The following is a 72,089-nucleotide window of genomic DNA, read 5'->3' as shown; positions in this document are numbered from 1 at the left end:
TTCAAAGAGTGATGCCATTTGGCTTGACCAATGCACCTGCCACATTCCAAAGGCTGATGAGTGATGCACTTAAGGAATATCTAAGACAATTCTTAGAAATTTACATGGACTACTTATGTGTGCATTCTCTCCTAAGAAACAAACTTTTAGAACATTTGAAAAAAGATATTTGAGAAACAAAAAACCTATTGCATTTGCTTAAATCCAAAGAAATGTGTCTTCATGGTAAGACAAGGAAAGATTTTGGGATACATTGTGTCCAAGAATGACATTTCCATAGATCTTGAAAAGATACAAGTGTTGATACAATTAGTGCTGGACTCACTCTTTCACACAGCCTGCTACTCCATGGATTCTCGCCATGACCTGCACTAGCTGAACCTTGTGTCCCACTCAAGACTTGTGATTCTGCACTTGTATTTTTAGCAGCCACATTCTCTTTTACATCAGCCCCCAAATCATTTTTTTTAATATACTAACTCATCATTTCATAAAAAACAACATCCTTGCTCACCCTCACTTTATCCGTGGACAGGATTGTAACACTTGTACCATTTTTGCTCAAGGGAATAGCCAATGAGCACACATTTTTTTGCTTTTTGGATCAAGTTTACTTCTTAGCTCATCCAGCACGTGCACATAAGCAATACATACAAACAATTTAAAATCTGGTACATTTGGTTTCTCACCACAAAACTTCTCCTCTGATGTCATATCATGCACTACAGGAGTAGGGGTCTTGTTCATAATGTACATAGCTATAGCAACATCCTCAACCCAATAACAATGCGGCATATTCTTTTCATTCATCAATGCTCTAGCAACTTCTGCAATGTGCCTGTTCTTCCACTCAGCAATATCATACGGAGTATACCTGCATGAAAATTGTCTATGAATTCCATGCTTTTTCAAAAAACCATTGAATTCATTGGAGAAGTATTCTCCCCATCCATTTGACCTTAGGCACTTTACATGTTTCCTAGTCTGTTTTTTAGCCATAACCTTAAAACTCTGAAAGTGTATAAACACCTCACTTTTCTGCTTCATGAAGTAGACCCATACCTTCTTCATATGGTCATCAATTAAGCTCACATAATATTTGCATCCACCCATAGATGCAGTCTTTGCCGAACCCCAAACATATGTATGCACTAAATCTAATGCATTCTTGCCGACATGCTTATCAGGAGGAAAAGATGCTTTTGCCTGCTTTCCAAATTGACAGGCTTCATAGACTTTTTTCATTTCACCAACTTTAAACATTGACAAACCTGTAACCACGTCTTTAGTTTGCATCATTTTTAGCCTTTGCAAATTTACATGACCAATACACTTGTGCCAAGTCTCAATATCTGCAACAACTCTTTCCACCATGTGTAAACATGGTAGCAATCACTTGGGACACATCTATATCCAAAGTAAACATTCTGCCCACTTTCTTTCCTTGTGCAACTAGCCTTCCATTCTTCTTATGCTCTTTGACAAATAGACCATTGGAGTTAAACCTGATCTGCAAACCCTGCTCAACCATTTGATTAACAAAAACCAAATTCTTTGTAATGTTGGGTACATATAGTACATCAACCAGGTACTTCACTTTATCACCTATCATAGACAATGACACATTTCTTGTAATGTATAATGAAATGTGCAGTATCATCCCCGATTTCTACATAACCACGACTTTGTAAAGTTTGCATTTCCTTAAACCATTCACCATGATTGGTCATGTGATTCAATGCACCAGAATCCACACTCGTGCACGAAAGAAGAAACTACGGAATCTTGAAATGTTGAAGGTAAGCTCTGGCGGCCTTAAGAAAAGAGTCCAAGCATTGAGGTGAGCATTGTAAACTGTCTAAATAATTTAAATTAATCTAAGTGTTTTTTTATGTTAGTTATGCTTTCTTTGTAGAGATTCCATCTATCTAGACAAAGAAAACATAGACCCGAAGGCCAATGTAGGAAAGTAGTTAAAGCCATTGATAACTAGTGGTCTTGCAAAGGATATCATGCATGAAAAAAAGTTTAAGGTTTTGCAACGAGATGTCATTGACAGATTCATTTCAAAGAATGCAGTCCCTGCCAAGCATATACAGGGTACATTGGACTCCCTTGGAGTTAGTAAAAGAGGTACTCAGCTATTCAACAGTCTATCTCTTCCATGTTTATGAAGAAGGGAATAAAGTCTAAGCTTTTACCAACAACTACAAGTGTTTGGAAGGAAAGACTACAACTCAATAATGAACAAATAGACTTCATTGGATGTCCATTTCATATTCAAGATATTTATAGCTCACAAGGAACTACTATCACTCATGATGAGTACAACAATATCTTCATGGACCTCACTTGGTTGCAAACTAGAATGGTAGAGTTCTACAATATCACATTCAAAGAGACAGGTGGCGTTCTACATTTTGTTTTGAAGCTAGATGCGTGTGAGATTCTTAAAGAGAAGAAGCTAGAGCGAGTTACAATCACATTAATGAATAGGGCCCTTTCCAAATGTCCCATCGATGACCCTTCATACTTCAGTGTTCAATCAGAAACAAACATATGGTGGCTTGGTGCATTTTAGGTAATCCAGTTATCTCCAATTTTGCAGCTCTAGCAAGCCCTCTATTGTACGTAAATTTTAGATTTAATTTTTTATATCATAAGGATTGATCTTGCAGGTAAAGAAAGAAGACCATGAAATTTTATTTTGGGTGTTCCATCAAACGCCTATTCCAAATTCGGTGTCTCTTTCCCACTCCCTCACTTTATATCTCTATCTCTCAAGCCTTTATCTCTGTCTCTCTTGAGGTCTGTAATTAGCTTGACCACATGAGTTATTATCTCTCTCTCTCTCTCTCTCTCTCTCTCACTCTCCCTCTCCCTCTCTCTCTCGAGGTTTGTAATTAGCTCAACCACATGAGTTAATCTCTCTCACTCTCACTCTCTCTCTCTCTCTCTCTCTAGCCTCTCTCTCTCTCTCTCTCTCTCTCTCTCTCTCTCTCTCTCTCTCTCGTTATTCTCTCTCTCTATCTCTCTCTCTCCTCTCCCCTTTTCATGCACTAATAGATATTACCATTGGCGTTTTTAATGATGTGAGTCGCATATATTGAACACGTGTTATAGGACATGCATTTAATGGGCGGTACGACCAAATAAGTGATTTTTAACAACCCAAAAATACGTGTACATTTATAATAACAAATGCACACTTGATTTCGTGATAAGTGTGTGTGTGTGTGTGTGTGAGAGTGAGTGAGAGAGAGAGTGAGAGAGAGAGAGAGAGAGAGAGAGAGAGAGAGAGAGAGAGAGGGAGAGAGAGAAAACATAGACGACCTCTGCAAGAAGGAGAGGGAGAGAGAGAAAAAGCCGACATAGATGACCTCTACAAGAAGGAGAGGGAGACAGCTAACGAAAAAGAAGACCCCTACGAGAGATAGAGAGAGACAGAGAGACACCTACAGCCGAGACATCCTTTGCAACCAAGGCGCAAGGCTCCTACACACGTTTTCTTCCATTTGAATTTTACCAAGAGAGGCATTTCCATAGTGATTTTTAAAGATGAAGAGAGAGAGAGAGAGAGAGAGAGAGAGAGAGAGAGAGAGAGAGAGAGAGAGAGAGAGAGAGAAAGAGAGAGAGAGAGAGAGTTGCTGATTGTCTATTAGGTTTGGAAGAGAAAGAGAGAGAGAGAGAGAGAGAGAGAGAGAGAGAGAGAGTGAGAGGTAGTATTTATGAAGCCTTGCTTGGTTTGAAAGAGGAAGATACATGGAGAGAGAGAGAGAGAGAGAGAGAGAGAGAGAGAGAGAGAGAGAGAGAGAGAGAGAGAGAGAGAGAGAGAGAGAGAGAGAGGTATGTCACAAAATGGAACGCGACCCGCGAAAGACTGTTCTCTTTGCTTGATTTTGTGTCCGCGTGCCGTGATCCATAGATAGATAGATAGATAGATAGATAGAGAGAGAGAGAGAGAGAGAGAGAGAGAGAGAGAGAGAGAGAGAGAGAGAGAGAGAGAGAGTTTTTCCTACAAAACTGTTGAGGCTTGTTTCTTAAAAGGCATGAAATAGATTACAAACTTTTCTTGATCCTCTTGTGGATCACGACGCGGGAAGGCAACCAGCCTGGCTTAAAGATGAGCCGGCGCGCCGTGATCCACAGAAAAAGGGGTTGGGGGGGGGAAGAGAGAGAGAGAGAGAGAGAGAGAGAGAGAGAGAGAGAGAGAGAGAGAGAGAGAGAGAGAGAGAGATAGTATTCTACATCTCAAGATTACTACTTTAGACTCAATTTAATAATCAATAAAATTGGGGCTTGTTGCCTAAAAATCTTGAAGTAAATTTCTAATTTTCCTCCTTCCACTTGTGGATCACGACGTGCAATAGGCTATTAGCCCATGTCAAACTTGAGCCTATGCGCTGTGATCCCAGAGAGAGAGAGAGAGAGAGAGAGAGAGAGAGAGAGAGAGAGAGAGAGAGAGAGAGAGAGAGAGAGAGAGAGAGAGAGAGAGAGAGAGAGAGTATGTCACAAAATGGAACGCAACGCGCAATAGACTGTTCTCTTTGCTTGCTTTTGTGTCCGCGTGCTGTGATTCATACACACACACACACACACACACACACACACACACACACACACACACACACACACACACACACACACACACACACACACACAGAGTGTCACAAAATGGAACGCAACGCGCAATAGACTGTTCTCTTTGCTTGCTTTTGTGTCCGCATGCTGTGATCCATACACACACACACACACACACACACAAAGAGAGAGAGAGAGAGAGAGAGAGAGAGAGAGAGAGAGAGAGAGAGAGAGAGAGAGAGAGAGAGAGAGAGAGAGAGAGAGAGAGAGAGAGAGAGAGATGCTTTGCATTTTTCTCTTCTAGTGGAATGGCAAGAACCAAGGCAACAACAAGGAAGGTAGGGAAAGGACCAAGGCTTGCAAAGAAAGCATGTGGAAGGTCTTCTAGTAAGAAGAAAACTTCAGGTAAACCAATGAAGATATTGAAGGGCCCAAGAATGAAGAATATTCAAAGATTAGGGAGATCAGGAAAGCTCAGAAATGTATTGAGCTTTGTGTCCCTAAACTTCTTTTCCAAAGAGCAGTAAGAAAAATCTGTGAGGAAGCATGTGCTGGTACAATGAGGTGGAAGGCTGTTGCCCTGCTGTGTCTTCAAGAAGCAGCATAAGGTTTTCTTTTGGAGTATTTTAATGATATTACCATTGTTGCTGCTCATGCTCATTGGGTGACAATAATGGACAAGGACAGTGAGACTCTCAAGAGAGTGCGTTGGAGATACAATAAGCTCCTTATCCCTAATGAGTTTATTGATCCCAAAATGAAAGATATACTGCTAATACCACCAGGCTGCCGGGTTCAAGGGGTTAAGATTCATGAGGTTACTCATGAGGTGAACACCAGAGCCAGAGCTGAGCAAGAAGAAAGACGTCACTCGGAAGCAGAGAAGTTAAAGAGGATACAGTCTGTTGCTGCTGATGAAGAGGCCCAGAGAAGAAATTATGGGCAAGTTACCACAGACCTAAATGAAAGAAACAATGATGTTTTATATTCCATGACAGAAGGATTGTTAGCAAGTATTCCCCTTGCTGATGGTAGTAGGCAATTAGCATAGGACTCTGTTGATATTGGGATATTGAAAGATTTAAATGCACAAATTACTGACCCTATTGTTTATGTATGCCTAAAGTAAGTGCTCTTCTCTACCTTTAAGATCTTTTTTTGTTGGTACTTGGCCTCTAATTAAATCCTTCTTTTTTATTGTAGCTTAATAAAGAGCCAGCTCCCTCAAAAAACCCATAATGAAATTTATATTTTAGATCCACAGTTGTCTATGCCACTCCGATTAAAGAACACCCCTCATGGTACATTGGAGAGATGGTTTGTCCACTGGGCCAATGCTTCAGGTGACAACACTGGTGTTGCCATACGAATCAAAATGATCATTGGAGCCTTGTATGCATAGAACTGGACAAACAAGTGGTATGGACTATCAAATCCATACAAGCAACACATTCAGAGATAAGAGTGTGACTGTTGATAAAACCTTTAGTGTTTATTTGGGGTATGGTTGATGACCTAAATATTGTTTATAATAAATAACCTTCACTGTTCATAGATGTGTAAAAAATATTACTTCATGTCTATGGAAAACTCTGTGATCTCTACAAGTCCACCTTTAAAGCTGTCAAAGTGCCTAATCAGACAGATCCAAATTCCCGTGGGTTGGAGATGTCTTCTCCATGCAAAGTACATACTCCAGAGTTCTTTTGCTCTGAATCCATTTATGTCAAAGGTATTTCCTTGCTATGGTATGGACCAACCAAGAGGATACCCATCTTGAATTGCTTATACTCTGGACCAAAGCATTGCATACACACTTCAAATTTGTCATCATTATTAGATGTAACACCAATTGATGCAAGTGACTCACATATCTTCTTTATCTTCAACGAATGATCATTGATGAAAATATTTTTCTTCTACACTGTATCTAGCTCAATCTTCAACTGCAGCTTCCTTGCCTTTGTGTTGGTCACATCTAATGATAGTAGGGTGTGCCAAGCCTCCTTTGGAGTCTAAGAATCTTGTGTATGTCCTGTACACTCATAGAAAGCTAGTACATGACCTTCCGAGCTCCCTGGTTCCAATCTCTGAACATCTTTATCTACACATCACTTGCACCTTCCTGTGGTAAGGGTGGTGTTGTCTCATGCTCTCCATCAATGTAGTCCCAAATAAACTTTACCCATAAGGAAATTGGTCATTCTGACTTCCAAGCATGGAAGTTGTTCTTCTCCAGCTTCTCACTGACAATCTGGTTAAGTCCATCATTGTTGGGTGACATGTTTCCAACCCTACACCAAGTCTCTGAGCAGCCTGCTAAAAATAGTCAGTTACCACCTGTAACCATAGTACACACACATACACCTACTCCACACTCCCAAACAATGTCTTTGAACATTACAATCAAATCAAATTTTTTTGCATTTGCAAATGTGGATCTGCAAAATATCCAACCTTAGCGTTTTTGCATGCCTCCAGTTCCAGAATGGGGGTCAAAACGTGCCCAAAATGGAAATTTGCCTGCATAGTTTCAGTACAAAACTTGGACTGTATAGAACCCTGAGATGCACACTCTCAAAAAGGAAGCACCTCAATCAAAGATCGTTGTGGACGATGGCTCTCGGGAATCTCGAGACCGCTTTCTCTACTGCTCCAAGCTCCTTGGACACAACTGGGCTTTGATACCTTGTTAAGAGAAAGACAAGAAGAGAGATCTTGAGATCTTGCAAGCACAAGTACACACAAAGATGGTGGCAAAGAGACTGTACTTCTTCTTCTTCACTAACTCAAGATAAGAGGTCTACAAAACATAAGGGGAAAATACAATATAAAGTGAAAACTAGTACAACGGTCTAATGTAAATTTCTAGTGAGTGAGGTGAGTAGATAAATGTTCCATCACTCCGGTAGGTAGACCAGCTCGATGTAGTACATCTGTAGTATCACTGGAAAAGATATGCGTATCCACCAAGGCGTGCAACTGATGATGACTGTTAGTGGTAGTCATCCAGGAGATGTACATGTTGAGCTTGACATCTCAACATTTTTACTAAGTACTTACTCACCCACTTTCAAATTTGGTTTGTTTTGGAAGTTTTAACTCATCTGCTATTGGCTGGTTTTGACTACTTCTTGAGCTTGAGCTCTAGTCACCACTTTGACCGAAACTCTTGGCTTTGACTCACATCCGCTAAGGTAATATTCAAATGACATTGACAATCACTTTTTTTGTGTTGTCTGGATTCTTAGCACAGTGTTGAAGTAGGTGATCCCTTCCACTACCATCACAAAATCCAAAGATTTTTGTTCATTGACCTTGTTTGTACAACCTCATATCCAATGGTCACCTCCACATTAATAGCATGGACCTTCCAACTAGGCAGTTGGTGGTGCTCCCATTGGCTATACTGTCCTATGTGGATATCCTCCAGGTTTGTAGTTCTGGTTTGCTATGAACATAAGCGTATTTTCATCCATTTTAAATTAGATTTTAGCAGTTTGAGCAACATATGAAGGTTTCGTAGCCTTGTCAATGCTGACTCAAAATGGACTGTCCTTAGTAGCATATGCTATGCCCTCAGGTTATCTCACATGGGTCTAGACAGTTTCCTCGTAGTAAACAGTTGGTAGCATCATTGGTTGACTTATGAGTGAATCTGAAGGCTGTGCGTATCAAATAGCTCAGTTGTCATGATGCAAAGGTGGCTATTGGCCCAACACATGTTATAGTTTATCTCCTCCTTGTGTTGTATTATTGGGTCCAATCTGGTACATTGGAGGTGGTGGCACTTGTTGCATTGTTGGAGGTCCATATGACCTTTCTCTCACATAATTCTGGTTGTAGAAGCACTCACTTGTGTCATGATCAGTGTATTTTTCTCAATGGCACACCACTTCAACACTCTTGGAGCATTGAATGCTTGTGGCTTTTGCAGTCTCACATTAGCATTTTGTCTGTATGTTTGGTTCATTCTATGGATCGCTTCTTTGACCACTTGATACAATGTCAACCAACTATCCTAGTGAGAGCTAGCTTCAACATGTTTGGAGAGCGTCCCACTCAAATAGAGTAACCTAGTTACCTGACTATGTGCCTTTTGGGATTTTTCTTACCACCCCAGATAAGAATCTCAAAGGATCTAGCATATACATCAATTAGGGAGGATTTAGCCAGATTGAAATCTAGGCTAGCAGCCATTACAAATGGAAAATGCAAACATCTAGGGATGTTGACATTAATAGCCTTTATAGAAAGAAGTGTGTCATTAGTGAAATTTTGACCATACAAGTGTTTGGGATTTAGATTAATAGTTAGAATGTGAGAATATGATCGAGACTAGAGTATCCAAGTAGGTGAAGACAAGACGAGAAGCCACAATAAGTAGTAAGGGGCTGAGGAAACATCTTTGTTAGCAAATCTATAAATAGGAATTTTCTCTAATACTCTACCATTAGCAATGATCCTAGACACAAGTTGCTATCCTAGAAGGAAAATGCATCTACTGATTTCCTCCCCAAACACTATGAAAATTTGAAAACGTTTATTGCAGGCTTTTACTGCGAGTGTAGAGAGAGTCTAGAATGAGCTAACCAAAGAAGAGAGAGGGGTGAGGGAGAACTTTTTTTGTACATTGTTGCAGGAATTACTGTAGACATGTAGTAGTGTTAGTGTGTATACGCGCTTCACCAGGGGCACTTTTCTCCCACTGGGTTTTTCCCCCTGGACATCTGGTGTGAAAGGACACCTTATCTCTTAGGGTTTCATATAAGCTTTGTAGCTCTGAGTTTGTATAATATTATTATTCCAATACAGAGAGATAGACTACAGAGATCTCGTACACAAGCTCTGTGTCTTCTCCTTCTCCATCTTCTTCCTACTCTGAGTTGCTGTCTTCCTTCTGTTTCCTGTTTCATCATCTTCAACAATTGGTATCAGAGCAAGGTGATTTCCAGAGCCTCTACTTGCGTTTTCGCGTCCGCGCGCGCAATCGCAGTTTTCAGGCAGTTTTCGGAAAATTTGTTCGTGGGAGCATCCTCGACGTTCCGGGAGTATTCTGACCAGGCGACCTGCGGTTTTACCCCCCTTTCGAAGCCGTTCGAGCCCTCAGAATTTCGTTCTGAGCAGCGTAGCAGAAGTTACTTTTTCGAGGCGTTTAGATCAAGAGGGTGTGCTTTTTGACAGATTTTCTTCAGGTAAACAGTTCTTTTGGGAAGCAGCTTGTCTTAGCTTTGTGCTGAGATTTTGTGTAGAGTTTTGCTTGGATTGGAGAGGAGATTTGTGAATCTCTTGGAGGTTCTTTTGCTCTCTTGTGTGCATCTACAGTATGGCTCAATCTACGGAGAAAGAGATTTTTGGTGCGTTTACATCCGAAGACAAATTGGATGGTACCAACTATTCTCTTTGGTCTTTTATGGCCAAAAATGTTTTGGTTGGTAAAGGATTGTGGGATTATGTATCTGGAGATGAAGTTCGTCCAGGTAGCATTGCACCTGCCACGCCTGGTCGTGGTGCAGCTGTTGGTGCAGGACCCTCACAAGTCACTCCAGAGCAAAAGAGATGGGATACTAAAGATGCACAGGCTATGGCTGTGATTGCCTTAACCATAAAGAGGACAATCACACCACATATCAGATCTTGCAGAACTTCTGAGGATGCTTGGAACACTCTGCAAGCTATGTTTGGAGGAAGAAACGCTGCCAGAATAGAGTTTTTGAAGAAACAACTTGACAAAATACAGATGGACGAAGGTGACGATATTGTCGAGCATCTTACAAAAATAAGGGATCTTAAAGAGCAATTGCTTAGCATTGATGAAGTGATTCCAGAGAAGGACTTGGTTTCCAAAACACTCAATTCACTACCACCATCTTATTTGACTTTTCAGACTTCTTTGACTCTGTCTTTGCGAGCTAATCCTGACCCTCTTCATTTTGAAGAGTTAGTGGCTTTGCTATTGCAGGAGGATCAATCACGTAAGAACAAGTCTTTACAGGTGGATGGTATGGATCATGCTCTTGTTGTACAGAACAAAAACAGGGGTAAAGAGAGTGCTCATCACTCCAAGTCTAGTGCAGGACAATCTTCAGAGAAGTCTAAAGGTGATTCCGACAAGTCCAAGAAGAAAGGTAAATGTCACTACTGCAAGAAACCTGGTCACTACATTAGTGAGTGTAAAAAGCGAATTGCTAAAGAAAAGAAGAAAGAGTCAAGTTTGGTTGTTTCAGCTTCTGGTGATTCTTCTACAACTAAAGAAGAGTCTGCAAACTTTGTGCAGGATTCTTATGCTTTTGTAGTATGTTCAAATTTTTCTGCTTACAGTGTTGACAAGACACAAATGATTTGGTACTTTGATAGTGGTGCATCCAGGCATATTACTTCAAGGAAGGATTTGTTTTGTTCATTGGATGCAGCTCCAGCAGGAAAGAAGGTGACATGTGCAAATAATGCTTCTTATCCAATCAAAGGCGTTGGTAAGATTTTGATTACCATTTCAGATGGTTCAGATTTATGCTTGCCAGATGTCTTATATGTTCCAGGGATCAAGAAGAATTTGTTGTCTGTATCCTCTCTTGCAAAAAATGGTCTTCGGGTCATTTTTGAGGATGACAGATGTGTTGTACGAGATCGAGAGAATGGTTATTCTCTTATCACTACAGGTACGCTGGAAAATGGACTATTTGTGCTAGATCGTTATGAAAAGCAGATTCAGGTATGTATTGCAGAAACAAAGACTCAGGCCATGCAGGATGCTGAGTTGTGGCATGCTAGATTTGGGCATGTTGGTTATGGCAGTTTGATGACTTTACAACGTCATAATATGGTGCATGATTTGTCTTTATTGGAGATGCCACCAAGACATGTATGTGAAGGTTGCGTTCTTGGAAAGATGCACAGATTTGCATTTTCGCAGGATGGTTCAGTTAGAGCGACACGAAAGTTGCAGGTGTACACAGTGATGTATGTGGTCCTATGAGGACGCCATCTATAGGAAACAGCCTTTATTTTGTGACCTTCATTGATGACTTTTCCAGGTTTTGTTGGGTGTATCCACTCAAAGCAAAGTCAGATGTGTTTGCAGTTTTTCAACATTATGTCGCCATGGTTGAAAATGAAACAGGTTGCAAAGTACAGACTCTTCGTACCGATCGAGGGGGTGAATACATGTCAGGTGCATTTAAGGATTTTTTGGGAAAGAAAGGCATTAAACACCAATGCACTATGCCATACACACCACAACAGAATGGTGTTGCAGAAAGGAAGAACAGGTCTTTAATGGAGACAGCTAGATGTATGCTCAAGGCTAAGAGTTTGCCTCATAAGCTATGGATGGAGGCAGTTGCTTGTGCAGCACATGTTTTGAACAGGTGTCCTACTCGTGCCTTGAAGACCATTACTGCATATGAAGCTTGGTATGACAAAAAACCTTCAGTCAGTTATCTTCGTGTTTTTGGTTGTCTTGCTTATGCTCACATCCCTCAGCAGTTACGTGGGAAGCTTGATGATAAGGCAATCAAATGTATATTTGTGGGGTACAGTAGTGGAAGTAAAGGTTATAGACTTTACAATCCTGCTACAAACAAGATTTTTGAAAGTCGTGATGTAATTTTTGCAGAAACTACTGCTCAACCTATGGTTGCTTTTGATGTACCTCATATGCAGACACATGATGTATTTGAAGGTTTGCTTCCTTCTTTTGTGGAGAATCAAGAATCACAACAGGTTGATAATCTTGATCAATCTTTTGATCAGCATGTGACACCTCATGATGTAGAGGAAATTGTGCGTGAAGAGCAAGAAGTTCTCAGGGAAGAAAGAACCTTGCCTAAATGGGTTCAGAAAACTTTGCAGGATAGCAAGTTGGATGCACCGTTGCCACGAAAAACACGTGCTGGTACTACTTTTGGCAGAGAGCAAGTAGATTTGGCTTGCTTTAGCACTCTTTGTGATGCAGATGAGCCTGATACATTTGAACAAGCTTTAGAGTGTGTTCAGTGGAAAGATGCTATGCAGCAAGAAATTGATTCTATTCATAAGAATCATACATGGGATCTAGTGGACTTGCCTACAGGTAAAAAGCCTATTGGTACAAAGTGGGTTTTTAAGGTAAAAAGGAAACAAGATGGTACTGTTGACAGGTACAAAGCAAGGCTTGTGGCAAAAGGCTATGCGCAACAGAAAGGCATAGATTATGATGAAACCTTTGCTCCTACTTCTCGTGCGTCCACAGTTAGATCACTAGTTGCAATTGCTGCTCATCATGGTTGGAAAGTGCATCAGTTGGATATCAAAACTGCTTTTTTGAATGGTGATTTGCAGGAAGAAGTTTATGTAAGTCAACCAAGTGGTTTTGTTGTAAAAGGTCAAGAGCAAAAGGTATGTAGATTGCGTAAAGCTTTGTATGGTCTCAAACAGGCTCCAAGAGCATGGTATGAGAAGATACATACTTATTTGATTGGCCAGGGATTTCAGAATAGTCCAACAGAAAGTACTTTGTATGTCAAAAAGAGAGATGGAGTTCTCATTATGCTAACACTTTATGTGGATGATATGCTTCTTACAGGCAATAGTGCAGATGAAATTGAAGCGTTTAAAGATGCTTTGAGAAAAACCTTTGAGATGTCTGATCTTGGTTTGCTACATTATTACTTGGGTATTCAGTTTGTGCAATCAGAAGATGGCATATACATGTTGCAGGCAAAATATTTGCATAAAATTTTGGACAAGTTTGGTATGCAAAATTGTAAGCCAATCTCTACACCCGTAGAAACTGGATCAAAGTTGAGCATGCACGATGCTGGAGAACCTTTTGATGTACATACTTATGCAGCAGCGGTTGGTTGCTTGATATATTTGGCAGGCAACACTCGTCCAGACATTCAATTTGGGGTTTCACAAGCAAGCAGATTTATGCACAGCCCAGGTATGCATCATTGGCAGGCTGTGAAGCGCATACTTCGTTACCTTTCAGGTACCCCTAATCTTGCCATGTTCTTTCCAAGGGGGGATATGTATGGAAAGCACAATTCTATGCAGCTTCTTGGTTACAGCGATTCAGATTGGGCTGGTGATTTTGACACACGACATTCCACAAGTGGCAATTGTTTTTTCTTGGGAAATGCATGTATATCTTGGCTAAGCAAGAAGCAATCCACAGTGGCTACATCAACTTGTGAAGCTGAGTACAGGGCAGCTTTCACGGCAACAGTTGATTGTGTATGGATACGCAGGTTATTGGCAGATCTTTGTGAGTGTCAACAGGCACCCACTACCATTTTCACTGACAGTCAGAGTGCTATTGCAGTTGCAAGAAATCCAGTATTTCATGCAAGAACAAAGCACATAGAGGTTCACTACCACTATGTCAGGGAAAGGCTACATGCAGGGGAGATCACACTAACTTACTGTCCTACACAGGATAACATTGCAGATCTATTTACGAAGGCGTTATCACGAGAAAAGTTTGAAGCTTTCCGAAAATCTTTGGGCTTACTCTCATACACATGATGATCTGCTACCTTGTACGGATTCACACTATCACTACAGGGGGGATTTGTAGACATGTAGTAGTGTTAGTGTGTATACGCGCTTCACCAGGGGCACTTTTCTCCCACTGGGTTTTTCCCCCTGGACATCTGGTGTGAAAGGACACCTTATCTCTTAGGGTTTCATATAAGCTTTGTAGCTCTGAGTTTGTATAATATTATTATTCCAATACAGAGAGATAGACTACAGAGATCTCGTACACAAGCTCTGTGTCTTCTCCTTCTCCATCTTCTTCCTACTCTGAGTTGCTGTCTTCCTTCTGTTTCCTGTTTCATCATCTTCAACAATTACCACATTTATTACCATGGTTAATTTAGCACCTATTACCGCTCTTCTTATGGATTGCTGCTTTGGTGCTAAGCATTCAGATTTGGCTATTTCCCTATGTTTTTCTTGTGAGAAGAATTAAAAAAAATCATTTTAAATTAAAAAAGTAAAAAATGATATTAGAACATTAAAAGACGGCTATTTGGATATATTAGGTTGCAGAAGGTATATGATAGAGGGGGGAGGAAGAAATTTTTTTTGTACTTTAAATATTACCACAAGAATTACCGCATTTATTATCGTGGTTATTTTCCCCACCTATTACCGCTCTTCTTACGGACCGCTGCTTTGGTGCTAATTAAACATACAAATTTGGCTATTTTCCTCTGTTTTTCTTGTGAATTTTTTTACAAAATCTGATGTTAAATTTCAAGAATTGGGTAAAAAATGATATTAAAACATTAAAAGATGGCTATTTGGATAAATAAGGTTGCACAAGGCATGTAATAGCTCTGTCAAAAATTTTGGCTCTCACTCTTCCCCCAAATACCGCGCATGTATTTTATGCAAGCAACTACATCCATACATTCGTTGCATGTTTTGAAATGCTTTACATAATGGTGGCAACGACTCTCTTGCTATGTAGATGTATTTACATCCTTTTGTACATATGACCATGTATATATGCACTACTTGCCAAAATAGAGACAACATATATAACCAAGGTTCCATAGTGAACTTGATTTAAACAAGTTCCTTACCCATATCTTTAGCATTAGTGTCTTTGAGCTTAATCTTGTTTTGCCCAATGGCCCAAGACACTAAAACATCCAATGCCTCTGAATCTTGGCATTCTTTCTTGAAATCAAATGATTCCTTCGGCGTAGTCCGTTGCAGCTCTTTTAAAAAGTTAGCTAGTCGCCTATACATAAGGTCTATGTTGTGTAAGGACCTTCATAAAAAATCTATTGAATTTGCAATGCAATGCATGTGCTCATTTACAAGACCAAAGATGTTAGTAGCAATACATGAGGCGATAATGCGACTTTGTTATGAGAAGGATTCAAATTCCTCTTTTTAAAGTTGCAAACCTGCAATAAATAAAAAATTTCACAATCCTCAAAATGCTTGATTAGATCAGTATACCAAGAAAAGGGCTTGTACTAGGGTAGATGTGTTCTCTTTGTATCTAGCAGGAACTTTGGAAACTCTTTTAGCTTTTCCATTTTCTCTTGCTTCACGCTGCAAAGACCATTCCATCTCAAAATCATTACAAAATAGAGATTTAAAGTCTCTACCAAAGAGTTGACAATGAGCAGACCCTTGAAATGACGGCGTCATTGCTAGATGATTTCTTTTTTGTGAGATCCTTCAAAGCCTGCAAAAAAATATTTTCTTGATCCCTTTCAAGGGAGACGTCCTTTAATGACATCAAATCACCAGTCTCTAACCTTTTTCTTTGAGGGTATATTTCCTTTATCTTTGTTTCCACACTATAAGAGAACATATAGGTATCATTCAAACACCATTAATAGATAAAAAAAAATTCTTCACACTTTGAGTTTAAGACACTTACCACGAGCTCATTTAAGCACATGACCTTTGGCTTCTTTTTTGATATGTTAATGGGTGGTGTAGCATCATCATTCTAAAATAAATTTGATATTAACATGCAAGTCACAAGATTTAGCTCAACAAGAGGAAAAACCAAAGAAGTTTACCCCTCCAGATATCTCCATATCACCTTTGTCATCAAGGTCTACCAATGCATGGTTAAACACCTATATTAACTATCATCTATAAGCAAAAAAGTAGGTCTCAACCCATGACGTAATCAATAATACAAAGAAGTCCTTACAAAATTCTTGATGATTGAAATGCCATGGTCTTCACTTGTTTCCACCATATCAAACATCTTCCATGTTGACTACACACCAACATCATTAAACATAACCAATTTGAGGAATTGCATGTGATTGGTTTTGTGGAAAAGATCACAATTTACCTCTCTTACTTCTTCGTTTGAATGATCCAAGTCAATAGGTAAATTTGCAGTTAGAGGAGAGTCATTCCCAAAATTCTATAAACACAAATATACAAAGTAGATAAATATTCCAAAAAATTTCTTGAATACTTTAAAATTTGCTACAAAATCTCAATGTACAAAACCTTACAACTCTACTAAGAAAACCTGATCAATAACGTTGTCATGCCAAGAATCATTCTTGCCACAATAGGATGGTAATTGGAATTTTGTGAAAGATCCATTGATAGGTAGCACTGTAACCTAGGGGAGTGGAAAAAGAAATTGTAGAGGGAACAAGATTGCTAAATTAAAATCAAAGTATAAACAAAATAAAGGCTACACATTGACCTCCTTAGTTTTTTGTGGATGTCCCAACTTATACTCAGAGATATGCTACTCGATTGCATGTATGTGAATGACCCGTTTGGAGTGTTACTAGCCTTGAAATGTAAAAATGTGGTCTTTAGGAACTTAGGTCTATGTAAGAAAAATTAAAATAAAACTGAGAAGGACCGAGTACCTCTATTGTTGCTTCATAGCACTCCTTCGCACCTTCGCCGGTGGTTGAGTGCACACTTGAGCGTTGTTGTGAAGAGAAGGAAGGGCTGTCCTCCTTGGAAGGCTGAAACTACCTGATTGATAGTCCCAAAAAAGAGAATAATTGAAATTCAAATCCAAAGAAAAGATGAGACTTACAAGTAATTCCAAGGAGGATTTACTTTCAAGCATTTTTAAATACACAATAGGAACTTCTATGACTTGTCCCTAAACACAATGCATTTTTTGTCATTTTAAAGCTCTCATTTTTTGAAAAAATTGTACATTGGATATCACATTCAAAAGAGATACTTACAACATGCAAACATGACACCTGCATAACGCTTCCAGGGATATAACATCCATGTGCATCTTGGTTGATAGATTCTATTTCCACCTTCCACTTTGCATAGGTATTTCCATCGCAAGACTTTGAAAAGATTGTACCAATGGCAATCTCCTTGGTATCTCCATCTAAGAAAGGAATAAAGACATACTGTTGTTGCACACCTTGAGGAAACAAGCCATATCTACAACTGATGTTCTCATGTGAGAGGATTTTAGATGAGCCCATGATGGAGACCAGCTCGTGAGATCCTGTAGGAACATAACACTCATCATCCATGGTTGCGACGCTTTTAGGAGGGCTCACACTCCATTGGTATCCCTTTTGATTATCCACAAGGCTTCTTGGGGCTTCCATACTATCTAAGCTATCTTGAGTTTGATTTTCTATTGTCCTCCAAATCAATGGTTAGAGAACGATACCCCCTGCTCTTTTCACTAGAGAATGACATAGCTTTTAATCGCAAATAGCGTCTGTGCTGATTTAGCTTTTGAAAGATCACTTTCTCTAACATGTACTCACCATCTTTGTCCCCAGTGCCTCCAAAAGATATCAATGTCTTCCTTTTGCGGCGTATATAGTCTTTGATATGTTCTCTCATCTCCTTGTCTTTACTTAGGTCAGCATTTATGAACTTTTCTATAGTGAATATACCTAGACCAATTCTCAGCCCATTTTCGAATATTCTCTAAATTTTTGTTATATCTGCTGTGTTCCCAACTATAATTCTTTCTAAGAAAGGACTTCTCTTGAGCATTCTTTGGGATCAAAATTGGTGGGGGAGGCTGAGAGAGAGGCACTTGTTGCTTGGTTGGTGGCTTGCTTTGGATAAGAGTCTGTTCATCCTGCAAATATAATATTGAAGAGGACACTTTGTCATTATCATGGCCATGCTTCTCTTGCGATAAGGAAATCTTCGAGGTCGACAATTTCTCTTGTGCCCAACTATACAATGCAACTCGGTGTCCGGGTATGTCCACTCCCAAAGCTTCCCATGAAGGCACAGACATATATAGAAGACTTCTTCCGTTGATGTTACTCTTGAGTATGGTGCGTGTGTATCGATTCGAACCTAAGTAGCAATTAACAAATTGAGTAACTTCCCTTGCATTCTAGTGAGTGATGCCTTCTAAGCACTCCTTCTCCATGTTTTGATGAAAGAGCACGAGATCTGTAAGAGAAAATTACCAATTAATCACAACTGAAATAACTATGGAATCTCTCTCTCTCTCTCTCTCTCTCTCTCTCTCTCTGTCTCTCTCTCTCTCTCTCTCTCATTTTGTTACTTTGACTTTGTATCGGATCCACCACATTGTAACGCTCTGGTCTCATAGGTCACTTTGGGCTTTTGAAGACGTTAATATAACATTTCATTTCATTTTCATCTCTCTCTCTCTCTCTCTCTCTCTCTCTCTCTCTCTCTCTCTCTCTCTCTAGCAAAAGGTGAAGGCAAAGGCCTTGATTCATAACACCGTAATATATTTAGGGAAGAATTTGGGCCGCTATCTATTGTTTAAGGTAAACTCTGCCCTTTTGTATATGAAGCCGTTCGGCTCTTGATACGCACCCTTTAAATCTCTAGTATTGTTTCTCTCTTTCACTAGTTTGTAGTGGATTGGTCTCATAGGTCATTTTGGCCTTTCGAAGGTAATGGCGCATTAGGGTAGAAATCCACTCGTATGGCCTATTGAAGATGTTAATATATCACTTCATTTCATTTCTCTCTCTCTCTCTCTCTCTCTCTCTCTCTCTCTCTCTCTCTTTTTCGAGAAGATGATCATTGATATTGAATATTCCAAAACCATTACAACAGAGCATGGCTGTCACAACAAACACAAAACTACAATTCCAAAATTTCTTAAACTATCTCATCCTTAATGCTGTGATCATTAGGACTGGGCAACACCTACTCATCCTCCTGACTACGAAGCCTGGCAGAACCATTGGTAACTGCAATGTTGAGCTGAGCGACTCGCTCCACAATTGATTTCCGCTTCAAAGTGGAAACATTGTGAGCAATCTCAACACAAAACTTCCTGTTGTGCATCATAAGAAGGTCCAGTTCGGCAGAATTGTGCACCAAAAACTTCGTGAAACCATTGGGTAGCACATGCCTTGTCTTCTTGTTTGAGCCATACCCAATGTTAGGCATCAAAATGCACCCTTTGAATTTCCTCCTGACACGTGAATCAATACCCTTTGGTCTACGGTAGTTTGGCTTGACACAGATCTTGCGATCACTCAGGGCGTGCTTGAACTTCTTTACACACTTCTTCACAATCCTGGGCTTGACGAGGGGGGTCAGCATGGCTGCCGCTGTTAGCGTTGTCGCCTCCCACCTCTCATACCTCCTCTCTCTCTCTCTCTCTTGCGCCTATTGAAGATGTTAATATATCCTTTCATTTCATTTCTCTCTCTCTCTCTCTCTCTCTCTCTCTCTCGCGCGCGCGCCCCTATTGAAGATGTTAATATATCATTTCATTTCATTTCTGTCTCTCTCTCTCTCTCTCTCTCTCTCTCTCTCTCTCTCTCTCTCTCTCTCTCTAAGTTCCGATTAGGATACACATTCTCTCTCTCTCTCTCTCTCTCTCTCTCTCTCTCTCTCTCTCTCTATCCCCTGTTGATGAAGACGTTAATATATCCTTTCATTTCATTTCTCTCTCTCTCTCCAAGTCCTGTTTAGGGTACACGTTCTCTCTCTCTCTCTCTCTCTCTCTCTCTCTCTCTCTCTCTGCGCACCCAGCTAACGTCAAGACGTTGATAAAAAACGAACATGCAGCTTGTGTACCCGTGATCGATGGCCACTACGCTGCAAGAGCTGGATGACGACGTAGCAGTTGCGCTCGCGAGCAAGACCTTGGAGCTGCAGTTCGCCAGGGCTAGTTGATCGCAAGATTTTTTTGGGAGAGCCTGCTGGAAATCTTGAACGCACGGTCCGTGTGATCATTACGCACGAGGGGAGTGGGGGGACCCGCCACAACACGTCGAGAGTGCAATTAGTTGGTTTCTTTATTTAGCAATAGCGCCGAGCGCTACTGCTCTTTGTTTTTGAAGAGTTTTAAAAACTCAATATCGGTACTACTGCTCGCTGCTTTTGAAGAGTTTTATAAACTCAATAATATAGGCTAATTGGGGTCGGACAAGTCTGCAGCGTGGATTTTTTAAAAGCAGCGTGCGCGAGTCCAAATGCCATGCGAGGTTACGTTGAACTCCTCCGGTGCTCTGATCTCCTGCGCATAGAGGCAAGTTTGTCGACCCACCCTAAACCTGGTAAGCAAAGAGAGAGAGAGAGAGAGAGAGAGAGAGAGAGAGAGAGAGAGAGAGAGCGAGAGACGAAATGATATATTAGCATCTTCAAGTGGCCAAAATGACCTATGAGACTAAACCGACTCAAACTTGTGAATCTAATACCATATCCGGGTCCAAAAAGAGACACTAAGAATGAATTTGGGAGAGTTGTAAGTAATTTATGTTTAATTCTTGTTGTTGAATATCTTGACTGAATACATTCAAAGTTTCTAAAGGGTCATGGAAGAGGGCTCGCAAGGTGTCAAAGCTGATCTAGTCAAGGTTGTGAGAGCTGCGACCCAAGAGGGGTTGCAATCTTCCCAGCTAGTTGTCAAGGCGACGGGCAGATATGTTGAGCTCGACACAAAGTTCTTGGATAATTGGATGGCTAGGCACGAGGTAATTCAACATGAGGAACCACTTCCTTGGGTTCCCTTGTGCCGACTTCATGGTCATGAAGCTGTCCGTCTCACAAGTGGAAACAATATTGATGACTTGGCACATAAGTTTAGGCATCATGGTTACATGCCAACTCTCGCAGATTTTATTGTCTCGGAAAAAATGGCCAATGGAAACATAATTTGAGTAAGTGAGCAGGAAGAAAAACAATGGGATGAGTCCTTTTGGGGGGAGGTGAATCGGCAGTTTGATCGAGAGTTGCTTGCATCTCAATCATGGGCACATCTTGTTGGTCGAAAGCTGGTGTTATGGGATGGAAATCATCGTTTGAAGGCTTGGACAACAGAAGTCAATTCAGGTGAGAAATTATTTTTTACCTCAATATGTATGTGTCCTATTTACTATAATTTATTAATGTGGTGAATGGATCTTGTGAAGCTTGCCATGATGATGCCTCAAAGTTTGTACGTGTTAAGTGTACAATCACTGCCTTCCTGGAAGATGAAGAATGCTCTATGTTGTTTGCGTTGGATTGTCTTAATAGGTGAGAAAGGTACCTTGGGATGTATTTTGAGTTATAGAGGCAAATCATATCATAAAACCCTAACATGTATGGAATTTTTTTGCTAGTTTGACACACACATATCAAGAGGACGCTTGCAAGCGAGATCCACTTGATAAGAAGGCTTGCCCTTGGAAATGAAAATAGCTTGAAGAAATATTTTGATGAAGAGGCACTACAGGAGATAGAGGCAAAATTTTCTGAAGACAAGAGGGGGCATCCCTGGATTTGGTGGACTATACCACTTGGCCTCCTCATGCAGCTTATCTACTCTACATGGCCATTCATAACCTTCTTTGTTTGTTTCTTTTAGTTCATGTTATGCTCAACCTTACATGCTCAACTTTGATGTAGAGTGAATTCAAATTGGAGCTCTCAAATAGGTTAGAAGAGGTGGTTGTCCCCAAAGATGACCCAGCGTATAAAGCATTGTACAAGCAAACCATCCGCGAGGTGGAACAACATTTCAAAGGGAAGAAAGGATTCAAGCTTGTAGCAGTGGCAAACCCAGCCCTTGGGGAGGAGTGGGTTAATAAGATTTACGATCTAGATTGGGAGAGCGATCACAACGTAACTTTGGACAAACTGCTTACAGTGACCCGAACACCGCTTCCTCCAGAAAGGTAGTCTCAAGTATTTTTGTTTAATATTTTCCTTTGGCATGCATATTACTGCTTTTTATGACTTTTCAAGTGCAAAAAAGTTTTTGTTTTAGATCGCATTCTAAACAAGGATATTGGAAGAGCATGGGGCTTCAAAGGGGGCATTGCATGCTACTCTTACTAGGAGTGCGTAGTGGAGAGAGCAATTGATTTAATAAGAGTGGCCGACGAGGTTTCATACATCTCGTGAAGTTAAATAATAAGAGATTTTTTTTATAAGTGTCAAAAGGTCCATCTTCACTATTCATTTAAGCATCTTCCAAAGCTTACACCGGGGATCCAAAGAGAGAACATGCCCTTCCTAGAGCAAACCGCAAGACAGTTTGCCTATACGTAATCTCTTTGTTTTATTTTTAGATCTAGATAATGTATGTATCAATGGCTTTTTTCCAACTTTTATTGATGATCCAAGTCTCTCTATAGGTGTTTCGCGGAATTATTGAGAAACAATCAAATCCAAGGAATTCCGCCAAGCGTTGAAGAGTGGAAGGTTGTTTCATCTCTGGGATATAAATCATTGTACCCACGTTCATGGCTCGATGCAAATAGGACTCTTCATAAGGATCTCTATGACGTGCCATGGTTCTTAGAGTATTTGAAAGGTGAATATCCACCCGAGGAGACATAAATATATACACGTGAGTTCAATGCATTGCAATAAAATATATTAGATGAGGTTAGTAGTCACTACTTATGTTTTGTTTGCATGGTTTGGAAACGGGTCTTATGTGCAAGCCAATAGTAGTTGCAATGAGCACTTCAAAGAAAGATACAGCAACAAATGCAAAGGAAAGTGGTAGTGGTAGTGGCAAGGATATAAGGAGCCCTCACGGCACTCCAAAGAAAGACACAGTGACAAACACAAGGGAAAGGAGAAGTGGAAAGGACACAAGGAGCCCTCACGACAAGATTGACAAGAGTGGAAATGATACAATAAAGTCTCCTGGCAAGCTAGGTACCAGAGGTGGTAAGGGTACTCTTAAAGAGGTAGTGCAAAGTCCAGATCGCAAGGGTAAGGGTACCAATGAGAAGAAAAGAGGTAATAACTTGGAAGGAAAGCATAGAAAAACAAAGAAAACACCACCACAAAAAAAGATGAAGGGCAACACTACGCGAACACAAAGGGAAAATGAAGACGAGGATGCACCGGAGGCTTTTGTGCCATTTCATCTCCCTGTACATGTAGATATATTGCATATTACAATTGATACATTTAATGGCCCCGAAGACCCAGATGCAGTAATGATATGACGGTTTATAGAGAAACTTCAAGCCCAAGGTGGATTGTATGAGGATGCACTTGTCTCTCTTGTATGGGCAGATCTTCCATGTGGCTTGTACCCATTTGAAGAGGAGGATGAACTGCCAGCTTGGAATGAATGGGATTCAGAAAAGCTAAAGGCGTCAGTTACCATTGCAGCAGAGTTCTTGAGCCATGATGATTTCTTTGTTACTACTAGTGGTATTGAGCATCAATTTGATATTGTGTCACGTGTGATGGGGCAATCCAAACTTCAGTATGTACATAGTATGTTCTTGGAAACTACAACCCAATGCAAAAGGATCGTTTGTGGGAAAGTAGAAGAGGTAAGTCAAAACCACTTGAGGATTATGGTTGTAGATTTTTTAAAGGCTAAACTCTAATAATTTACTCTCTTAATGCTACCTTACAGGTTTCCACTTTAGTGATTACATTCTTTGCCCATCTAAATTGTACACGTGAATTAAATTGGGAGCAAGCATTACTAAAAGTCATGAAGGGATCTTTCGACAACAAGTCTGATACATTTGTGGAGCTACCAACAGGGAAGCTAAACCTGACACTAGATGAAGAAAGCAATGCCTTGCGTGGTGCAGCTGAGAGACACACAAACTTTTGTGGTTTCCTAGTTTCGCTCTGCACTCAAGAAGGGAAATCATAATAGATTGTTTTGCTGGGGTCAGAAATATGGCCAAAGTGTGTGAGGTCTTAGACCGGTATTGCGTGAGTATTGAGATTGATGAGAGGTGCCATGAACATTGCCTCTCTGAGATAGGCGATCTGTTAGAGGTTTAGATGACATGAGACATCAACTTCATTGACTTTATAAGACAAATATGATTGTTTTTTGCTGATTCATTTTGTATGTGAGTATGTATCTTTGAATTGTGATTGATGAACACAACCTTTTTCTATTGAATTTCAATTTGTATATTTGAAGAGTGGTTGAATACATTTTGTTTCCATTTTTTTTAATCAGCCTACCAAGCAAAGTGAGCAAATTGTGTATGTTTATGTGATGTAGGACTAGTGGAGCCATGTGTTGAGGATAGCGATCAAGTATTGGCATGTTCATCCTCAGAGAGAGGTTCCCTTTTGCGGGGTGAGCTTGAGAGCTGGGTGTTGAGCCTACAATCCAATCTAGATAGTTTTCATTCACCTTTGCTTGCACAAGATGTAATATTGAGAATGATATTCCCCCCAAATAGAAAGGGAAAGGGAAAACGGTATATGAAAAAAAGGCATAATAGGTCACTCTTAGAAATTGTCATGGATAAAGACTTTCCAGGAGTAGACAACACCTTACCACAAACTATTATGCAGGTGTTTGCTCGATATAAAGAGAAGGGGATTTTAAAAACTACACGATGGCGACTTTGTACAGACAAGGATGAAAAACAACACAAGCCCACTCTTTTCCCCCCAGATGCAGAGGATATATACGTGGGGAATGCTTTACCATGTACATGTTCTCCGTCCTCTTCAAGGAATAAGCACAAGAGAAATTGTGAGACATGCTGTGGACGTTGTGATGTCTACGGCAAGGAGAGAAAAAACATGGTGCGATTTGAGTACATCTCGTTTATCGAGCAATTGCGTCTTCTATGTCAGTGCGAGGAGTTTTGTCATGATTTTCTTAGAATGTGGCGGGCAAGAAGTAGTTGGCAAGCGGACAGTTCAACCTCTACCAATGTTATCAATGATTACTGGGATGGGGAAAAAATAAGAATGTGCAAAGACTTTTGGAACCCACAGAAAGAGTGGGAGATTCCAGTTAAGTGCCCCAATAGTTTTTGTGCCATGTATTATCGGACTTTTCCAACCGCCTTGCGTAGTCCGGAGCTAAACAACAATTGGAATGAGATTACCAGGGAATATGAGTTCTTATGCTCACATTGTGCAACATATATCAAAGTGCCAAGAAGAATGGTCAAGGTGAGACAATATTGCAATCAATTTGAATAGGCTTCATCTTAGCAATGTTTATCATGCCCATAACTTTCATGTTTTTTTAGGGGGATCCTCAAAATTTTGCACTAATGTGCCATTGGGATGGCTTTCAAACGGCTTCAACCAAGCCGAAAGATAGTGGGGTTGTTGAAGTGGTGGTCCTCAACGGTGGCAAAAACTCAATTATTGGACCTTTGCCAGTGCTATTTTTTCCACTCAGCTTATTGAAGTTAGAAAAGAAACATGGCAATATTCTTCCATACCTTTTAGAGCCTTTAATATGTGAACTTGAGTCGACTTTTGTTGATGGCTTCTCCATCAATTTTAACTATCCACCAATGGCCATATTTGACAACTCTTTGGACATAGCATATCGTTCTTGCATTCTAAGGGAAATTCTCATGTCATGGACAGGCGATCACCCAGCCCAGTGTAAACTAGGATGTTTGAAGGATGGGGGCAAGAACGGGTGTAGACGGGATAAGCCTCCCATGAAGCAAATCACTCAAGGGGTATGCATTCCAAAGTACGTATACACAAAGAATAAATATATTGCTCGCTACCCACTAGAAATGAGGACTACAACAGAGATGTTTGAAGCTTTAAGACTTTCAAGACAAAAACAAACAAAGGAGGAGTATAACGCTACTCTATCCAATGCAAGGCTAATAGGAGAATCACCACTCTGGAGGTTGTACCATCTCTATGGCTTTGATATTAGTTTGGATCTTGTGTATGATGTGATGCACATTCTTGCACTGAACATTTTCAAGAAGTATACTAAACAACTATTTTTAAAGGCTAGCAATGGCATGAAAACATCCATCACTCATGCAATATATGAAGTTATTGTTGCAATTCCACGAACACTTCACAGAAGTGGACGATGGCCGTTGCATGCTACTAGACACCACGGAAATTTTATTGCAGAAGAGCATCAAAAGTTTATTCAATGGTGTTTACCACACATTTTAAATAATGTTCCAGACATAGAGAGATGTGGGAATGATTTTGGTTGACGTAGCTCATATCTTCTACAACTATACACGTACTCATGGTTGGACTTTGGATACCATCAATGCTACTCGAAAACTACTTTCAGCATGGAGAATTATTATGGATGAAGAGGGAGGAGAGACTGTTTCTCCTCTAGAGCACGTGGTAGGTGTGTATGTTTCTATTCACCACAAATATAATAAGCACTCCTTATATAACATGGAGACCTAAAATAATGTCAATCTTTGTATATAGGTTCTAGAGAGTTGTTTGATGACATAATACACCACAGTAGCCATGATGGACTTTGGTGCTACCAGTTTGAGAGAAACGTGTTGGGAATTGTAGAGATTCCAACCAATAACAGGTTCAATGAGTTAACGTACACTCATTATCACACTCGAGCGATTTTATCACACGAACCTTGCAACAGTTGGAGATTGAGAAGGATGGATTGTCACCTTCAGAGAGGATACCCTCGTGCATACATGAGACTCTTTATTGCTGCAAGGTTTTTCAAAGGATAGCATGGAACTAGGAACTTGTTAAAGATGGCATCTGTTGTGCTTAGCAATTGCATCCTCTGAAGGTCAGGCAACATAGTTGTACAAGAATTCTCAAAGGCTTGGCCCATGTCATTGCTTGAGCATGATTCAGAGAAAGGGAATTGCTCTACATGGTTTGAAAGCAACAAAAAGGGCTCTTGAAGGTTGGGAGATCATTTCTTTGAAGAGTTATTGGGGCCAACAATATATTCATCTATAGGGATTTTCCTACTCAAAAGTATACATATGCGGCGAGCGATATGAAGCAAAAGACAATGTGGTGATCACTTTAGGCAGAAATACTAATTTAGGACATCAAAATAAAGCAAGGGGTGTATGCAAGATCACGGGTTTCTTGTCACATGAACATAACAGAGGCATTGAGTTGTTCTTGATTGGGGAGTTTATAAATGGAGGCAATGGAATAGATGCTCCCGGGGAGGTCACCTAACAAAAATGTAACCTATCACGTGAGTTCAATAGAAGGGTATTTAAAGTTCTTGAAACTCACATAAATATATATACAGAAGGGCATTTTTTTTCAAATTTGAAAAAAACTTACAGATTTTAAAAGGAAAGGGTACATTATATTCCTAACAAAATTCATAGATAAGGGGTTTTATAAACATGTCTTGAACGCACGTGATATGGTATTTTTATACATAGTAAACCCCCCGAGTAGATGCTCTTGAACTTGATAAGGTCACTGGGATGAGAGTGATCAGTGATGTGGATTTTTCTCGCAAAAAAAAGTGTCTTTTACCAACATACGCCATACTACACAAGTGCTTCTTTCTACCCTTGCGCAATACCCAAAACAAGGTGATAAATGAAATGAGCGACACCATTTTTTGAACTTGGTTGCTACAACTTGGCAAGGTTGGATGTGCACGGCCATGGGTGGAAATAGGAGATGTAGTATTGGTTGTAAGAAGCTCCTCCATGTCTACTCCATCTTTCAAGGTTGCTGTCGTGTTCAATATAAATACAGAACAAAAAGCAGTCGAGCTAGGGTTTTTGAGGAGATATCCAACCACGGATTATTGGAATGTTCAAGGAGAAAACAAGTGGCAGGATTTGGAAACATGTTGCAAGAGGAAGTAGAAAGCATGAAGAGAAAGCTCGAGGAGGCGGAGAGAATAAACGCCGAACTAAATGACCTCCTCGTGAATATGGGCGAAGAAGCGGAAACAGAAAAACAAAAACTCCTAAGGCAAATTGAAGAGTTAAAAGGACAGCAAGCAGGAGAGCCAGAGAGCACAGGGCCAGCAGCCAACGAGGGCATTGACTTAGAAAACGTGGCGGATCAGGTGGACACGCCTATGCAAGAGAAAATCCTAGAAGGATCCTCTCAAGAGCCATAGGATCTAACACAGGAAGAGGAAGAAAAATTGCGTAAAGCAATAAAAGTGGAGCTCAGAGAAACCACAAAGGTAGCCTTGGAGTGGGAGCAGAGGGTCTTCAAGTCTATGACCATTCAGAAGATCGACGCCAACAACCTCAGGCACGAGTGGCTTCAACCCTCTCTCCCATATTCATTGCTGAAATATGAGGCAGCTACCATAAACAAGTGGATCAGAGAGGAGCCAGCCGTACCCTTTACAATGCAGATACCTCAAAACCAGACGGGGTCAAAGCTCATTGTTGATTCTCAGCCAAAGTGGAGGAAGGCCTGGCTTACAAAGTACCCACAATACCTAATCCACTTGGTAGAGGCACCGAAAAATATCAGAGACAACCTCAGCTTTTGTCCTCTACCAAGGATTAGGACGTGGAAAGCGCATGAAATATTGCAAAGGAGCCAACCCACTTGGCTGAACTACCCTAAGCTGCCGGGCTTGAAGGCAGGTGAGAGAATAAGTGTCCAATACATGGTGAAAACCCTAACGGGCACCATAAAGTTGTTCACTGGCTCACCTGACCTTACATGCATTATGATGAGAAAAATATGCAGAACCCTCTTAGCAGTGTTCGATACTTTCAAGCCAGGCCAGGTGACCAACAACATCTTTTTCTTCCAGGATACTTACAGATGCGCTTATGATTTGTCTGGTCAGCCTTCCAAGGAGGTGATACATGCAATGTATCAGAGGATAATGTTTCTACCATCCTATCACCTCCAGGCTTTTGAAGAAGCCTTCTATACAGGCTTCTTCACAATAAACACTGACATTTTCGGCCCGACAATGATGAACCTGCATGCAAGATATGAATCACTGCTAAAGATGCGAGAAACGATACGCGACCAAAAACCAATACTTGACCTGCTAATTGCCATATCTGGCATACACATCATGATGAAGCTTGCGGCTATCGGCATCTGGCACCGACTCCACCGCTTGTTATGTTTCTCATGGTAGCGACTCTACAAGACTAGGATCACTTACATCGCTTAGCCTTAGACAAAATGGTCGTTGACCTGCACTTTATTGGATCGGGGGTGTTGCCTAGGTCTTCTTCTTTCTGTTAGGCTCATCTACATGATTAGTGTGTTGGGGGTTTAATGACCTACACGGCTAACGCATTAGGGATTTTTCCTTGGCTTTGCCTAAACACCCAGTGTTGGGCATCTAAGAGGTGTGGTGTCTACACAACTGGTATGGCTGGTGTTACCACCTACTGGTACTTAGGATCCTTTTAGAGCTTGGGTTCTTGGAGGGAGGCGAAGCATTCTCAGATTATTTGTAGTTTAGGTAGGTTTCTCCCAACGAAGTGAAATTCTCTATGTGCATAGTAGAAAGGATGTCGATGGGTGGACCAGTTGATCCCTACACAGGGTCTAGTGCTCTGGTAGTTATTTTGTCATAAACTTTTTGATGCTATGATATACCCAAATTTTGTCATTGCATTATTAGTACATGGTTGCCTGTTTCATTTAGATGGGGCATTTAAATGTTCTTTATTGTCATTCTCTCACATCTCTATGCACTCTATTTCATCCTTCACTATATTCTCTCTCTCTTCTTCCCACAATGCGATGTACACAAATATTCACCCTCCACAATGTTATATTTTTTAAAATTACACTTTCATTCATAACACCCATTTAGAGGTATCACTAGCCGCTAGGTGCCTCTCGATGCAATCCGGCTCATGGCCTAAACTCCATGCTTGGTCGGGTGTTGAGAGCTCCTCCCCTATGCAAATGCTTCCGCAACTCTGATGTATATTGAAAATTGTATAAATGTGTAAATTGTAGCATAGACCCCCAAGGAGGGGTATCTCTCACCTCTCACAGTGGACATGTTGAAAAAGATATAGTTAGCTAAGGAGCGACATAAGAAAGTTCAAGCATTTGAGATCTAGCGGCGGAAGTCAAATTACGGAGTTTGAAGAGAAAGAATAAAGAGCAACCATTGCCTCCTATCTCAATAGTTCAAGTTGAACAAACTTGGCTTGGTGGAATGGATGTTTGGATCAATGTTTAGCTAATTGGTGCCACAATAGAAAGAGTGCTTGTGGATATTGGGGTACATGTCAATGCTATGCAATATTCCACCTACCTGCTGAAACTATCAAAATCAATGATTGAAATGACCAAGATTGAACTCAAAGCATCCAATAAGGAGACCATGTCTAGTTTGGAACAAGGCAATGTCTTTATTAATGTCGATAGGAACCAATGCCCACATTGGTTCCATATAATGACTAATACAGATCTCAACGGACGCATCATCTTCAGAGTTTTATGGATGCAAACTTATAAAGCTGTTCTAGATTGGAAGGTGGCGCAATTCATTATTTTCTAAAGGATCAATCTTAGGTTACGCCATTCACACAGACAAATCACATCTGGGATGAAAGAAAATATACAAGTGCGGGTGAAACAAAGGAAGAAGTGCTTGGTTCTATACCTGCACTACCCACTAGTAATCCGTCAAACGGAATTACCCAAGTCTGGATCAAGAAATCCATCATGGTATCAAAACCAACTCTGCTATGGATTCCAAAAACAATGCTCATGACTCAATCCTTGGCCTCAACGCCCAACATATTTCCAAGTGCCCAAACCAAAAAATCTAAATCAACCCGATGCCAAACTTATATTAACCAATTCAAGATTCAATCGGATTCACAAACTACAAATGGATGCCCAAATCCAAAGTGGGGCTACCAAAGAAATCTACAACAACCAAATGGGAATGGCAACAAAAACCAACAAACAACCTGTTTGTGAAAAAACCTTTGGAGAAAAACCTCAAATGGATCCCTAAAATACAAATCAATCATCTCATGGCCACAAAATGGCCAATTACAAAACCAACCATCAAAGAAAGGGCATTTGTGCTTCATAATCTTCTATTTGCAAATGAGTACAAGAAGAAATCTCGCCAACAAAAACCGTTGAACACTTGGTTCATGACCCACAACTTGCATCGCACTGTGTTACCCATTGCACCTCTTCTCTTAACATGATAGGGCCACATTACATGGCCATGCATAGACACAATGTTTTTACCCATGCACCTCGCACAAACCTTCATCTGGGGTGACTTTATAAATGGTGAAAGGAAAAAAATATGGGATGCCTAATCATACAAGTGTAGGGCCTAATCCCTTCCTAATCAATTCTCATTGAATATGGAGAGTCGTGGCTCATTGAAGCTTCCAAGAACATGCTCTCCCATACTCAATTAGACATTAAATAGTGGAAGATTAACTAGTATGCTTAAACTAGGAAGATCTAATTAGTGAGCTAATTAATTAATGGCGGAGGAGGGTAGATTAGAGAAGCATTCATGGCATTGGCTCTCATACCAATTGTTGATTTTAGGGAGGGTAGATTAGAGAAGCGTTCATGGAACCATTGTCATGGCAAAGTGACACTTCAATATACAATGAGAGTAAACTAGAATATAGACACAAAACTAGATCGATTGATTGAACACAGATTTTGTAAAAAAGGCTCATTATATTGAGCTAGTGTAGCATCTCATCTAGTATCATGCATGATATTATGTAGAGGCCCCAAATTGACCCAAGAAACTTGCAAACTTGTAGGTGATCTTTCAAGGCACTTTAGGAACCACTTAGCTATCTCTAGGTGAGTCCACACCCTCTAGTAATAAGCCACATTGGTAGTCACACCACTTGGGTGCCTTTTCCACATGCTACCACATGGTTCTATGCCATCTATGCATCCCTCTCGACAAGAGGTGTTACACACAAGCATAGGATAAAACCTAAAAACCCTTATAGTTTTATCATATGCTTGTGCTACATGCAAGCATAGGATAAAACCCAAAATCCTTATAGTTACACTAATGTGTAGCTTGTTTAAAATAGAAAGGGACGTGCTTGGTAGGTCACAAAACCTACATGTAGCAAACCTATCCGTCAATATCTATATGCAGCCCAGTGTGTGGAGGGAGTGTTCAAGTGGATGATGGTTTACCAATTTCATTTTATTTCCTAAGGGATGCCAAGGCTCCATGATGTAGACTTGGTGCCAAAGAGATTGACACCATCACTTGCTCGCCCTCAAGTGTCAAGGCTCTAGCCAAAACTCTGGCCAATGAGTCTTGATGTGCCACTATGCAGGTGAATAGATAGGGACATGCATCATTCCATCATTTGAGGGGTGATTGGTGTCATGTGAGAACCTCCACTGTAGACCTGCATTTAAACAAGTGTTGAATTTAAGGGATAACTGAAAAATGTCTCAATACTTTATAGGGTAGATAAGCGAGGGTAAGCCCCACTCTCACCAGTCTTGTAGTGTGCTTCTCTGCAGAGGGGATAGGAGGAAGCATGTACTTGCTCATTGCAATAAAGTATGCAATCATTGATGCACGCATGGATGCACTCATACTACATGCCAAGTGTAGTGACATACAACCTCACTCATCAATGATCCGAGCGTATGTGGTGATCGTTAGGATGTATTTTGCCCATCAAACTATAACAAAATAGAGAATTGATACAAATACAAGGGGAGACCAAGAAGACATTGCAATTCACAAAAAGCAAAAATAAAACTTATATGAGGAGTGCATCTATAGTTTCATTTCTCCCATCAAATTTCTCTTGAAAGTTGAAGACTTCCAACAATGCTTAGAGCACCGAGTACTATGCACCATAGTAAAAGAGGTGTTTGGGAACTTGATAGCAACATGTCCTTTTGTTGCTTGTGCCCACACAATCCATAGTCTAGTCTTTGCACATGTTGTCTTCATGTACCAACAATTCAGCAACCATGTGGCATTCTCAAACTCGAAGTGTCCCTAAGACACGTGTGGAGGAGCTGCCAAAGTAGAGCTAGTGCCACAATCACCACATGCCACCCGCTCTTGACGTTTCCTTTTAGCCTTGCATTCCACAACACCACCACCAAACATAGACCAATGGCGAGGGTGGCAAGGTCGACTTTGGTAGTGTGTAGGGTAGGGTATTTTGGCACCACCTACAGATTCTTATACATTCAATTATGAGAATTTTTTTGTTAAATTGAAAGACTAAGTATCCAATTATGCATGCTAGTTGAGGAAGCATTGCATGATTGATTTTTAAATACCTCCAAATGAGCATTTCTTGACATAGTGATTTGAGGAGTATATCAAAAAAATTCTAAAAAACAAGAAATCAAGTGTACAGTGTGCAGCAGCCAACTAGGTCGCAAATCTCGATAGGAGCTATTCTGGTGGCAACATGGTAGATGCAGCGTGGGAGTGAGCAATGCAAGAATAGGGCAAGTAAGCTGCAACGAGCTCACCCCACAGTCAATAGTGCGAAGCTCGGGCCAAACAAACTCCCACGCACTATGGTTCGAGAGGCAAAGTAGCTTGGAAAGATAAATATGTAAGTTATTTTTAATTGTGCAAGTTCTATTTAGAAGATGTTTTAGCTTATGAAACTTTTTTGGTTAGGAAAATATCACTGTTACCTATCCAACTAGAGAGATGGTCAAGTATTGAGAGGGACACACGGAGTTTGATACTTGGCGATGGTTGTTGAAAAAATAGCATATCTTTTGCAAGCAATTTGACTCAGCAGTCAAATGTCTACAAGCGATAAGTGTAGACAATGAACATAGTTTTGGGTTATTGATTTATCTAATTTGTTTTTGGTTGAAAATAATTAATTATTTTAGAAGAATATTGATTTTTTATTTTCTTTAAAAAGAACGTACTTTATCTCACTCTCTCTCTAATCCATGCGTTTGAAAATAACCTACTCTCACTCACACACACTCTCCAATCCACGAGTATAGCAGCATTAGAAAAATAGACATAGACATGGTGGAACTTGGGGTTGTTGGAGTGATTCCCCTAAATCTTGCAATCCTCCCAAATGTAGACCATCTATAGAGGGTGTTTCTAACTTTCTTGACCCAAAAAGAAGCGTTGACTAAGTTTAATACATTGTAGTATCTATTTTTTATACCTAATTCATTGGACACTCATTGCATTTTGTTTTGCATTGCAAGACTCTCCGAGTGATCTATCATTTTGTAGGCTCCCTCTCTCACACCAGTCAAATGGATCCCTCTCATTTTGTATGCTCCTTCTCTCACACCAAAAATGGATCCTGATTGGTGACTTGGAGGGGTACGACTTGTGTGGGTGGACTTACTAACACACTACAAACTGAGCATTTGTATTCATGCCATTCCCAGTTGGAATGTATTCTTTATCAAGCTCATGGCTAGTGTATTCACCCTCTTTGTAGAGTATTTGTTGTCAAAAGGTACAATTGTGGAGGCGTGTGGAGTAGACTATCTATCAATTGTCACCCAGGAGGATCACGAGTGCAACTTTTTCCATCTCCATACCATTTCCCTTCTGTGCGCTTTGCCACACATGTTGAGGCCGGGAGCTTGCCAAAACACTGTGTGCGAGCAACGAATGGTTGCAAGCACACAACTAGATAGTCCTAGAAAGCTCAAAGGGGCAATCGTGTGTCACTCACTGCACAATACTTTTGTCATGAAGGATCATGTGCCACGAAAAAGGAGCAGCCGCCGGCGCGCGCTCAAATGTCTCACTTCCACTGATGCCACCGCAATGCTTGATCACTCTCACTCTCTCTTTCTCTCTCTCTCTCTCTCTCTCTCTCTCTCTCTCTCTTTCTCTCTCTCTCCTCTCTCTCAAGCATACACAAACGCGTGAGCACAGGAAGGAGGAGAAGACAAAGGTAGAGCAAGAGCACTTCTTAGCTTGCACCTCAAGGAATAAGGATTTTAGGTCAAAATAGACCTTTTATAAGATTCTGACCCATTCACACATGGGCGCCCACAGTGGCCTATTGCTGCAAAAATACTGTAAAAATAAGATAAGTGGTACACCTCTCATTGGTGATCACCTACACACCTATTGGACTGACAAGCCTGCCAGTCCATTACTTAAATAAGTAATAAGACGTCCGTCGAAGGTGATAGGGTGTCCGTAAGGGTTAACACCTTCCGATGTGATTGCGCACATATGATGTTATCAACAATTTCACAAATTCAATAAGCCCTAAACTATTTCTCTATGTGTTTGATGATAGTTATATTTTTATTTTCATTGTAATCCTAAACCATATTGTAAATTGAGGCTTTTGTGCTAGCCATGTTTATACATATATTTGATAGTCTCCTAATTGTACGATTTTCATTGTTGGGGGTCCCATCGTTGCATAGCTCCAATGACCAACAAAATTATCAATCCGGAGGGATGAGCTACCCGGCTAGGGCATGGAAACACTCACACGATTAGTGAGCTAATCATGGAAACATGAATGGTGACTCTAGGAGGTGAGATTCTCGGCCTATGGAGGGCTAAGCCACAATGAAGGGCAATCTCCACATCCACTTCTCTTCACCTCCAATCAACCCAATCACACACACTAATGATTGCAAGATGCACACAACACTAATCCTATCATGCAACACACTAATCATCGGCACACACACACACATAGATCTATTGAGCACCACACTCCAATCAAACCTACATGCACACACAAGCGAAAGAGGGCAATCACACAAGATTAGAGCAGGATTAACCACTGATTAGTTAAGATCTAGCTAGTCTAAGCATCATAGGCAATCATAAGAAGCATGAGAGAGACACGGTGAAAGAGAATTAAGAATTGATTAGCATTAACCAAGTCACATGAGCAAGGAGAAGATCAAGGACTCCATAGCTACACACCTCAAGAGCTCTCACCAAAGAGTGCTCTCAACAAATGAGCTTGAGAACCCTAATTTCTTTTACACACTGCCTTATATACCTAGGGTATAAATATGCAATTTTCGGGTGCCCAAGGCCTTTAGGGCTCCAACATTTACTGAATTTGCAACCTAGGCACACTAACTAACCTATTCTTTACAGCTTGCAACTCCCATTGAGCCCATAACACATTAAAATATTACAATGGCTTGAAATAAATAGGGAATTTACAATACGTGATCATTTTGAGAAAATGTGGAAAATGTGTAACTCCAATCTTCATTGCTTCTTTATGTTGATCTTTGATGTGCATCCGTACATGTCTTCGGTCTTTTGCAGCTCTTGTTAACTGACGTTGACTCAATTAACATTCCCCCCTTACAATTTTAGTGTCCGTCCTTGGGCACTGTCAAAAAGTGTTCGTGGAGGCTATGGAAGGTTTTTGATTGGTTGTTGATGGGCTGATATTGTTGTTGAATTTGTTGAAGAGGTTCAATTTACTACAACATCTTGATAGATCCGATTATGTCTGATGTGAGAGATGATGTTGCATTTTTTTGTTGTAATAGCATAATGATGAGGCTACTATTTATTTATGAAAAATATGCACAAGGGAAGTAGAATGATGAGGTTCTAAATTAGGGTATAATACCGTGATGAACAAAGGGAAAAAACCCAGTGGAAAAAAAGTACCTTTGGGATACACACATTATTAGGGTACTTATTAGCATGGGAAATATTAATAAAGTACTCATGGGATTATTTGCTGATAGATATGGAATTTAAAAGGCAACAAATATGAAATGGTAGCATGCTGGAACATTGGTCCACTCAAGGTGCATAGGTGGAAGCAAAAAAGAGTGTCTAATGCGTATGTCCAATGGTGGGACATCCTATTTATGCATACACAAAAATGCATGGAAAACAATATGCTGTGCAAGAAAGATTTTAAGGGGTTATTCAGAAAGATGGTGTAGCTATAAAAGCATATTACATGGCTTTGCAAGCTGGTACCCCTTTAAGAATGGTTTTCGTTGTTGAGGATATGTACTCTCATCTTACTGTGCATTGTGCGTGAGTGTTGAACTCTACGACACTCCACCAATTGTAAGTTAATAGACTTCGACTCTTATGCTCATCTCATCCAGCATGAGCAACATGACTTAGATATGCTCAACTCTTCCAACTTGCGCATAAGCCTAATAACTAAGACTCTTAGCATAGGGTTTAATATGACTTGAAGCTTTGGGACTAATGTTTGCTCATTTTATGGCTCAGCAGCCTGACTCTGACTTTTCCAAAGAGTGTTTTTGTACCCTAGCAACTTGAATTTTTACATTTTGGTGCTTACTACAAACATTTCTTCAGGTAAAAGTAAGCTTGAATCCTCAAAAAGAGAATTAGTGAAGGACCAAGTTGGCATTGAGATTTTCTTTTGCCATACCTGTTTGATCTTCTTCAAATCAACATTTGCATTGATTGAGTTGTCCTTTTTTGACTGTGAAGACTCTTTTATTTGTTTGATTCTCTAATTAGACCTGTTGTAAGAAGTTTTTGATGTTGTTTTAGGCCTTTGTTGGCTGTAGGCATTTGGCTTTTGACTAGGAGCATTGGGAGACTTAGGAATCCAAATCTCTTGATGACCTTTGTATCTCCATTGTCGATTTTGCTTCACTCTAGGTCTTGTTGAGCTCTTGAGATCTTCATGCAGGTCTGGTGTAGTTGCAGCTAGCTTGTGGTTGACTGGTAGCCAAATTGTTGTATAGCCTGTGTAGAATCCTTGTCCAAGAGGAAGATTCTTTGAGATCCGTCTTTGTTCTGTACCCTCTTGTGAGTAGTGGTATACTTTAGCATCTTTCAATGTTGTTCTGTTGTATACCTGCTTCTTAGGTATCCTAGGATATTGATGAGGTTGATACCTTGTGGGACTTCTTTCTTGGGAGGGACTTGAAGTTACTTCATATGCCCTAACCTGCGGTTTTGGTACCCATATTTGTCTTTTACCTCTATAGTACTCCTGTTCTTTTAAGCTCCATTGTGATGCTATCCATTCCATGTGTTTGTTTTCCTGTGTTGATTTTTGTCTTTAATCCAAAACGGATCATTGACTTTGACTAAACTGCTCGGAACAAACACTTGCTTGACTTTCCTTTGCTTTCTTGAGTACTTTGGTTGATATACCTTTGATTTGTTGGGTGGCTCCTTAGAGGTTTTAGTTGGGTCAGCAATTGACTTAAAATTTTGAAGGCCTGACTTGCTTGAAGAAGCTGATCCATGAGGGTTCTTTGATATAGAGGTATATGTTGTCACACCTTTCGTGCTAATCGGTGGAGGCCCCCACTTTAGCTTTACCTTTGTCTACAAGATTTTTCTTTGATTCTTGTGACTTTTGTAACGTTGAATCTAGCATCAATGGTACCTGTAGTACTTCAAAACAAGAAGTAGGTTACAAAGGGATATACCCTTTTGGAGCTCCCGCCTTGCTTCACTCTCACCACCTCACACCCACCTTGTTGCATCAACTTCACACTATGAAATGTGTCTACAAATGGCCTCCTTTTAGAGGCCAAAAGGGTTACCTTGAGAAAACCCTTTTACCACAAGCCTAGAATTGTACCTTTTCTTCCCACCTTCTTCTTCCTTCAGCTTATACATCCATTTGTTCTACAGTGACCGCTTACATTTAGGCAACTCAACCAACTCCCATGTTTGGTTGCGATGTAACGAGTCCATCTCCACTTGCATGCTCTTCATCCATTCTTCTTTGGATTCGTGATGCATAGCTTCTTCGTATGATTTTGGCTCTCCAGAATCTGAGATCAAGAGATGGTTAAAGGATTGAACAAACCTTTCTGGAGGTCTACTTGCTCTTGTAGATCTTCAGGGAATAGGGTGAGGCTCCTCATTTGGTTGACGTTGTTACACATTGTCTCCGTTTGCAGTCCTTGAGTCTTCACCATCCTCAAGCTCCATGTACTCATCACTTGTTTCTTTTGTTTGTTTTCTTTCCAAATAATCTTTGTACATATTTTGATCGTTGAAAATTACATCCCTACTTCTAAATATTTTACCATCTTTAGGACTCCACATGCGATACCCAAAGTCACCTTCTCCATATTTTTGGACTTTGCATCTAGCTTTGACCTTAGGCTTCTATCTATGTGCATGAAAACTCACACCCAAACACTTTGAGAAATGCTTAATTCATTGGTTTACCTATCCATGCCTCTTCCGGAACTCCCCCATCCAATGTCGTTGAGGATGACCGGTTGATTAAGTACACAGACGTACTTACAGCTTCCGCCCAAATCTCAAGCGATAGGCCTGCAGATAGATGCATGCTTTGTGCTCGCTCCATGATTGTTCTATTCATCCTTTCAGAAATGCCATTTTGTTGAGGTGTCCTTGGGGTTGTCCTTTGCCTTCGAATGCCATTGCTAACACAAAAGCTTTCAAAAGCTTGGCTGCAATATTCGCCTACACTGTCGGATCTGAGGCATTTAACTTTGGTGCCTGTTTCATTCTCCACAAAGGCTTTCCACCTTTGAAATATGGAAAACACATCGGACTTATTCTTCATGACATAAACCCATGTTTTTCTAGTCGCATCGTCTATGAATGTTACATATAGTACAATGAGCCACCAAGTGATGGTGTACTTGTAGGATCGAAAACATCATAATGAACCTACTCAAGTTTTTTAATTTTTTCTTTCATTTCTCGATTTTTGAAATTTTACCCTCTTTTTTTTACCATAAACACAATCTTCACAGAACTCTAAGTCAACTTCTTTCAAACCTGGTAGAAGCTTCTTTGTTTGAAGGATTTGCATTCCTTTAGTACTCATATGCCCAAGCCGATAGTGCTACACCGCAATGTCGACATCTGTAGCTATTGCACAAGTTGAAGATTGTGTGCTGACAGTACACAAGTAAAGTGTACCGACCTTTTCTCCCTTGGCAACCACCAAAGATTCCTTTGAGATCTTCCACCGTTTGTTTCTGAATGCAATGTTGTGACCTTCATCGTCCAATTATCCTATAGAGATCAAATATTTTCAAAGAGAAGAAACATGCCTAACATCTTTAAGCTTCCATTCATTTCCATTAGCAGTTTTGACAGAAACTGTATCTTTACCGCACAATTTCACAAGCTTCATCATCTCCCAAGTATACATACCCAAAATTACCTTTGGTGTAATCTTGAAAATGTTGCTTGTGTGGTGTCGCATGGAATGAAGCCCCGAAATCTACTATCTAGGAATTAGACACATTGTCTAATGAGAGAATTAGAACATCTTACTCTACTTTACCTGCCACATTGGCCTCCAATGTTGGCTTGTTTTCTTGAGACTCTGACTCTATTCTTCTTCTTGGACCAGCAATCCTTCTTGACGTGGCCCTTCTTGCCGCAGTTCCAACATTCAAGAATTGAATTTGTGCGCGACTTACTCCATCTTGAGCGATCACAACCCTTTTGTTTTTTGAACCTCTCCTTAGGCCTTCCTCTTGTTTCCACTGACAATTCAGCACTTGATGATTATCATGTGCTTCACATCATCAAAATTAGAGTATTTGTGTCAGAGATAGAGTTGCTTACAGCCATCACAAGGCTGTCCCCATTATTCGGTAGAGACGATAGTATAATAAGAGCTCGCACTTCATCATCGAAATTGATTTTCACCGATCAAAGTTGACATGTTTTAGGTGCTCTGCAACTGAACCATTTTCTACCATCTTTAGATTGAACAAGTGCTTCATAAGAAATACCTTATTGGATGCCGATGGTTTCTCGTAGAAGTTGTCAAGTGACTTCACCAAGTCCTCCGTGGTCTTCATCTCCAAAACATTGAAGGCCACTGTTGATGCCAAGCTTAACCGGATTGTTCCCAATGCCTTTCGATCAAGGAAAATCCATGCTTCATCTGTCATCGTTGCGGGCTTCTTTGCAAGATCGCCTAGTGGCAAATAGAGGTCCTTCTGGTAGAGATAGTCTTCAATCTGCATCTTCCAATGTTGGTAGTTTTTGCCATTAAACTTCTCGATCTTGAGCTTCCCTTCCTCTGACATTACTCCCACTCAATTCAAGGAATCCTTTCCTTGAGATACTTTAGCTACGAGAAAACCATGCTCTGATACCAGTTGTTAGGAAATAGGGCGTAGCTTAGTAGATAATTGAGTAGATTACTTAATGGTGAGAGATAATTTTCACACACAAGAGATTATAGAGTAGAGAGAGAGAGAGAGAGAGAGAGAGAGAGAGAGAGAGAGAGAGAGAGAGATACGTGGTTCACCCAATGTGGGCTACGTCCACAAGAAAGCAGCCACTCAATGTGTTTAGTACTTCAAAACAAGAAGTAGGTTACAAAGGGATTATACCCTTTTGGAGCTCCCGCCTTACTTCACTCTCACCACCTCACACACACCTTGTTGCATCAACTTCACACTATGAAATGTGTGAAGAAATGGCCTCCTTTTATAGGCCAAAAGGGCTACCCTCTCTCATGAGAGGCAGCCATGTGTAGTCGCCCCTGTGTAGATAAGTCCAAATCGGACCCTCCAATCTGTCCATGTGTGGCTGCCTTTGAGAAGACAAGTTCTCCTTTGAAATCGGCCACCGGCCATTGAATTTTAACCACCGGCCACCAGCCATTGACTAATGGCCCCCAGCCAACCGGCCAAACGACCCCCGGCTTTACTCTTATCAATAGGATCTTGGCTCCGGTGTTGCTTTTGCTGCTCATCAAGTATCTAGGGCCTTCTAAATTTGCATATAAAGCTTTATCTCCATTGTAGCCATATAGTTGTAGAATCTGCTCTGTTGCAGTTGTGCATGTGTTGCCACTGCTACTAGTTTGCTCCGCTGTACTTAAATTCTCGGCTCGATTTGAGTCCATATCGGCTTGTTCTCTAAAAATTATTTCTTAACAGATTTTGGTATCGATTAGTAGAATTTTTGCAGCTCAATTTTGATAAGACTGCTATAGCTAAAGCACTTTTGCAATTGATTGCTTTTAGACTCACAAGAGTTGATTAACTCTAGCTTAGCAGGGTAAGAATTGATTGCAATCTTTTGAAACGATGAAATTATGGGCTTTGAATAGCTTAATCTGCAATCACATGTGAGTTGTGCCCCTATTTGTCCAATTAGAAGCTCAATTTGCAATGCAATTGCTTGCACCTGCCCGTTTCTAGCGTGCCAAATTTTGATGTTTGTTTGCCCCTCAAACGCTGAGTTGATCGTTTTGCTCGCTTTTTTCGATCGTTTTTCTGCTATTTCTGACTTTTTTGCGTTGCTCGATTTTTTCCTGGCTGCTGTTCTCGATTTTTGCTCGCTTTGAGATGCACTTCTTGGCTTGGCTTTTTTGCTATTTTTGTCTTTTTTTCGGGCTCTTTTTGGTTTTTTTTTGCTTTTTCGACAACTTCCTTTTTATTTTCTAAATTTTTTTAGTATTTTGATGATTTTCTAGGGAAATTTTTGATTTTTAATAATTTTTTTTTGTGAATTTTCTAAATATTTTATGAATTTTTGATGGTTTCATGAAATTTTTTGATCAGTTTTTGATTTTTTAATGGATTTGTTTTGAATTTTTTAACAAATTTTTGATTTATCTATGACTTTTTGGTTTATTTATGAATTTTTTGTGAGGTTTTTTATTTTTTTGTGAATGTTTATGAGTTTTCTATTTTTTTTAAAAATTATTTGTGAATTTTTCATTTTTTAGAATTTTTTATTTTTTTAGATTTTTTTTTAATTCCTTTTTATTATTATTTTTTATTTTTTGAAATTTGAAATCCTATGCTGCATAAACAATTTTTTCCTAAGATAGATGATCACAAGTGGCTTAAACTAAAAGAAATGCAGAGAAACACTTTAGTGTCATAGAGCAATTATCTAGTTTAGTAAAAGATGCATACCAAACCAACAATAATTAAATGGGGGGAGTGTCCGAAAATAAAGGCGATATTCATTGGTGAGAGGGTTGGCTGATGAATAATTATGTGCTTCTTAGGTTCAAGTCCGAGCACTTTCGTGTACACATAGTACATATGTTTGCTTGCCAAAAAGGATTTGTTTTTCTTCTCTCTCTTTTGAAAATCCAGACACGTGCATGCTAGACTCCCTTTTATATGAATCTCATAAATGTTTTCAGTGAGCACTCGAAAAACTACATGCTCTTGAGACTTTTTCACTTCATCCAAAAATAAAGTTGTGATACTACTACATGCTTCCAATTTCTTCATGGCATCTTTAGAAATTCCATGCCTCCACTTTTTCTTCTGTGAGCTGCCACCACCTTCTTGGCAATCGCCGGCCGGAGGTTTGAGCATTTACCATTGCATTCTCTAACCTAAATCCACTCTGATGCAGTGCTGCAAGTTCCTGTGTGGAGATATTTGTCCCTCTTGCTTACTGGCCAAACATTCGAAGCAGGAGGTAAATCTTTGACTTGTCTTTTTATTGATTGAGTATGCAAAATATCATGATTACAAAACCATAACCATTGCTCAATTGTTTTACCCTTGAACATTCTTTCGGACCATATACATGGAGAAAGGCCAATACAACGACGATGAAAGAGATTGTCACAATTTTTTCTCCCCACTATTCCAAAACACTTTCTTTGAGTTTGAATGGGCATTCTCCTCAGGGAACACTATGTGCGTGGCACATCACTCTTTAACACACTGTTCTTTAATACACTGTTTCTTTGAGATGACAAAGGTGTGGTTGTTTCTTTTTGAGAGCCAATATCATCATCACTGTCACTAATTTGGAGTGGAATGTTAGAAATGCCTGGTCCTTGGATATCAAACCTGATTTTTTTGGGCCGACCACGATGGTTTCGCTGCCTAGATTCCATGACATATTCCGGGCGATGGGAGATTTTTGTTCTTGTTCTACCCTTCTTTTTGCGTTTTATTGTTTCTTTGTCTCCATGCAAAATTAGTTGCACATACATTGGAGTCCCGGCAACAGCCTCGTGTAGTAGATGAGCCATGTTGGCCGGAGTTGGAGTGTGTTGACATTCAACTCGAGAAAGCAAGGTCTCCATTGTGGGACCCGTTCCTATATAACGCCCAGTAGTATATCCGAAATGTTTTGCACATTGAATATATGAATTTATAACATCTGTTACACATGCATCATGCAAGGAAATTTTTCTCTTTCCACCTTCACCCGCTAACCAACTGGCATGCACACTTTCTGATAAATTAACATTGGGAATTTGTGCCCGCTCCCACGAACGTAAATCAGCCTATGAAACTCAAACAAACATGCGTTAAAATTTATAAATTTCATGTATGCAAAATTTATAAATTTTGCTAAAAATATGAATTTTCATAAAGGTACTTACATCTATACCAATTCCTCCCGAGTGAGAAATTCGTTGCTCCCACCATTTAAACCATCTACTCACTCTAGTGATGCTCTCTGTAGTTAGATGTTTTCTCCACCATTTTTGAATCGAATGCACCTTTTGAGATGCAAGCTCAATGGTCTTACAAGCTCTCCATTCCTCACACTTATCAATGTTTTCATTTGTTAGATTTTGAGGTATCTACTTTTTAGCATATTTGTGCAGACTCTGCTCCCGATGAAATAGGCATGATCATTCACGCCCCTCCATAATATTATTTGGCCCTCTATTGAAGACTATTCGAATAGCATTCCAATTTGCACCAATCTCATCAGACATAAAACTTGCAAAATCAGTTGCACCATGTCCGTACTTTTCCATTGTTGAATTAAGGTTCTCCCAAAAAATAACGTGAGTCTTTGCATCCTCCTCTTTAGTTTCACATATAACAATTATCTGCAGTGATCGAATGCTGCATGATATTCAACATAAATATTTTCACACATATCATCTGATATTTAATGATGAAAAACTTATGAGATATTTCAAATACTTAAAGATTACCTTGGATCATAAACTAAGCATGACATTGTTGCCCAACCATCTATTCTATGGGTAAAATCAAAATGCACCCACACATTTCTTAAGTAACCCATCCTGGTTTGTTTCATCCAGTTTACTAGATCAATCCCAACACCTGGTCCCTTAGTGGACATTGTAAATACGAAGCACTTGTCATCCTCTTCGCCCTGTCCAAGAAATCTACTCCCATGGAAAAAAGGAAACATGCACTTTTCTTGAAGCAATAAAATATTATCATATCCATCCCCAATAACAACACCTTGACTCTTCCTCTCCTTTGAAACAATTGAAAAGAACCTACGTGATGCATCCCAAGAAAGTTAAATCAATAATAGTTAAAATATTAACAAATTCAAGGAACTAAACTTACTTTCTCATACCCTTTGATTTGAACAAGTGGCATCATTTTCTCAAAAAATTCATTGAATTGTCCATTGCATGTAACTTTAGCTTCCTCAACTGTTAGCGGGTCGCTACGACGGACGTTTGCAGCATAGCTTTTTGGTACTAACATAATGTCAATACTCAGGGAAGTGACTCGGATGGGGCACGGAGAAGAAGTGAACCTAACAAGCTAACATAACAACTCTACAACTAAATCAATCACTAAATGATCAAGGAAATCTGCATATGTCCTTTCTCACAACTCTAGGTCATCACGCCATTTCGGCACTCGAACAGACTGAAAATGCAATGAAACTTTAGGAGGAGGTCTAGGACACCTAAGGGCACTATCCTAGCAAGTCTGGTCGCAATCCGACAAGGTACCAAAATCACGATCCATCATGAAAAAGGTCCTAAAAACTGCAACAGATCAGTCCAGAAAGGTCGCCCCATGGTCTATGAACACTCTCCTATGGTCAAAATGACTAAAACAATGATGTAAGCACTCAAATTTGCAATTAAGGCTCACAGACGCATAGTCGCAAACCACAACAAAACTGACAATGCTTACACTTAATTTAAAGAGCAAAGAGAGAGGAACACAATGCAAGTTTTGGATTTGAAAACTGATTACTCATTCATTAAATGTGATGATTACAAGTTGGAGCAGCTCGTAGCTTGAGCGTACATTTTCTGAGCTCTTTCCTTCTCTAAAGATAAGCCTCAATGCCTCACTCATTTAGTGGCTTTGTTGCCTGACTCTGACTTTTATGCCATGTATTTTTAATGTCATAATAATCAATATCTAATTCTCCTAAATGATTTTCTCATGTTAAACTGATCATATGGGGAAGTGCCAGGGGAGAAAAAGCTAGAATATTGGTTAAGCTAGCAGACCGGCCACAGTAGGGATCCAAAGGAGGGAAAATAGGGATCCAAAGGGGGGACCATCTGCAAAAGAGCCATGTGCAACAATGGGCTAAAAAGACCCTAAGGTTCAGCCCATTAAGACTTCCAAAATGCTAAGGTTCCAAAATTCAAAGGTTGTGTCCAAAGGTCAACCATGGGGGAATTGGATGCTTTGTGTGTGTCAAAAAAAGTCTTTAGAAATCCTACTTAGGAGGGGCTAAGTGTTTTGCTTAGTGCATGAAGCTTTCATATTCATTGCACTAGCTAGTCTTGAAGGAACACAAAGAATTGTATTGTACAATGTCTCCCTTGATGGGAGAAACCATAATACAAAGCCTTTTGGAGGAGGGACCGGCTCCTTCCTTCAAGACTAGCTAGTGCAATGAAGATGAAAGCTTCATGCACTAAGCAAAACACTTAGCAAAGAATTGTATTGTACAATGTCTCCCTTGATGGGAGAAACCATAATACAAAGCCTTTTGGAGGGGGGACCAGCTCCATGCAAATCCGGTCCTCAACTGTTGTCAATAGCTTAATCTCTCTCTCTCTCTCTCTTTTGAAAGTATTGTTCATGCTACCTAACTAGGTGTTATGTTTTTTGTTGCTCTCTCCACCCAAGCACTCTTGTAATTTCTCATTAGGAATCTATTCTAATGAAATGCCCACTATGTTCATGCTAATTTCCGCTACACACAAGTTTTTAAGCCATTAAATGTTACATTGGTATCAGACGACAAGGTTTCTCTTTTCTTGCTCAAGAAGGGAGGTCCTCAAGCTATCTATAAATGGTTGGTATTATTAATTGCATGTGAGTAAGTAGAATAGGGATTTTTCAGCCTTGCAGTGCGCTTGCCTTCGTGCAGCTAACGGGGCATCACCGTCGAGAGCTATGGTCTTAATAGTGGAGTCCTACGGGGCTTGCCTACGGCCACTATTGAGCTATTAGAAGCTTGACAGGAGCCGGTGCTATTTTGGTGTTGGATGACCCTCTCTTCTATTCCTTGCAATTAATGGTATTCGAGCCACGGGTACAGTAGCTTGAGTGCTTTTTCTAAAGGGGTAGAGAGGAGTAGAAACTAGGGCTTGAAGTGCCAAAGTACACCTAAAAAGTTTACACCTAAAGTTGTTAGAATGGTTGACAATAGTAAAGAGAGTGAAATTAATGTTGATAACTTTGATTTTGCTAATGAGCAAGCTACTAATGATGCTCCGATGCTTGTTAACTATCTTGTTTCTAGGCTTCAACAAGCCATGGGCAATCCATCTCTCCAAAGTGAAGTGCAACGGCAGCTCTGTGCTCATGGGATTCTCGAAGCTCATCACCATGATGAGAGAACACCTAGGAAGCCTCCTTGTGAGACTTCCAAAAGAGGTCTCTCTCCGATTCAGGAAGAAGAAGAGAATCCATACGAAGGGCTCAAGAATTTACTTCTTCATGATGAATCTCCTTCCCAAAGGAGAACTCAAGAGCCTCCACCGAAGGAACGAGAAAGAAGTGAGTCTCCCGCCACCTCGGCAGAGATGGCTCCACGAAGATGGCGGGCTAAACGCTCTCCATCAGCACCAAAGCGGAGAAAACCATCACACCCATCTCCACACCATAATTGAAAGAGGGATGATAAAAAGCAAGAGAAGAAAAAGACGAGACAGAGGACACCCTCTTCTCCATCTTCTTCGTCCTCTTCCTCTTATGAAAGTGATGGTGAAGACGACGAAGATCAAGACAAGAAAAAGGCAAGAAAGAGGTCATCCTCTTCTCCACCTTCCTCAAATTCTTCACCTACTGAAGAAAGTGATGGTGCAACCTTTGAACCATCAAAAAGAAGAGGCCATAGGAAATCCTATGCCGCGTGGAAGAGGTCGTCCAAGCTCAAGAAGTTCAAAGAGGGAGGGAAAAGCATCTCTTTCCTTACCTATGATGGCACCTTTGGTGCTACGGACAAAGTCTTGGCCTTTATCCAACAGTTTGATGCGGCATTTGGAGATGAGGGCTTCACGGAGTCCTCTAAGCTACGCCATGTAGCTATCTACTTTCAAAAGTCCGCCAAGCAATGGTGGTCTAGCCTACGAGCCAACGGTGAAGCTCCACGAACCTGGAAAGATTTAAGAGCTTTCATAATGAAGCAGTTTTTGGCCATCGATGCCAAAGACAAAGTACTCACTGAATGGCGAAGCTTAAAGCTCTCTCCCTATGAATCCATCCACAAATATGTAGACAAGTTTTGGGACCTACAACTCAAAGCCATTGTCTTCAAAAAGTTGGATTTTGGAGAGCAAAAGCAACAATTTTCTGCGGGCTTAACCGAAGAAATGGCGGAGTATGTCAACTCCCAAAGGCCACGTACCATATCAGCGGTAATACACCATACTATGGTGGCCTCTCGAATCAATTTCCAAATGGGGGCTAAAAGAAATAATAAGCCCCTAGAAAACAAGGGTTCCAACGAGCCTAAGGGGAAGGACAATGTCCAAAAGTCTCCTAAGGTCAACTCCAACAAAGCTAAAGAGAAGGGAGTTTACAAAGGTAAAAATAAACTCTCTCCTGAAGAGCTTGAGCGTTATCGCAAGGATAACCGGTGTTTCAAGTGCGGCGAACAAGGGCATGCGTACCGTGTTTGTCCCCAAAAGAACAACCGCCAAGATCCTCCTAGAGCTATTTTGGTTGAAATCCAAGAGGAGGAGACTGACCAAACTCACCACAAAGGATTTCCTCTATGCCATGCTTGGGGAAAGGTAAGAGAACATGATGCTTTTATTCTCTTTGACCCTGGTTCTACTCACAATTTTATATCTATAGAGTTGGCCACAAAGCTAGGCATACAAGCCTATGAGATGGGAGATGTTATACCCGCAGACAGTGCTTTCAAGGGGCAAGAAGCTTCAGTCACTCCCTTGATCGGGAAATTGAGGTTTCATGTCCAAAGCTATGTGGACAAAGAGGACTTCGTTATCTCTCCTCTCAAGCATGAGGATGTAATCCTAGGGGCACCATGGTTTGATTGCCTGGCTGCCAATGTTAAATTCCCTGAAAGGAGAATCTCCTTTAAGTTAAGGGAAAGACATGTATATAGATGCTAAGGAAATGGGTAACACTATTCCGATTGTACATACACCAGCTTTCAACAAGTCAATAAAGAGCTCTATTTCCGTGTACATGATTTTTGTTAAAGATTCTCAAAATGAATCTAATGATTTAGCAAAAGAAAATAAAAGCAACCAAAAGGAATTAGAGCTATCCAATTTTCTCAAGGGGTTTCAAGATGTCTTTATTGACGACATCCCTTGTGAGCTACCTCCTAAACGAGGTAATGATGACCATATAATTGAACTTCTTCCACAAAGTTCACCGTCGTTTAGAAGGGCATCAGTTGGTTGAGAAGGGCATGTTTAGGCCTAGCTCATCTCCATTTTGCTCACCTGTGTTATTAGTGCAAAAGAAAGATGGCACATATCGTATGTGTGTCGACTATAGAGCACTAAATAGGATCACTATCAAGAATAGGTTTCCCGTTCCACAGTGTCAAGAAGTAGGCCGTCTTGCCAGGAAGGCACCGGGCCTCTTGCTGTGAGAGTTTTTCAGGAAGATCAAGGGTTATGCGAAAGAGCTAAGATGTAGATAACATAGCTTCTAGAGCTAAAGAAGAAATGTATCCAAAGAAGCCGCTCACTTTTCCTTACAAACACACACGTGATGGAGAGAACTCATGAAAGATAGTCTGAACAAAACAAAAATGAAAACATCGAGATTACGATCATATCGTATCATGGGTAGGATAAAAGGGTTAATGGATGAGTTAATGATATTTAATCTTTGTTGTCCAAATAAGCTACGGATTGCTCTTTGGAACTGTAGCTTTGTGCTTACTATAATGTATATGTTTTGTCTAGCGATGGGGATTAGTTGGGACTAAAAATCCTCTTGATTCATAATAAAATAACCACACTCACATCAAAAGAGAAGTTATAGTCAATAATAGGTAGTATGATGGGATCTGGTGAGAGAAGTATTTCGTTGAGCCTTTCAGGACCAAATAGAAACACTACGCGTTGCTGAAAGTGAATCTTTCGACTAATCCAAATGTTGACCCTAATAGATTGCACAGAATGGAAATGAAAGAAATCGCCCCTATGTGGATTATGGTTATTCATCGATGATATACTTAGTATGCTCAAAGTTAAAGGTGTGAAAGAAGTGAAAGGAGAAGAAGAAGAGAGTTTCTCTCCCAAGCCCTATTGTTGCCCTTAGGCAATAAGGATACTGCGGGGAGAGAAGTACCTGTAGCAAGGAAATTCTAGAGTTTGTGGAAGAGAATGAGAACCTTAAGAGAGAGAGGTGCTTGTGAAAGATGAAGATATGGTTACTAACCTTGTGCACATAATTGTTTCCCGCAAGAAGGTTGTGCCCGTTACATTGACAAGATTGCTGCTTGAATACCTTCCGATGAAACAATTAGGACACAACAAGAGAGATGAAAGGAGGAGTAAAGATAGAATTAGAGATAGATCTAAGTGTGGTGGTGGTATTAAAGATAAATAATGAGAGATAGAGAAGGAGTTAAAGACAAGTATTGGACTAGATATGCAAATGAAAGAAAAACTAGCAACATATATCTTACATGAGAGCAATCGCCACCACCTTAATGGAGAGAGAAGATGAGGCGAGACTTCAGCCTTTCTTCAAGAGAAAGTGTGGCACTAAGATGAGTGTGACACTATGGAATTGAGCTATTCTCACTCACTCATTGCTTGCCCCAATGAAGAGAAGGTTGCCCTTTTTATAGGTGAGGGAGCCATGTTTTACATAATCACTTGATTAGGCTAAAGAGTTAGCCCAAATCAAATGTTCTTTGGATATTTTTTAAAATGGGAAATATTAGGACTCAAAATATTATGAAATTCAGCATCTTTGGTCGTTGAGTCTCCATGTGGGTGTATGATGTATGTGGGCCCCACCTAGGCATCTTCTGTGTGGCTCGAGCAGGGGTTCCCAACTTGTGTGTCTTGTCCTTCAAGACATCTTTGAGGTGTCACATTCACATGCTTGTGTCTTTTATCCTCCAAATATATTATTTTATGGAAAAAGACCAAGATTACCTCTTTTCACTTGATTCACCTGTTTACCATCTCTTCTTGCAGTGTAGTTGTGAGAGGATTTTTGACTCTTTTCCCTGTAACTTTTGACCTGTAACTCGGATTGACATGCTTCAAAAGGTAAAATTGGCCTACTAAAAGAGCTTGACTTGGTTTTGGCCTTTTCTCCATGCCCTTAGGTCAGGATTTTCAAATTGGGATGGTCCAAGAAGCTTTGGATCGTCCTTTTCATAAAGTCTTCTAGTAGGCCCTTCCCTCTTGTATGTATCCAAGAAGGTATGCATTATTGAAGGGTTATATTATTAGATAAATGTGAAAATAAAAAAATAATTTATATATGGTAGGGTATAGCTGAGATATTAGAAGAAATATACAAATGCTTTTCCCCCAGACAAAAAGAGACACAATCATTGATACTTTGCTTACAGTTCTTCCTAATAGTAATGTACATTTATATTACTTCAAAGGTAAATACTAAGGTATGGTAGAAAGCTTTTATTTATGCATATGAGTATTATATGAAGTATACTTATGCGTCAAAAAGTCACAAGATAATTCGTTTAATGCCCGTTCCCACTATATACGTGCCACAGCACGACATCCACCCCCTCTAAACCTGCACATCCTCCGGTATGTGCCATATTGTCTCTTTGTAAGATCATCCCTCTTGTACATCTTCCTTGCTTTCTTCTTCACTGGATGATTTCAGAGCTTCATGTTCACTTTGACCTTCACCTGTGTTTTGCTCTTCTTCCTCATCAACATCTTCTAGATCATTGTCTCCTCTTCTCTTAAACATTTTGATCCTTTTTCCTGCAATGCGAATCTCTACTTCTGTACCATCTAGTTCAGACAAGCTGTAAGTAGCATTTTCATGCACATGCTTTACAACATACGGTCCAAACCATCTTTTTGAGAACTTACGCATGACTGTGTGCTGGTTATCAAGGCCACTATCATACACTAAAACCCAGTCACCTTTGTCAATTGCTTTGCTCCTGAGTCGATGTCGCTTATCAAAGTAGTCCTTGTTTTTCAACCTTGCATTTTTGAGTCGTTCTTTTGCAGCTTCAATGTCTCCGGGTCTTCTCTCTAGTTGCCTTATACGTAATGCAAGGAGATCATCCCTACTAAGCCCCTTTTGCCAAGGTAGTACATTCCATGTGGGAATTGTATCTTCAATCGGCATCACTGGCTTTTGACCATACATTAGCTCCGCAGGCATGTAGCCAGTTACTAAGCTATGTGTTGTACGATCAGCCCGTAAATCATATGGTAACAGTTTTGGCCATTCGCCAACTCTTCCTTCGCAAGCCTTGGCCAAAGCTTTGATGATAGGAGGATGCCCTCTTTCACTCTTTCCATTGCCTTCAGGGTTGTAAGCTGTAGTAAGAGAAAGCTTGATTCCTAATCTAGAAAAGAACTCCCTTGCTTCTTCGGCATCCATTTCACCTCTATGTGTAGTGATTTTTCCCACACAACCATAACGGAAAATCACCTCATTAAGAAGGAATTTTCACACAGCTTCTGTGGTTTTAGATCTTAATGCTCTTCCTTCAACCTGATTAGTTAGGTATTCTCGTGCAAGAACCAAGTATCTCATCTGCCAGACTCCTAAAGGAATTGTGACTAGATCCACAACCCATTTATAGTGCATGGCTAGTGGATATGTAGGGTGCAATCCATCACGATGTCGGACATTTGAATACATTTGACAAGTTACACATGACTCTACAAATTGAGATACATCTTTATCCATACCTTTCCACCAATATTTTTCTTTCAACTTGGAAAAGGTTGCCCACACACCCCTGTGTCCAACCCATAGACTCTCATGAAACTCTTACGACATACGTTCATTGTAATGGATTTCTCTAAACACCTTATGTCATATGAAATGATTTTAGGACGACCATTCATGAGGGAAGCACAAATGGTTCACGATTGGTCTAAAAATCATGTCTATTTGCAATTCCAAGACTCTGTCCTTAGAGTGGATTTGGTGACTGGTAAGGTACACCCCTTAGGGAGTAAAACCATTATTGATCATCGCTCTGACACCACAGTTCACTCGGCCCCACTACAATATTGTTACACTTGTAAGAAGGATACAGACATTGGCCAAGATTCTCCTTCTATGGATATCCTACCTGGGATGACTGAGTCGGACAATGTGGATTGGGTACACATTTCGTGTGATGGCTTTTGGCTTAACAAATGTCCCTGCTACATTCCAACGATTAATAAACACTGCTTTTAAAGAATATTTGAGAGAGTTTTGTGAAGCTTTCTTAGACGACCTTTGTGTTTACTCTTCTTGGAAAGAATATCTATCATGTTTGCGGAAGGTGTTTGAAAAATGTAGGTTATATCGTATCTCATTGAACCCGTTCAAATGCCAATTTTGGGTCAAGCATGGAGTTATTTTAGGGCATATAGTATCCAAGAATGGTATCTCAACCGATGAGAGCAAAATTAAAGTGATTCTAGAGTTACCACCACCAACCAATTACAAGGGAGTTCAAAGGTTCATGGGACACGTGGGTTATTATCGACGGTTTATTTTATTTTTCGCTGAGATAGCACGTCCTTTGTACAAGCTTCTCATTGAATTTAAATGGACTGAAGAGTGTGACCAGGCCTATGAACAATTGAAGAAAACACTAGCAAGTGCTCCGATTTTAAGGACACCTAACTGGGATGTCATTTTCCATGTGCATATTGATGCGTCAAACTTTGCTATTGGGTGTGTTCTCACTCAACCAGGAGAACATAAATTGGACTATCCCATTAGCTTTGCAAGCCGTCAATTGAACGATGCTGAAAGGAACTACACCACTACAGAGCGAGAAGGTTTGGCAATGGTTTATGCAGTAAAGAAATTTCGCTACTACCTTCTGGCAAACAAGTTTGTATTTTATGTGGATCATCAAGCGTTGCTGTATCTGGTAAACAAGCCATGCTCCACAGGAAGAATCACACGATGGTTGTTAATTCTTCTTGAGTTTGATTTCACGATTGTAGTGAGACCCGGTAAAAGGCACGTCATGGCTGATCATTTGTCTCGCATACCCAATGGTGAAGCCCCTACAGGAGTTGATGATGAATTACCCGATACTTCCCTATTCATAGTTGAGACTATGCCTGAATGGAGTGAGAACATTGTTAACTTTTTAGTTAATGGTTTTCCACCCAAGGAACTTCGTAAGGATATCGCTCGAAGGCTAGTAAAAGAATGTGAACCCTATTGTTTGATTGCCGGAACCCTGTATAGATTAGGCAAGGACGATATTCTTAGGCATTGTGCCCGCGAGGATGAATATTTGTATATCTTGCAAGAAGCACATATGGGCATAGCAGGAGGACATTTTTCAGGGGACCTGACTGCTAGAAAGGTGCTGCAATCAGGCTATTGGTGGCCAACTTTATTTAAGGATGCATCACTTTTTACAAAAGGGTGTGATGAGTGCCAACGTTACAAGACCACACAGCGCAAGGACAGAATGCCCTTACATCCTATTAAAGTAACCCAACCATTTGAAAAATGGGGCTTAGACTTTGTAGGTCCAATTAGTCCCGCAGCTCGCAACACTCAATCTCGATATATTCTAGTTGCTACGGACTATGTAACAAAGTGGGCTGAAGCTAAGGCTTCACAAAAAGCTGACGCGAGGACAACAGCTAAGTTTCTTTTTGAGAACATTATCACAAGATTTGGTTGCCCTTTTGAAATTGTTAGTGATAATGGTACCCATTTTATAAATGAGGTAATAAGAGAGCTTACCACGACCTTTATGATATCCCACCATAAGTCTACACCTTATTACCCGCAAGCTAATGGACAAGCCGAGAGCACCAACAAGACTCTAATCTCTATTTTAACCAAGACGGTAGAAGCTCATCGCACTGATTGGGATTTGAAGTTGACATCTGCTCTATGGGCTTATCGTACTGCTTATAAAGTGGCTATTAATTGTACGCCATTCAAAATGGTATACGGCCAAGAAGCGGTTATGCCTTGGGAGTTTGTCATTCCTAGTCTTAGGGTAGCTTCACAAGAAGGATGGAATGGTAACCCCTTAACCGAGCGTTTGTTTATCTTAGAAAAACTAGACGAAGAGAGACAGTTGGCTGTGCAAAATGCTCTTGTGGAAAAGGATAGGAGAAAGAAGTGGTTTGATCGCCATGTGAACGACAAGGATATCAAAGTTGGTGATAAAGTCCTTATGTATGGAGTACGTAAAGAGAAGAAAAAGTTGAAATATGCTGGTAAAGGACCATATAGAGTATGTGAAATTACCCCACAAGGTACCCTTCGTGTGGAAACTCTTGATGGAGTTGAAACCATTGGATTCCTCAATGGGAGTAAATTCAAAAGATATTATGATCCTTTAAGCCAAGAAGAACTACGGGCCATTCATCAAAAGAAGGCCGCCAAAGCACAAACCGAGTTAAACAAGATACAAGCTCAAGCTGAGGCTAAGGAGCGACAACAACGTATAAGACAAAAACGAGAGGCTAACCTTGGGGTCACAAATGCATTCCACGTGGAAATCGAAGAGGATGGGTTGGACTCTGACACACCTCTACGATACCCCATTGAGTTAAATAGTGCCTATGGAAAAGTGCTATATAACGCCTTATTGGACACGGGTGCTAAATACAATCTGCTATCCTATGGGGTGTGGTGTCAGTTAGGGAAGCCATCTCTATCTGAGAGTATTATCCAAGTCAAGGGTGTCAACAAGAAAAAAACTACGGTTTTTGGAATCTGGCACACTTTTGTCAGTTATGACAATGGGATGGTAGCTCAAGACTTTTTGGTCATGCCTACTGGAACTATGGAGGGTAATATAAACCTAGGCCGCACGTGGATGATAGCCACCAAATGCACTATTGATTGGGGGACTGGGGGTGTTACAACGCAAAAACCAACTCTTAGCCCTACCACTCAAGCCATAGTCCCTGAGATATTGCCCAAGGAAATAAAACCCAAGACATTGCATGTCCAGGAGGTTGAACCATACGTCCCCATAGCCCAACTCTCTAGAGCTTCAACTGATGTAGTTGAAAGAAAGCTTGAGACACACAAGAACCATCCTAATATAACAGAGAAAACATACAAGTGGGTCCCTAAAACCTCTGTAGTGAGCATGGTTGAATCAAAAAAACGGAAACCTAGTAAGAACCGTACCACTCACTCCAAGAAATGTAAAGAAACGCTGCGTTGGATTCCTAAACGACTATTGGAAGCCCAAGGCTACTATCAAGGAAATGATCAAATCTGGGTGCCAAAACGTAGATTGTACTCTTACCTATCACCTGACCCAAGTGAGCCCAATCCCGTATCTCCAAAACGAATCAATGATCGTGCAAAGAAAAAGATCACAGAATGCTACACACCCGCTCCCGAGTTAGTTTGGATACCAAAGAAAGAACGATTTGTTCCACCTAGCTCAGGAACAGGGAAATCAAATGAAGCTTCTTGCTCTTCATGTAGTTCCTATACGCAAATAGAAGCTTCGACACAACCTCCACCTACCACTGTACATATCCATCCAAGCACGAAAGAGTTTGCACCTTCCGGGGTAAGTTCACCACCTACAACAACGTTGCAAATAAAATCATGGGAGAGTACCTTACCACCCTTGCAGCTTGACAAGGCACCTAGGGTAATAACAAACTACTGGCAAAAATCCTCACCTATTACCAACTGGAACAATTGGTTTCAAAGGGTGACAAGCTCATTTCAAACGGTATGATCAAGGAAGGGGGGAGTGTTTGCTGACAGTCCTCATTCATTTGTTTCCCTCTCAACCTTTTTCCCTAACCTCTCAATTCCAATCTTAGGGAATGCACATATAAAGCTTTATACTCACCAAAAAAAAAAAAAAGAGCAAGAGCAATTAGCAAACGAGTATGCACAATAAAAGTCAAAACATTGACTCAGACCTACACATGTCACATCTGGTACACTGAAACAGAAACCTATGTCATGACTGTTTTAGAGTTGAGAGATTAGCGAAGATCTCTTTTCCCACTGATGTGCCTCCTGGAGGTATTCCTTTTGTTTCCTAGTGTGTACAGGAGCGTGTTGCTATTGATAGGATTTGGACCTTCATGGAACCTTCAAATCAAGCGCGACCATAAACACAAACAGGTGTTTCTTGTCCATTAGCATTGCCTTTATCTTTTTGCATCCATGTTTGTCTGCTTTGATTGTGATTGGTAGCATAATATTCAGCGCATTGGCTTAGTATCAAACATTTAATTCAATGTAATGTTTTGTCGTAATCACTTGTTTAGGTGTAAAAATCAAGCAGTCCGACTAAGCTAGTTTGACCAAGCTAGGTATTAGAAATCTTCTCTTAATACCATGGGGAATGCCTTCCTAATAAACAATGGTTACTTAGGTTCTTAATCCGATTTAGGCAGCATTGTATGAAATGTACTAGGGCTTTCTAGTGGGCTTAACACTAGTGACCTTTAGCTTAAGTATTATAAAGGGAGTTTACTAATGTGATGAGCCTGGGGGATGTAACAGTGTTATATGACCCCCCAAAGTTACAAAATTTAAATGCTAAAAATGAACAAGAAAAAAATCAAAGTGCCACAATGTAAAATTTTAAGCATGAAGAGAAATCCCTGCTTAAATTGGTACTTCACTCACATGTATTGCCTATGGTACTAGAGCCCTAGAGGTTCCCAGTGTGGGCGCTTTTCCTTGAAAAGCAAAAAACCCAAGGTATACAAAATAAGCACACACATCATAATTGAATCAATGTGAAAAGACTTGGGGGGGTCAAAGAAAAAGTAATCAGTCAGGCGATGATTTCATGAGAAATTCCTTTTATGGTAGCTTAACTACAAGGTTTTCTAGATATAGCCTCTAGTCAGCCCTTGAACATGAATACTTGGCTCTCGCGATTAAACAACTTAATTGACCACAGAAAATTAAGAAGCTTACCCATGGTATTAATATTCGATCTCTAGTGCTTTTCGACCGTCAAATTAGCGACCCCAGACTTGTTTAATTTTCTACCTTTACATCTGTTTATGCATTTGATTACATTGCAATTTAATGTTCATTGCTATCAACTTGTTTGAAATTCTTTGACCAATCAATTTGTCTACCTAAAACTGCATATGCTTTCTAAGAGAATGCAATTACTGTGCCAATGTTGTTTGATTTTGCAGTGACTGAAGAAGGCTAAGGACATTCATCTCAAATGCTCTTCCACCTCGACGACCCAGCTTCAACTCAATAGCTTCCGAGGACGGAATCTACATCAGGAAGGGGGGCATGTTAACCCTCACGGCACACGGACACCCCATCACCTACGATGGACGTGTATTATGTATTTGGTAGAGTCAGGTACCGGGCTTGTCGGACCAATAGGAAAAGGGTAGGAGTGATCGTTGATGAGAGGCGCACTTTAACTTGGACATTCAAGGGATTAGTTGGTTAAGCATGGGCGCCCAAGTGTGAATGGGGTGAGCTCCTATAAAAGCCAACTAAACCTAATTTTTACTCATTCTCTCATTTGTGCAATTGAAGAGTGCTCTTGCTCCATCTCCATCTTCTTCTTCTTCACCTCCTTGTGTGTGTGTGTGTGTGAGTGAGAGAGAGAGAGAGGGAGAGTGTGTGTGCGATCGAGCATTACGAAGGCACGATGGCGGCGAAGCGGTTGAGCGCGGCACGACTGCAGCTTCTTCTTCATCGCGGCGAGGAATCCACCACGAAGGCGAGCGTAGAGCGGTGAGTGACACACCCTTTGTTTTCTTGAGCTTGCTAGTTTAGGCTTGTTGTGTGCTTGGAGCCGTTTGTGGCTCGCACACGGTGTATTGGCAAGTCCCTTGCTTCGACAGTGCGGCAAGGAGCGCACACTAATTACTAAGCTAAGCTATGCTAATATGAGTGATTATGTGAGGAGATGTACATCTTTCTCGTAAGAATACTCCTTCTTCCTCTCAATCTACTTTCATACCCTGCTAGCTCTCACCATCTTTGAAGGTGTGTGAGGTCTTAGGTCTGAGACCGGGGATAATTCATGTTGTGTTTGCTAAGTGTTTTGCTTAGTGCATGAAGCTTTCATCTTCATTGCACTAGCTAGTCTTGCAGGAACACAAAGAATTGTATTGTACAATGTCTCTCTTGATGGGAGAAACCATATTACAAAGCCTTTTGGAGGGGGGACCGGCTCCATGCAAATCCGGTCCTCAACCATTATGAAAAATATGAACCCTCTAGGGGCCCTTTGGGATTAAGGTTAATTAGAGGCCAGCCAATAGGAAGAGGGTGGTGGACACACTCTATACCCTCAAAAAAGTAAGGGGACAAGGTAGCCTTACACCTCTTAATGGCCTCACCTAGTGAGAAGGTAAGGGAGGGGGAGGGGGGGGGGGGGGGGGAGGGGGGGAGACCACTTTGACCTTTTTTCCCCCACTTTTTGGCCCTGATTTAAAAATACACTAAAAATTTCAAATTTTCAAAAAATTTCAAATTTCAAGTTTTCCCTCCTTAAAAGATCCCCTAACCTATTTCATGGTCCAAAAAGCATTTTTGACCTCCAAAAGTAAAAAACGTGCACTAAAAAATTCCAAAAAATTAATTTTTTCTAAAAAAATTCAAAACATCATTTTCCACTCTCCAAAGTCTTTCCAAACCTATTCTATAGCTAAAAAGTGATTTTCTCTCTCTACAAACCCTTTTCCAAGCTCTCCATGGCTGCAAAAACCACATACACCCCCTATAGTCCAGCATTATCTCTCTACTAGCTTTCTCCCATCTCCATTGTAGCACAAAGCAAGCTTCTCCCCCATCTCTTCCCCTTGCCCACCACATAGTTCCACACCAAGCTAGCTCCTCTCCCTTCTCTCACCTCCATTACAACATGAAACAAGATTCTACTCCTTCTACTTTCATTCACTCGCACTACATGGAAACCTCTACTCCCGAAGGTGGAAAAAGCATCAACTCACATGACTTGCATACCACAAGAACAGGAGGTGTGAATAGTGCATGGGCATTGCAAGGATTCATCTCCAACATAAAGATAGAATGGTGAGAAAACTACCCTTGTAGCTTACATTCAGAGCTTAAGATCATCTCCATCTTTAAGTTTATCATGCTGGAGGGATTTAACCTCTTTATGGCTTTCAATGTTTACGCTTCACACCCCATAACATTGGGTGGTGCTATTTTGTCTCACAATGTAAGTAAGTTGTGCTATCTATGGAGAGTCATCAAAGATTTTTCTCATAATTTATTCTTTGTATAGTTGTCATTAGATTATTAGAATGATATCATTTTGTACTTTATAACTTTGTGCTCACATAATCTGTTGTTTACTTACAGAGTCAACTTGTTTTGAGAGGACATGAGCAAGCAACCATGTACAGAGATGGAAATCACCCTATTTTTGTTCCGTGAGGAACCTTTCACTACCGCGTTAAAATATTTTGATAAGAATATTAGGATTTTTGTAGAATCTTGAACCAATAGGTACTATCTAGGAGCTCTTAGAAAAGCCATCCCTATAGTACTACTATCTTCCCTAGTGTCATAGACACACAAATACTCGTGTATATGAATCTCTAGATGAGAAAGGCAAATACTTGTAACTAGAGAATCCTAACAGCAACAACATTGTCTCCGTTTGTAATTATTTTTATGAGGCTGGATTCCTCTATAAACGCAATATAAATATTTCTTTTTGTTAAATGGTGTCGCACTAAGTGAGAGTATTTAATTTAGATTATTGGAGTTTCATACAGATTTGATTAATATTGTTGATTTTTATGGATATTCTGATTTGCATGTAAGATGTTTGAAGTTTCAAGTCTTAATCATTCCACCATGAAGAAATTCATGCAATATTTTGATTTCAATTTAATCACTATTGGTTATTCTTATTAAGTGGATCATAACCTTTGTCAAGATGTCCTCATTGGGATGTTCAATATATATCAATAGCAACATTTCAAAAGTTGAGAAAGCTAAATTCTTGCTTTCCAAAATGTTATTGTTTCCATACTATACCTATGCCAAGCTTGACTTAGAGAAATGACAACTTGAGATGGAGGTGTAGATATATAGGGGTGACTTATTATTGATTCTTTTTTCATCATATATATTATAAAGACTTTGAGTTTCCACCTTTTTGAGTAGTATTGACAAGTTTTTGGTATCAAACCTTCTTAAATATCCCTATTCATTCGCTATTGATAGCTATTTATTTGGTATTGCTAAAGATCATACCAATAGCTATCACCTTGTGAACTTAATTGTTGAATTGCGGATTTGATTTTTACTATGTAGCTCATTTGGATAGAGAAAGTGTAAAGATAAATTATAGATACATGCATTGTTAACATAGAAGATATGTATCACTCGAACCTATATAACTGCTAATCAAGAAACCTTTGGTTGGATACTATAACAATAGGGGTCACATGTGGTTTCAAATACCAAAGAAATGGCTTAACCAAAACATTCCCAAGAACACAAGGTGAACACAAGGAAGTAAAAATTGGCTCCTTGTTTGGTTGATGTCTTGCTAAATGTTCTGAGTGCACAAAATTTGTAAGCCTTTGACCTTGGGAGTTCACTAAAGTATATGTAACATAGCACATGTGTTCAACAGAAGGGAATTTATATTCTTGTAAAGTTACAGAAACATGTGTAGGTAAGGCCTATAAGGGCTACTTTCAATCCATTGTGGTGAACGCACATGATATAGGAAAATTTTACATAGTGAATACTCCAGACATCAAACACTACAACTCTATCTCATGGACATACATTAAAACAAAGCCCCCTATTTGTCATTTTGAAGCCCCAGGGACCCTCAACAAGAGGGACCACAACGGCCCGTAGAATGGCCATCCAGGGACAAATAGGGACCAAGATATTTCCAAGAACAAGGGATGGACACAAGGAAGTTAAAAATGGTTGATAAGCATGATACAAGGTTTAGGTATGTGCCATTTGGGGGGGGGGGGGGGGGGGGTGCTATGAACACATTAAACTGCCCAGTTCTATCTCATGGCCATGCATTAAAAAAATCTTGTACTTGTCATTTTAGGGCCCTAGGGAACCTCAACAAGAGGGGCCATAAGGGCGCGCAAACTGGCCATCCAAAATTTTTGGATGGCCAGTTTGCGCGCCCTTGTGGCCCCTCTTGTTGAGGGTCCCTAGGGCCCTAAAATGACAAGTACAAGCTTTTTGTTAATGCATGGCATGATACAAGGTTTAGCTATTTGCCATTAGGGGGGGGGGGGGGGGGGGGGGGTTGCTATGAATACATTAAATTGCCCAATTCTATCTCATGGCTATGCATTAAAAAAAACCTATACTTGTCATTTTAGGGCCCTAGGGACCCTCAACATGAGGGGCCACAAGGGCGCGCAAATTGGCCATCTTTGGGGCCCTAAAATGACAAGTACAAGATTTTTTTTGATGCATGGCCATAATTCATTTTAGGCTGTTTTCAAGAGCTTCTAGTGTTCAATTGGCTCCGAATCTGTCTGGGCTTGTCTCACATAAATTTGTTCGTCTCGTCGCGCTCTTCAACCATCGTGTGATGCAAAAAAATCATATCCTGCTCGGATTCTTTAAAAATCAACGTGCAAGTTGACAATTTCTTTAAAAATGATGTAAAATAGACATTTTCTACTTTTCCCTTAATCTACGGGCTCTAACGAGCATTAAAACCATGGAATCTGAAAATACTCAAGGAACCAATGTTTTTTATTGTGTTAAGGACTGTATTTCCTACATACAAAACTTTCTCAACATCTCACCCTAATACCTTCAAAAATGGCTTCTAAGGAGTGCCCTCGATCAAAAATTGAAACTGAAGAAAAACAATCAGAATGAACTCCTAAACTGTGTACAAACTTTAAAATAACCAAAATTTCCTTTTTAAAAAAGTTATTGCTAAAAATTTGAAAATAGACCACCCTTGGACTTCCCACAATGATAGAAATCAAAGGGTTCAAGGAGAGGTTTTGTGTCACAAGTGCATGGTAGGAATCTAATCGAGGTTTATTCCGTCAAGATCTCTTATACTTTATTATGTCTTCTCATGTACAATCTTACCAAACAAAAACAAACTTACACTTTAAATGACTATAAATCTTATTTAACTTATCAAACAATCTAAAATATGGTAGACCTAGAGTGCTCTTACACATCAACAAACAAAAAAGTCCAAATTTCTTCTCATTAACTTTGATAAACATACATCTGTGAACAACTTCCAAGGAGTAGTGCGGTCATAGTTCTTACATCCATTCCATGACATGGTATGCTCATGGGGTGACCTATCACATAAAAATATCTTTGGTAGGAGTGCCCTCATGTTAGGAAAGGGTGTGTTGCTGCTGATGAAAAGTTTTTGCATTGTCCTACTATGGATCTCTCCATGTTAGCATAATGATTTTTGGTGTAGTGGGAGCCACACTGCTGAGGAGAGCTTTGTGCCACCGTAAAAGCTTCATGTTATTCCAGTTCCTTGAGCCATTCTTGCAAACAACACCACTCAACTAGCATAGCAAGAGGTCACCTTGTTACAGAAACATGTATGAATTCAACATTTGCAAGCTATATAATAAAGACACTTGTTAAGTATATGTTGTACAAATTTGCAAGTATTTCTATCTAACTGGGAATAAACAATCCTAAAATATACATTAGGATGAGATTACCACCCCTAATAAGCATGGATTTGAAGCACCTACCTGCAAGATGTAACAAAGAAGACTGTTTTAGAGGAAAACTGGTGACACTTGACCTCTCTAACCTACAGCCTTTCACTATTTGTGCATAAAAGAAACCTTGGTGCCAAGCACTACAAAACAAGTAGAGGCAACACCTTAGACTTAAAAGTTTATGATAAAAAGAACACAATCAAAAGTAAGAAGTATATTGTTACCTTGCATAAAGGGGTGTTTTATTCAAATATGAATGTTGATGGTATTGGCAAGATATTGAAGAACCATCAACATTCATCTCACCGATGGTACGACGTTCCTAGGATGACCTCTGCTCACCCTCACGTGCGGCCTTTGGTGCAAACGTTGCAAACAAGCAAATATGTATGCATACGATTTGTGATGTCCTTGAGCACCATGGTAGTTATTTCATGAGGAAGCAAAGGATGAAAAGAGAGAGGGGGGAAGGAGAGAGAGGAACATGGGAGGAGACAAGGGGGGAGAGAGAGAGAGAGAGAGAGAGAGAGAGAGAGAGAGAGAGTGGAGAAGGAGGAGAGAAGGGGGTAGGGAGGGAGAGGAAGGAACATGGGAGGAGAGAAGGGGACAGTGGGGGAGAGGGAGAGAGAGGGGAGGAGGAGGAGAGAAGGGGGCAGGGAGGGAGAGGAGAGGGAGAAAGGAGGGAGGAGGAAGAGAGAAGAAAGTTTTTTTTTGGGGGGGGAGTTTTTTTTTTGAAAAATTGGACTTTTATTGCTTGTAAGTTTAAAAAAAGGTCAAAAAATACTTTTTTGATATGGATATATGTTGGGGGGGAGTTTTAAGTCAAAAATAAGTAAAAATAACTTTTTTTTAAAAAAAGTCAAATTTTGGCCCTTAGTGATCCACGTTTTTGATGATGTGGCCACACCTCTTTACTCCCTTCACTTTCAAAAAGCTAGAGAGAGAAGGTGACCTCCTAGGTCCACATCCTACATGTGTCTAAAAAAAAGGGTAGAAAAGCCTACTCAAAACTAGTTTCTTGAATGCCCTTGTCCCCTTAACCCTACACACCATTAGCCTTAATCCCTAAAAATTAGGATTCCTTAGAGGCCCATGCAAGGTTCATATTTCTCCTAATGACTGTTGTCAATAGCTTAATTTCTCTCTCTTTTGAAACTATTGTTCAAGCTACCTAACTAGGTGTTATGCTTTTTGTTGCTCTCTCCACCCAAGCACTCTTGTGATTTCTCATTAGGAATCTATTCTAATGAAATGCCCACTATGTTCATGCTAATTTCCGCTACACACAAGTTTTTAGGCCATTAAATGTTACATTGGTATCAGAGGACAAGGTTTCTCTTTTCTTGCTCAAGAAGGGAGGTCCTCAAGCTAGCTATAAATGGTTGGTATTATTAATTGCATGTGAGTAAGTAGAATAGGGATTTTTCAGCCTTGCAGTGCGCCTGCCTTCGTGCAGCTAACGGGGCATCACCGTCGAGAGCTATGGTCTTAATACTGGAGTCCTACGGGGCTTGCCTACGGCTTAACCACTATTAAGCTATTAGAAGCTTGACAGGAGCCGGTGCTATTTTGGTGTTGAACTACCCTCTCTTCTATTCCTTGCAATTAATGGTATTCGAGCCACGGTTACAGTAGCTTGAGTGCTTTTTCTAAAGGGGTAACTATTTGACTCTCCTGTTGAAGAAAAACACACCTTATGAATGGACTGATTTACAAGAAAGCTCATTTAATGCACTTAAACATGCTTTAACTAATGCACCTGTATTGCAATTGCCTGATTTTGAAAGACCATTCTTTGTGGTGGTCACTGATGCTAGTGGAAAAGGTATCAGTGCAGTCCTTATGCAAGATAACCATCCAATTGCTTTTGAAAGCCGTAAATTCAAACCTTATGAATCAAGGTTCAGTATATGATAAAGAGTTGACTGGTGTGGTACATGCATTGAAAATTTGGAAACACTATGTAATGGGTACTGATTTGATCATAAAAACTAATCAACAAAGTATCGAATATTTACTTTCTCAGCCCTTAATAGATGATAGACATCTTAAGTGGACCGCTTTTATTCAAAGTTTTCAACCCAACATTCAATACCAACCTGGTAAAGAAAACGTTGTAGCTGATGCTTTGAGTAGAAGACCCTCACTTAATCATCCAACAACCATTACGGGAACTTCATTTGACACTATGCCTGACACTTATGCACATGATGATGACTTCAAAACGACATGGTTGCATATGCTTGATAATTTTGTGCACACATTTCTCGAATAAACTTCCTTTATTTCAAACAAAAATTGTGTGTGACTAAACCTTTCCGTACATTAATTATTGAAGAATTGCACAAACCACCCTATGCTGGACATAGAGGATTTGTTGCAACTTTTCAAAATTTATGTCGTAATTTCTATTGGCCTACTATGAGAATGGTTGTTAAACAATATGTTTCAACTTGTTTGTCTTGTCAAAAAATTAAAGCAGCTACAGGTAAGAAATTGGGAGTTTTACATCCTCTCCCCATTCCTGAAAGACCTTGGGAACACATTTCAATGGATTTTGTTATTGGTTTCCCACTCACATTGCACAAACATGACATGATTTGGACTATTATTGACCGTTTTTCTAAACAAGCGTATTTCATTCCTTGTAAGAAAACACTTACAGCACATCAACCTGCACTTTTGTTTCTTAAAATTGTTTTCCCTTTCTCTTGCAGATTCTCCTCTCTAATCTCTTATGCTATGTTCTATTTTCCGTGTACTCTCTAATCTAGTCTCCATCTCTTACACATCTCTTACAATCATGTCTATGTCAATTCTATGTTCTTTGTGTGTGTATGATAGTTTAGGTGTGTGTGTGTGTGTGTGTGTGTGTGTGTGTGTGTGTGTGTGTGTGTGTGTGTGTGCGCGCGCGCGCTTGGAAATTGGAAAAAGAGGTGGACAGGTTGATGGTGATGTTTGGGAGCATGTGTTGAATAGCTTAAGCAATCGATCTCCCCCTCTTCTCCCAACAAAAAGTCTCTCCAACCATCAGTTTCAGCACTGTCGTGAGTTGATGGGCATTGGGTGAAGAGTGGTTCGCTTCCATTCTTATGGTCTCCCACATTGGCCATCGAGTGGGAGAATGTTAGGTGTAATGGCCATGTGACCGACCGCCCATCAGTAATTGCTACTAACCCTAAGTATACAGCTATACACTTGTGTGAGCCACTAACACTAAGTACAATTTTTATTGTGCCTTAGTGCATAAGATAGAGAAGAAATAAAGGGGGCACACAGTGTGTGTGTGTGTGTGTGTGTGTGTGTGTCGGCTCTCCCCCTTCAACCTGTGTGTGGCTATGGTGGTGCTTCTGTGAGTGTGCGTGCGTATTCCTCTTCCTCTTGCGCTCTGCTCCCGGCTCTTGTCCTTCATATTGAAGTGCAGAGCTATACATTTATTGAAGTGGTATTGTATTTGTTTCTTCTCTTGAGCATTGTGGTGCTACACGGAAGCAAGTACGGAATGGGAAATTTCTTTTGTTTTCATTTTACACCATTATGCTGTCAAAATTTTGAAGTTTCTAGTTGAATTGTCGTTGCTAAGAATACTTTTGTTGTTTATTGATTATAGTTGATAGATTATGGTTCGTACACCATCTAAACATGGCAGGACATGTATCTCTCAAAGTAAGTTCAACTATACTAAGCTTTTTGTGGTCTTTTTTTTCTTTGTCACTATATACTAAGCTAGTTGTGGTCTTATTGGTTTTTGCTTTTAGGAGCAAGATACAGATTAAGGTCTGGCACTACAGGACATAGGGCCAATGCACGATCTTCCATTGCTTGTTCCAATGTTCGTCAGAAGGAGGATATATTGAGTAATGTGCATGAAGAAGAGGAGCTCATAGATATTCATGCTACACAAGGTGGAGTGGTGGCCCAAAGCATGTTTGAAGCAACAAAAATTGTTGCTAAACTTGCTGATCATCCTACAGTGTTTAGAAAGGATGTTCATGGTCGCATATTGGAGGAGATTGTAGAGGTTTTATTGTAAAGAAAGGTGGGAAACCTCCTCGCATTCCTCTCTGAAGATTGATGGAAAACGAAGCCATTAGAGCGGTGGGTCCAGGCTCTTGAGGGCTTAGTGAAAAGGTTTGAGATGTCTGGAGTACAGTGTGCTTGGAGCTCCATTTCTTGTGTCATTTAAGAAGCCTGGCCATGATCAACGTTATGTTTCCGACTTAGACAAAGAAGAATGGGGGCCTAATTGGCGAGAAATTAGCGATGATTTTGATAATTCCCTTCCTCTTGAGTGGGAAGACTTAAGGGGGAAAAAATTTATAGTTTAGGATGTCAATCACCGCTTGAAAACTTGGATGCACTTGATAAAAATGCGTAAGTGATTTGTTTTTTGTTTAATATAAGGTTGTCTTGTATTACTCTATGCTATCTAATTTTCCATTTTGTTGTTGTAGAATTTCCAATAATAAGGTGGAGACATTGTTCTGTCAAGTGTCAATTTGTCCATGTTGATAGAAGTGAAGAGGGGGAGCTTATGCTAGCTCTACGCTCTCAGAATGAGTAGGCTCATTTGTTTTTGTTTCAGATATTGCTATTACCATGTCAATGTCATTCTCTTGCTATCTAATTTAAGATAATGCTATTTAGAATTGGTAGAACCACTGTGAGCACAAATTTTGGTCATGAGATCTTCTTGCTCCAAAAACTAGCCATGTGGAAAGCAAAGATTCTCTTTCTACTTGCTCTACAAAAGGAAGAGTTTGACATGTCTCTTATCAAAGAGATGCAGGAGATCAATGATCCATCGATTTTAGTGCCAAAAAAGGAAATGGTTGCTCAAGGAAGAGTAAAAAAAGTATTCAAAAGAAAGGGCTTATAAGGTAAACACTTTCTCTTCTCACCATGCATGTTTGAATTTCTACAAAATTGTAAGTTGACATTTCATTTGGATTGGATTACAAAATTATAAGTTTACAAAATTGATTGGATTTTATTTGGTGCAAATGCAACATAGGTGTTGGCCATTGTCAACCCCGCCAATGGCCAAGGGTTCTTCTCTTTGTTATTTAACTTCAATCGGGTACAAGAAAAGGATTAGATGGGCCTTACAAGAGACAAGGTCTACTCTTTGGAAACTTCTAAAATATCACCGGAGAGGTAATAATCCTTGGCCCAAAAATGCACGTGAAATCATCAAATGAATCAATGCATTTATGGTTTGTTTATTATTTTGTATAGGAAAAAGGAAATATTGCATTCTTTGATGCATTTCCATGTAGATGATGTTACTTCTGAGCATAATATTAGTGCCATAAAATTCAGAATGTACTTGCGTAAAGAATGGTATTGGGGAAGTATCTTGAAGCAATGCTTAAGGATTAAAGGGAAAATGATTGATGAACTATCGGAGGGCTTTGAAGCATGGTTTCATCATTGGCTGAGAGAGCACATTGATAAATCTTTTATGGAGCTTTGGAGTAGTCTCAACACAAAAGAGTCGGATGAAAAAATTCCAGAGCTCCTGGAATCTTTGAGGAGAGTATTATTCAGGTAATACAATTGATATCTTTATGGTTGACATTCTGTTTTGTACTTAGAGTTTGTATAATAAATAAGTCACTGGGTAAAGGAGCTCAAAGAAAGTTAAATGCATTTTATGTAGATGGCGAATTGAGCTTTACGATCAAACTTTGTTGGAGAAGTTTCCATTTGTTGAAAGTTGGAGGGGCCTCTCTTCTGAAGAGTGTATGTATCCGCTATGGATGAGAGATCATGGTTTTCTTGCTTGGCAAATTGAGTATTGCCCTTGGTGGCTAGATTACACTTGAGACACCTACCCACGTAATGAAGGGAACTTATATAAAGGTCATTTTTTGGCATTTATAAAAAGTACAAAATTGTTAAAGTGCTCATATTATTTAGACTATGTATGTGAGAGAAACATATTCTTGTTTACTTTAGAGTACATTCTTGAAAGAAATGAAGAGGGTATTGAGGAGATTGGCTCGGCTTCCAAGAAAGCCACCTCTTCAAAAAGAGTAAACACTAGTATAACCTCCTCTATAAAGAAGCGATTGGAATTTGTTAAATCCAAGAAGCCCAAGAAGTCCCCCAAAAAGAACAAAATAGGTGTTTAAGGTTCCACGGGTAAACTTGCTTGTAAAGATATCTAGCTGTCACTTTCTGTCTACTCAACAAGTCTTGATGAAATATTTTATTTTCAGATTATGCAGTGTCTTCTATAGATTATGATGTGACCGTTATTGGCAACATGATAGATGTTTACAAAATTTCTCTCGATGATGAGAAATAGTAAATACATGTGAGAAGAAAGATTGACTATGTGTGGTGTGTGGTGTGTGTTGTGAATGTTTGACATAGATGTGTTTGATCGTATGCAGGATCTTGGATTTTCTACATTCAATCAACATTGATAGGAAAAAGAGCAATGAAGTGGCCTCTCTTTTGTTTGCGGATTTTTCGACAAATTTTAAAGTTGAATAATTCACGGAGAACGAGGTATGCAATCTATGACAGTTTTAGAACTTTAAATAAAGTAACAATGCGTAATTTGCAGTCCCTCCATGGAATCAATTCTCTCAAAAATTGAGTAAGAAAGTGACAATAATAGCTTCTAAGTATGTGGCAAGCAATGGGTGGTACGTCATCTTAAGCTCCACTGATCTCTTTGGCATTGTGTCTGGCCATGCCATTGAGATGGGATTCAAAATGATGCACACCATCCTTATTTTGATCCCCAATGGTTATGTGTGAAAGACCATTGAGATTGAGACAGTAAGTAAAGTTATTTGCTGATTGAAAAAGCATGCTCGTAGATTTCTTCAATTAGATCACATTCTAATTGTAATTTGTAGGTAGAAACACTATTGTTAGGATTGTTTTATCATAAGGGTCAACGTTCTATCTACGATCGAAGAGATGGAGAGAGCGTGGACAACAACTCTTTCGATGCCAAGTTCGGAATACTGGTGGAGCATGCTGACGCAGAGTACATTGGAGGACGTGCTCTTAGAGGTGCCCCCGAGCGTAGCCCTGATTTCTTTCGATAAGAAGATATGCTTCCTACTATGTCTTGTTAGACTATGTTACGTAAAGTAAAAATGTGCATGTTTCTTTCTTTTTTCAACTGGCTTGTGTGGACATTTACTACAGAACACACCTACATTGTTGATATATTCTTTGGATATGGTGGCTTGGGCTATGTTTGCGCTGAGTTGTGTAGACACTGCCTCTACATAGATAGTGATTCACGGGTCTTTCAACAGCATCTTTTACGCTTCAAGGCTCCATGTGTAAGTGCTATTCCAGCGGTTGATGCAGATAGTGAGGAGACCGATTGGCAACAATATGATCCCGGATCACATTGCCCTTGAATGACATCTACAGTGGTATTGTCTATGGTGTTTTCTAGTTTATGATATGTATAGGACCACGTATGACTATGGTGTTTGGGTGCCACTTTTTTGGTTTGATTGAAGACATGTTGTTGGTGTTGACCGTCTTTATCAATGCAATCATGATTTCATGTATATTATGCTAGACAGAAGTTAGGTGAAATATTTGGATTTACCAAAGTAATATACCAACACATATTATTTTACGTATGTAATTACTTCTTCCCGTGAGCATTGGGCTGCTGCACGGAAGCAAGTATGGAATGGAAAAAAAATTTATTTGCATTTTCACGCCATTATGCTGTCAAAATTTTCATAGCTTGTCAATATAATCATGCTTTTCGGTGTTGATCATGTTTGGAAACGTAATCATGGTTTCATGTATACAAAGCTAAACGAAAGTTAGTATCATAAAATCTAATATCTAACCAACCCAAATGATTTTCTCATATTAAATTGATCACTTAATGTGGGAGAATAAACGGGAACAAGTGTTAAGATATAGATATGTGCT

General features: G+C 40.0%; 1 protein-coding gene and 3 pseudogenes across 1 annotated transcript; 3 read left to right on the top strand and 1 right to left on the bottom strand.

The window, feature by feature from the left end:
- Positions 1 to 19,137: 19,137 nt before the first annotated feature.
- LOC147432246 (large ribosomal subunit protein eL32z pseudogene) lies at positions 19,138 to 19,611 on the bottom strand (annotated as a pseudogene).
- A 3,353-nt stretch (positions 19,612 to 22,964) lies between these two features.
- On the top strand, positions 22,965 to 24,136 carry LOC147432245 (uncharacterized). Its single transcript, XM_086491901.1, has 3 exons — positions 22,965 to 23,253; positions 23,476 to 23,801; positions 23,888 to 24,136. Exons 1-3 carry the CDS (start codon positions 22,965 to 22,967, stop codon positions 24,134 to 24,136), a joined length of 864 nt encoding a protein of 287 aa, XP_086348027.1.
- Positions 24,137 to 27,069: 2,933 nt separating this feature from the next.
- On the top strand, positions 27,070 to 28,070 carry LOC147432244 (uncharacterized; annotated as a pseudogene).
- A 68-nt stretch (positions 28,071 to 28,138) lies between these two features.
- Positions 28,139 to 71,230, top strand: LOC147432243 (uncharacterized; annotated as a pseudogene).
- Positions 71,231 to 72,089: the final 859 nt, after the last annotated feature.

Source organism: Adiantum capillus-veneris, chromosome 20 (genome assembly GCF_014529385.1).
Source record: "Adiantum capillus-veneris isolate H3 chromosome 20, ASM1452938v2, whole genome shotgun sequence".
Classification (NCBI taxonomy): domain Eukaryota; kingdom Viridiplantae; phylum Streptophyta; class Polypodiopsida; order Polypodiales; family Pteridaceae; genus Adiantum; species Adiantum capillus-veneris.
The sequence above is the reverse complement of the archived record's forward strand: the minus strand, read 5'-3'. Positions and strand labels throughout refer to the sequence as shown.

Coding starts and splice junctions, on each gene's coding strand:
- LOC147432245 (XM_086491901.1), top strand. CDS start 22,965: ATGAGCACTTCAAAGAAAGATACAGCAACAAATGCAAAGGAAAGTGGT. Junction 23,254..23,475: donor TACCAATGAGAAGAAAAGAG/GTAATAACTTGG, acceptor GACGGTTTATAG/AGAAACTTCAAGCCCAAGGT. Junction 23,802..23,887: donor TTTGTGGGAAAGTAGAAGAG/GTAAGTCAAAAC, acceptor GCTACCTTACAG/GTTTCCACTTTAGTGATTAC.